Source organism: Phalangium opilio, unplaced genomic scaffold (assembly GCF_054372755.1).
Source record: "Phalangium opilio isolate 3A_F unplaced genomic scaffold, DU_Popi_V2 ptg000523l_1, whole genome shotgun sequence".
Taxonomy (NCBI): Eukaryota; Metazoa; Arthropoda; class Arachnida; order Opiliones; family Phalangiidae; genus Phalangium; species Phalangium opilio.
In genome coordinates, this window is record NW_028324241.1 from 1,336,911 (window position 1) to 1,408,999 (window position 72,089).

The 72,089-nt window shown below is 39.6% G+C and overlaps 1 protein-coding gene and 15 non-coding genes across 16 annotated transcripts; 7 read left to right on the forward strand and 9 right to left on the reverse strand.

The window, feature by feature from the left end:
- The first annotated feature begins 10,362 nt into the window (after positions 1–10,362).
- TRNAK-UUU (transfer RNA lysine (anticodon UUU)) lies at positions 10,363–10,434 on the forward strand. Its single transcript has one exon. It is a non-coding gene; the product is annotated as a tRNA-Lys (tRNA).
- Positions 10,435–10,513: 79 nt separating this feature from the next.
- On the forward strand, positions 10,514–10,585 carry TRNAE-UUC (transfer RNA glutamic acid (anticodon UUC)). The gene has a single exon. It is a non-coding gene; the product is annotated as a tRNA-Glu (tRNA).
- Positions 10,586–10,965: 380 nt separating this feature from the next.
- On the forward strand, positions 10,966–11,037 carry TRNAE-UUC (transfer RNA glutamic acid (anticodon UUC)). Its single transcript has one exon. It is a non-coding gene; the product is annotated as a tRNA-Glu (tRNA).
- A 372-nt stretch (positions 11,038–11,409) lies between these two features.
- TRNAE-UUC (transfer RNA glutamic acid (anticodon UUC)) lies at positions 11,410–11,481 on the forward strand. Its single transcript has one exon. It is a non-coding gene; the product is annotated as a tRNA-Glu (tRNA).
- Positions 11,482–11,862: 381 nt separating this feature from the next.
- On the forward strand, positions 11,863–11,934 carry TRNAE-UUC (transfer RNA glutamic acid (anticodon UUC)). The gene has a single exon. It is a non-coding gene; the product is annotated as a tRNA-Glu (tRNA).
- Positions 11,935–12,618: 684 nt separating this feature from the next.
- Positions 12,619–12,690, forward strand: TRNAE-UUC (transfer RNA glutamic acid (anticodon UUC)). The gene has a single exon. It is a non-coding gene; the product is annotated as a tRNA-Glu (tRNA).
- Positions 12,691–13,045: 355 nt separating this feature from the next.
- TRNAE-CUC (transfer RNA glutamic acid (anticodon CUC)) lies at positions 13,046–13,117 on the forward strand. The gene has a single exon. It is a non-coding gene; the product is annotated as a tRNA-Glu (tRNA).
- A 4,648-nt stretch (positions 13,118–17,765) lies between these two features.
- Positions 17,766–17,837, reverse strand: TRNAE-UUC (transfer RNA glutamic acid (anticodon UUC)). The gene has a single exon. It is a non-coding gene; the product is annotated as a tRNA-Glu (tRNA).
- Positions 17,838–17,916: 79 nt separating this feature from the next.
- On the reverse strand, positions 17,917–17,988 carry TRNAE-UUC (transfer RNA glutamic acid (anticodon UUC)). The gene has a single exon. It is a non-coding gene; the product is annotated as a tRNA-Glu (tRNA).
- A 230-nt stretch (positions 17,989–18,218) lies between these two features.
- On the reverse strand, positions 18,219–18,290 carry TRNAE-UUC (transfer RNA glutamic acid (anticodon UUC)). The gene has a single exon. It is a non-coding gene; the product is annotated as a tRNA-Glu (tRNA).
- Positions 18,291–19,427: 1,137 nt separating this feature from the next.
- On the reverse strand, positions 19,428–19,499 carry TRNAE-UUC (transfer RNA glutamic acid (anticodon UUC)). Its single transcript has one exon. It is a non-coding gene; the product is annotated as a tRNA-Glu (tRNA).
- A 79-nt stretch (positions 19,500–19,578) lies between these two features.
- On the reverse strand, positions 19,579–19,650 carry TRNAE-UUC (transfer RNA glutamic acid (anticodon UUC)). The gene has a single exon. It is a non-coding gene; the product is annotated as a tRNA-Glu (tRNA).
- A 230-nt stretch (positions 19,651–19,880) lies between these two features.
- Positions 19,881–19,952, reverse strand: TRNAE-UUC (transfer RNA glutamic acid (anticodon UUC)). Its single transcript has one exon. It is a non-coding gene; the product is annotated as a tRNA-Glu (tRNA).
- Positions 19,953–20,787: 835 nt separating this feature from the next.
- TRNAE-CUC (transfer RNA glutamic acid (anticodon CUC)) lies at positions 20,788–20,859 on the reverse strand. Its single transcript has one exon. It is a non-coding gene; the product is annotated as a tRNA-Glu (tRNA).
- Positions 20,860–21,818: 959 nt separating this feature from the next.
- On the reverse strand, positions 21,819–21,890 carry TRNAE-UUC (transfer RNA glutamic acid (anticodon UUC)). Its single transcript has one exon. It is a non-coding gene; the product is annotated as a tRNA-Glu (tRNA).
- A 46,091-nt stretch (positions 21,891–67,981) lies between these two features.
- On the reverse strand, positions 67,982–68,446 carry LOC149589188 (uncharacterized). The gene has a single exon (XM_089861890.1). It carries the CDS (start codon positions 68,444–68,446, stop codon positions 67,982–67,984), a length of 465 nt encoding a protein of 154 aa, XP_089718016.1.
- Positions 68,447–72,089: the final 3,643 nt, after the last annotated feature.

Genomic DNA, 72,089 nt, shown 5'->3' on the forward strand with positions numbered 1-72,089 from the left:
TCTTTCAGGAATCTGTCGAATTCATTGTTGCAGTATTCGGTTCCGTTGTCGGACTGCAAGGTCTTGATTTTTCTCCCGGTTTCCACTTCAGCTCGATGCTTGAATTCTTTGAAGGCTTTCAACACTTCGCTCTTGTGTTTTAAAAAGCTAACTTCACTCCACCGGGAATAATCATCAGTGAAAACGACGATGTACTTGGCTCCACTCATCGACGTTACTCTCATCGGGCCGCATACGTCAGAGTGTACTATTTCCAGGACATGCGAGGTGCGGCTATCTTCAGGTTTCGGGAACGGCTCCTTCGATTGCTTTCCATTGATACAGATTTGGCAGATTCCCAGACTCCCATCTTTTTCAATGTTGAGTCCCGTAGCCAAATTCTTCCGGGCCATTTCCTTTAAACTTCTCTCGTTCAAGTGACCGAGTAGGAAATGCCAGTTCTCCAGGTTGCTTCTAGGCTTTATTTCCGATTGCACTGCACGGACCGATTCTTCAGCCTTTCTCAGGAAATAAAGGTCTCCAACTCTGTCAGCAACTGCATTCACTTCCCCGGTTGCCGTCTTAATCCAGGCCTGCGACTTCTTGAATGTGACCTCACATCCTTTGTCTGTCATCTTGGCAATGGATAGGAGATTTGTTCTTAAATCCGGGACATGAAAGGCTCGTTCCAGGCGAAGAATTCGATTGTCGCTGCCATTCGTTGCGGGTACTTTTACTTCGCCAACACCTCGTATCTTCGTTGACTCTGCAGTGGCCAGGTTTAAAGATTTCGTGGTCTCTTCGAAATGATTGAAGCAATCTCTGTTAGATGTCATATGTGAGGTGGCTTCGCTGTCCAGGCACCAGGAATCGTGATCAGCCTTCAGGTGCAATGCGAATTCTTCCTCGGCCAAATTTTCTGCCAGTACATGATGGGCGTTTTCCTTCTTTCTGGTTCTTATGCCTGAACCATGGTTTCTGTCGGGGCAATCAGCTACCTTGTGGCCGGGTTTCCTGCATCCATGACACTTGTACTTGAAGGTCGTGCTTCCTCGTCCACGTGAACCTCTTCCTCTACCCCTACTGCCCATCATCGCATTCTGCACGGGTTCGTCTTCTTTAGATTGCTTGGGGTCCGATTCCTCCAGGATCTTTATTTTCAAGGCTTGCGGATCAGGTAACGCATCCCTGGACTCTATTGCGCACCGGAAGTTCTCGTACGATTCTGGTAGACTGTATAACAACACAATGGCCAGTAGGTCGTCGTTTACAGCTACTCCCATGTCAGCCAACTTGTCTACTGCGTCGAAGAATTCTCGGACGTGATCCCGGACATCTTCTCCCTCCTTCATTTTCTTGAGGGTCAGTTTCTTCAGCAGCGTGGCTTTCCGGGCAGGTCCACTGGACTGGTAGATGGATTCGAGTTTCTGCCATTGTTCCCGTGAGGTGATGCAATTCTTTACTTGCTTTAACTCCGACGGGCTGATCGACAAGATTAGGTCCGCTCTTGCCTTCCGATCATTACTGTCCCAGGTAGCGACCGCCTGGGCGTTGCCTTCCGTTCCCCGTACCAGAGTTGGCCTTGTTGAAGTTCCATCTACGTACTCCCAGAGATCGTTCTTTTGAAGCAGGGCTTCCACTTGCATTTTCCAGGTATCATAATTATCCTTAGTTAACGTCTCGATTCGTCCCAGGTGATTTCCGGCCATTCTATGTCTGACTCCGCACCTTAAAGGATAATCTTCCCGGCGTTGAACTTCTTATGACTTCTAAACCTTTGCGCAGTGGAAGCGTGCTGGGCCCATAACCTGTTGTTATTTGACGCAAGAACGACTCTGGGTTTAACTGGTTATAAACTCTTTATTAATTTAATTTAGAACATTAGTATTAATATCCGGGAACAATACACTGAACTGATATCCGAGAACAGATAACTTGGAACTGATCAACTGTGAACTGACGACTGAGAACTGATAACTGTTATCGGAATGTTATCCGGTTATATAGTTAAGGCATCGCGATAAAAAATAAAGATTACAAGAATGACCGCGATGCATAAAAAACACAAGTATAGAAAATATAATCTGGATATAGATAAAAAACAACCGGTATTATCTGTAATTTACAACAACAACCGAAGCTGAAAATAGAGTATATACATAATAAGCTGCTGTCGGAGATAGGGGAGTTGCCTATCCTATAGCGTGAAAACAAATTTCCTCGCGCGCATTCTTTATCCAAAACAGAAGGTTGAAATTTGGCAAAGAGTTTCCTGAGACCCCGTGAATGGTATCCGTAATTCTAAAACTCCCACAAGTGTTCTTTCAGTGGTTGAACTTATTTTTTCCCTTGAAATGAATGAAAGTCAACGAATTAATTAGAAATAGTCCAATGCCTGATCTATTGCACTACCGGATTGCTGAAGTGTTTCGGATTATATTGATACTAGCCGTTACCCGCGGCGTCGCTCGCGTGTAATAAGAACCTCCATCTAAAATGATATAAAGAATGTGTAGATTTTACTGATGACTAATATTTTTGTAGCACCCTAGGAGCGAAGGCACTCGGCACAGTCCGTCAGCCCGTCGGGATATTTTTTATTACTTTTCACGCGGACATTATTCCATAAAGATGGGTTTTTAAGTTTTTGGCTGCCATTTAAAAAGATGGCAACAAATCGAACCCAAAATACCATTCAACCTGTCTATAGGTTAAAGGAAACCATTGTACCAGAAGCGCATGACATACGAAGTGATTTTCTAGACTCTTTGGTAGACCCGTCTCATACGGAAAGATTTTTATTTGAGTCGGCACTAGCCACCTATGGGGGGATACTGACAAAAACTGCATCGATTTATTAGGGTTGCCGTCTGGCGAGAATAAGGGGAACTATTTCTAGGCGGTGAGATACGCCTATTGGCTGAAATGTTTTGGCTGCTCCTACAAACGCCACCCGAACCCCACCCGCTTGGATTTCTCGGCGCGAGAGGAAAAATAGTGTTGGAAAGGGGGCTGACATTTTCCCCCCCTTGATGGTAAAAGCTTTCCGTATAAGACGGCCGCTATGTTATGCATAATAGAAAATCACTTCGTATGTCATGCGCTTCTGATTGTACTAAATATTTGTGAAATCGTTTAAAACGCGCGGACTTTATTGCATAGAGAATATTTTCTTACATTTCTGGGCGCCATTTTAAAAGATAGCGAAAAATCGAACCCGAAAGACCATTCAGCCCGTCTATAGGTTAAAGCAAACCAGTGTACTAAATATTTGTGAAATCGGTTGAAACGCGTGTACTTAATTGCATAGAGAATATTTTTTACATTTCTGGGCGCCATTTTTTAAGATGGCGGCGGATTGAAAAAATCTTTCTTAGTACGCGCCTACTACTTATGAGTAACGTTCCTGCAAATTTTCAGCCTTCTAGGGCAAGCGGTTTGGGCTGGGCGTTGATTATCAGTCAGTCTGTCATTCAGTCAGTCAGTCAGTCAGTCAGGACTTTGATTTATATAGATATAGATTGTATTTTTTCTATGATGGGGATAATTATCGGGGGATTTTTCACTTTTCTCGGATAGGGTTAACAACCGGGGATTGGGGATTTTGTACAATTTCAGTAATGGGAGATTATGCCTGGGGTTCTTTGTCTTGGACAGGGTTGGCAAAAATTAAGTTTTTTTTAAAAAAAACAAAAGTTGTGTTTTTTATTGTTTAAAACACGATTTTTTGTTTTAAACTGTTTTTTAAACAAGTAGAAAAAAACAGTAAAAAAACACAAAAAAAAACTAGTTTTAAACATGTTTAAATCACTCTTCCAGATCTAATAGTCTATATCGCGGCTCTCCATTTAAGCCACTACTCCCGCCAGCGCGAGGCGCTTATTTTCACAACCTACTTGATTAAAAAAAGGTCTTGGTTTGGACCAAGACAGAAAAAACAAACGATAAGAGTGACGTTTATCAATTGACTGAAGTCCCGATATTGCAATTTTTCTTTATTTATTTTAATTTAATCCTTAATCAATATTTAATTCAATCAACTGATTTAACAGTTAGTCGATTTATTCCCTCCAAATTGATTGAAAAAACTACAAATTTATGCATTTTCAAGAACAAATTAGATTTTCCGAAATTATTTTATGATATTAATTATTTTGAGCGTTCAATATTGAATAACTTTAGAATTTCAAGGTGTAAGAAATTGTCCGTGTGGAATTAGAACCAGGGACCACTTGAACCCTAAGCAAGTATTATACACCTAGACCAACGAACCACGAAACGTATTGAGAAGTAAAACACGAAAATAAAAATACTCCTAAATTTATAATATGAAGCTCTAAGACGCGACCTTCCGGGATTTAACCTGGTACCACTCGCAACCAGCGCGAGTATCATACCCCTAGACCAACGTACAACGAACATGTACTGCAAAGTCAAACAGGAAAATCAAGAGCTCCTAAAATTTAGAATTTGCAGGTGTAAGAAAGGGTCCTTGTCAGGGTTGGCAAAAACTTAGTTAAAAAAATTTGTGTTTTTATTGTTTATAACACGATTTAAAGTTAGATTTTCGGAAAACATTTTATCATGAAATTAATTATTTAAAAGGGAGTACGTGTTGAGGGTACAATATTGAATATTTGAAAAATTCTACTGACTGTTTAAAAAAGAGCAAACGATCTTTTCAAAAGGAAAATATAATTTTTATAATAGCGGATACAAAATGAGTGTGATGCGTAAATTTGTACATTTCACCCCTAATGTCTAAATGCCTGATTTCTTTTGTGGCCACTATTCAGTCATTTCCGCTTCCGTACTTCCAAGTTTCTTGGTCAGAACTCATCATACAATTGAAACTTCACCACCCCTTACTTATTTGTAGGCGCTCATGTTTTCCGTTTTCGGATTAGGCGTATTAATTTTAGCACTGTCAAAGGCCTGGCTTTATAGATTACGCGTAATCTTTTTAGAACAGTAAAATGTACCAACAGTGTAGAGAAACCACATAGGAAAAATGTTATTGCTTTGCTTTAAGTAGATGACAAAATAAGTTATCCTTAATCATATTTTTGAATATCAGTCTTCAATACAGATTGGTAATGGATAAAACAACTGGTATGGTCTCCAAACAATTAAACACACATTTGAAACAGTCGAATAATTGGAAGGTTTTGACTGGAGCTAATTATTTCTATTATTAAATCTTTTCGCTCATTTTCAAATAAAAAAGAGTTAAAAATATTCGAAATTTTTCTCCATAAAAAAACATGTTTTAAACTTTTTGTTTAAAACGTTTTTAACAAATTAAAGTTTTTTTTCATGGCCGTTTAAAACAAGTTTTAAACCAAAGTTTAAAACAATTTGTTTAAAACTTGCCAACCCTGCCTAGATAACAAATTTATATTTTTTATTACTACTATAGACCTAGGCCTAATAGGCCTAGGCCTATTATAACAACTTTTTTTTTATACTGGAATGTACATGTCGGGTCTTCGCGAGATTCCTCCGCTTCTTGTAACTTGGTGACTATATCCCGTGAGTGTTTGACCTTCTTGGTTCTGTTGTTGTGTTCTTTGTGCTGCCGGATGCTTGACTCCCGTGGATGTCTGGTTACGTTGTTGTGTGGGGCTCGTGTTAGCGTGGTTTGTTGACATTGGTAGCCGGAATGTCATTGTTGGTTCTATTTTCCGTTTTGGTTTGGCGTTTTGTGGATGTCCCTGAACAGCTTGTTTTCGAGGTCCTTTAATTGTACGTGACGTTTCTTGAGTCCTTCGTAGATGCAGTCTCGTTCTTCTGTATAGACGTCCGTTCTCAGATCGTATTATGTAAGAGTCATTGTGTTTGTCCTTTTGCGTTACGATGGCAGGAACCCAATGCCTTGGTGCTGCTAGATAACGAACAGCATCGCCGTCGTTGAGCGGTGGTAGCTGTTTGTGTGGACGCAACGATGCCTGTCGTATCATAGTGTGCCGTCTTTCTTCTAATGCTTTTGAAATCCCCCGCGTCGGATAATTTGGTTGAAGTGCGGCCTGGTTCGTAGTAAGTGATGTTCGCAGTCTCCGGCCCATTAATATCTCCGCCGGTGAGGGTAGGTCCTGCTTCGGTGTTGACCTGTATTCTAGCAGGACATGGTTAAGATCCTTACCAGCTTGTAGTGCTTTAACTAGAGAGTTTTTTATCGTTTGGACTGTTCTTTCCGCCAATCCATTTGTTTGAGGGTGATATGGACTGGAAGTTACGGGTTCGATGCCCCATTCATCCAGGAAATATTTGAGCTGTGTCGCGTTATATGGCGGGCCGTTGTCACTAATTAGTTTCTGCGGGATTCCATGGCGAGCGATCTGTGGTGCCAAGAATGTTATGACTGCGCTCGCTGTTGTATGTAATTCTTGAACTTCGACAAATTTTGAATAGTAGTCAATCAGCAAGATATAGGTACGACCCTTGAGGTGAAATAGGTCCGTTCCGATTGTATTCCACGGTCCATCTGGCGTTGGTAGTGGTTGTATTGGAATGGCTGTGTTTTTTCGATCGTAAGTTCTGCAGATGGTACATTGTTGTATGTAGTCCTTTATGTCCTTGGACATGTTTGGCCAAAATACATGTATCCGAGCTTTTGCTTGACAGGCGTTAGTTCCTTGATGCGTTGTATGAATCTGTTTCAAGGTATAGTCTCGTAGCGTCTCCGGTACTACCAGGCGGTCACCTCTGTACAAAAGCTGGTTATTTGTGTGCAGTTCTTCTCGTATTGCCCAGAATTGCTCGACAGCTTTGATTGTGATTCGCTTTCTGTTTGGTGGCCAGCCTTCGATGGTGTACCTGATCACCGTCTGCAGAACTTCGTCCTTGATGGTTTCGGTACGAAACTTCTCTTCCCTGTCGTCCGACATCACCGTCAGGCTGTGAACTGTGGCATTAGGTCCTTCTAGGAAACTGGTGTGAAAGCTTGAGTCGGGCAGTGATGCCCGTGATAAAGTGTCCGCCACGTAGAGTTTTGAGCCGGGAACATATACGAGGGTAAGATCATACCGAGCCAGGCGGAGCGTCAGACGTTGCAATCTGGGGGACATGGGGTTGAATGGCTTCTTTAATATGGCAAGCAGTGGTCGATGGTCCGTTTGGATGGTGATCGGAGTCGTGGCGATGTAAAAGTGAAAACGTTCACAAGCAAATAAAATTGCTAAAAGTTCCTTTTCAATCTGGGCGTAACGTATTTGAGTGTTGTTAAACGTCATTGATGCGTATTCTATTGGATGGCTATTCTGAAGTAGAACAGCTCCTACTCCGTGTTGGCTTGCGTCGACTGATAGAATACATGGAGTCCTGGGGTTGTAGAGCTGCAACACGGGCGCTGAGGAGATCGCTCTCTTGACGTCATCGTATATTTCTTGTAGGTTTTCGTCCCAATAGTACACTACGTTTGATCTCAGGAGCTCTCGTAATGGAGATGTGCGTTCCGAATATGCCGGCACGAACTTCGCAAGGTAGTTAACCATTCCCAAGAAACGTTGGAGCGATTTTTTGTCTGGTGGAGGTGGGAGTTCCAGTATCGCTTTGACCTTCGCTGATTCAGGTTGTAGACCTTCGTTGCTTACTATGTGCCCAAGGTACTTTATTGTTGGGACGGCTAACTGCATCTTCGAAGTACTGAAAGTGAGACCGACTTCGCGAGCTCTTCTGAGTACACTGACGAGTGCGTTGTTATGTGCCTCGATATCTGGTCCGTGAATGACAAAGTCGTCTGTCGATATTCTTACGTTTGGTATGTGTCCAAAGATCTCTTGCATTACTTGCTGGAATAATTGGGACGCTGTAGATATTCCGTATGGCAGGCGTTTAAAGCGATATCTCCCGAACGGCGTAGAGAATGTACACAACCGTGAGCTGGATTTTGTTAACTGTATTTGCCAAATGGCGCTTTGTGCGTCAAGTACCGTGAAGTACCTCGATCCTGACAGGTCTGCATATATTTCCTGCGTTGTAGGCATTTGGAACTCCATTCTGAGAAGCGCTGGATTTAGGTTTCGAGGGTCGATGCAGATTCTGACCTTGATCTTCTGGTCATTTTGGGCTGACGTGTCCTTTATCACCACCACCATCGGATGTACCCAGCTGGATGGCTCCTTCACTTCTTCTATTACTCCATTTTGCATCATGCGTTGTAGTTCTTCCAGCACCACTCCACGGAGGTGGATTGGTATGCGCCGAGGTGGACATATGGTGGGGATTACGTGTGGCTTGACACGGAGTTCATGTTTGCCAGGAAGCTTGCCAATCTTGTTGAACACGTCCTTGTATTCTTCTATTATTTCCTTTGTCTGACGCTGTACTAGCTGATCTTCTGATTCCGTTCTTTTAGGTTTGATCAAAGCGTCTAAGGGCCAGTGCGCTTGGGGTGCTATTTCAGTTGAAACGTTGTCTGCTTGGGATGTCGTCATCTGCGTGTTATACGGTGATCGAGTGATCAGTCCAAGGGCTCTGGAAAGTTTGCCGCTCAAGATTGGAGTCGCATTCATGGGAATCACGTAGAAAGGGCTATACGCTGTTGCTTCTTGTGACGAGACTGGAAGATACACTAGGCCTATGACTGTTACTTCATGTCCGGAGTAGGCACGTATGTAATGAATTGGTTTGCTAAAGGGTGGAGCTTCTGGTAAACGTCGGTATTGTTCATTAGTTATTACATTGACTTGTGATCCCGGGTCGATTTTGAACGTGATGTCTAGGCTCGCAACCTTTACGGTGGTTCTCCAAATATTGTCCTCCTCTTGTTTCTGATAGTTGTCCGTTGTTGTTGTGTCCAACGTGAGAGAGTTGAGAAATAGTGGTTCGAATGGATCGTTATGTTCATCCAGTGGTATTGGGATATGATCTTGGGTGAGAGGCATTTCATCGAGGGTGCGTACGGAGCGGCAAGTGGAAGCCCAATGATTCATGCCGCCACACGATCGGCATTGTGATCCGTCAGCAGGGCAGTAGTTATATCTGTGTCGTTGTCCACAGCGGGTGCATCGTTGCTGGTCGTTTGACATGCGATCCCGGTTGCCCAGTGATCGAGCCCTTGGTCGGTAGGATGGTTGATGCGTAGATCCGCGAGTTTCGCTGGCTGCCCGTGTTCTGTACTGTTTTGTGAAGGGTCTTCTCTGGTGCAGACTCCTTGGCCGGTGAGGATCATATTGGATGGCATCGAGAGTACTGGCGCTATCGTATGGTGCGCCTGGGCTTGTATTGGCAATGTGGTGGAGGTGTTCCGTCGTTGTCTCTTCGGCTTGGCAGATAGACACAGCTTCATCCAGGGATAAATCATCAATTAAGAGCATTTTCTTACGGGCGTCGGGTGATCTCGTTCCTATGAGGATAATAGTTGCCAATATAGAGTCCTGCAGGGCTCCGAGAGCGCAAGTTGGTGCAAGAACTTTTAAGGCTGTGAAGTACTGATCAAACGTTTGGTTCTGGGCTTGTTTCATAGTGAAGAGGCGGTATCGCGAGTAGTTGACGCTTTTGTATGGCTTGTAGTAATTGTCGAAGGCGGAGAAGATATTTTCGAGCGGAGTCTTGGTCGCATCGTTACCGATCGTGAGAGTTTTGAAAATGCGTATACCATCGGTGCCCAAGACGTGTAAGAAGACATTTTTTTGGTACGTGGCATCCTCGGCGTCGAGTTTCGAGGCTACCGAGAAGTACGAGTATCGTTCCTTATATTCCTCCCAGGCCAAAGCTGGGGAATCGCCCGGTGTGAATGGTTCCGGTGGACGGAGAGAAGCCATCGTCTGGTAATTGCGGCGTAGACGTTGATTACTGAGAGTAAATGTTTACTTCTGACACCATGTTATAGGTGTGTTTAAAAGAATACTTATTTCAACTAGGATAGTTATTTATTAATACTTCGACCTGCTATGCGCGATTACAATTTTAACTCTGCCGTACAAGATTATGCGTAGCCTTTTATATCCGATTATCAATAGGCCTAGATAACAAATTTATATTTTTTATTACTACTATAGACCTAGGCCTATTATAACATTTTGAAGAATAGACTTAAGGACATAGGTTTTTGAATAGAATTAAGACTTGGTTAAGCAAGTCCGATATGGTCTAGTGCGTAGGATATCTGGCTTTCACCCAGAAGGCCCGGGTTCGATTCCAGGTATCGGAGCGAGTGCTTTTGTACCGGTTTTGAAGAATAAATTTAAAAACACATTTATAGGAATAATATCTAGGGTTGCTCAAACCAGTCAGGTATGGTATAGTGGCTAGGATATCTGGCTCTCACCCAGAAGGCCCGGGTTCGATTCTCGGTATCGGAGCGAGTCCTTTTGTACCGGTTTTGAAGAATAGACTTAAGGATATAGGTTTTTGTATAGAATTAAGACTTGGTTAAGCAAGTCCGATATGGTCTAGTGGCTAGGATATCTGGCTTTTACCCAGAAGGCCCGGGTTCGATTCCCGGTATCGGAGACTGTGCTTTGTACCGCTTTTAAAGAATAAATTTAAAGACACATTTATAGGAATAATATCTAGGGTTTGCTCAAACCTGTCCGATATGGTCTAGTGGCTAGGATATCTGGCTTTCACCCAGAAGGCCCGGGTTCGATTCCCGGTATCGGAGCGAGTGCTTTTGTACCGGTTATGAAGAATAGACTTAAGGATATGAGTTTATGAATAGAATTAAGACTTGGTTGAGAAGTTCGATATGGTCTAGTGGCTAGGATATCTGGGTCTCACCTTGAAGGCCTGGGTTCGTTTCCTGGTATCGGAGAGAGTGCTTTTGTACCGGTTTTGAAGAATAGACTTAAGGATATAGGTTTTTGAATAGAATTAAAACTTGGTTAAGGAAGACCGATATGGTCTTGCGGCTAGGATATCTGGCTTTCACCCAAAAGGTCCGGGTTCGATTCCCGTTACCGGAGCGAGTGCTTTTGTACTGTTTTTGAAGAATAGACTTAAGGATATGAGTTTATCAATAGAATTAAGACTTGGTTGAGCAAGTCCGATATGGTCTAGTGGCTAAGATATCTGGCTTTCACCCAAAAGGCCCGGGTTCGATTCCCGGTATCGGAGACTGTGCTTTGTACCGGTTTTGAAGAATAAATTTAAAAACACATTTATAGGAATAATATCTAGGGTTGCTCAAACCAGTCAGGTATGGTATAGTGGCTAGGATATCTGGCTCTCACCCAGAAGGCCCGGGTTCGATTCTCGGTATCGGAGCGAGTCCTTTTGTACCGGTTTTGAAGAATAGACTTAAGGATATAGGTTTTTGTATAGAATTAAGACTTGGTTAAGCAAGTCCGATATGGTCTCTGGCTAGGATTTCTGGCTTTCTCGAAGAAGGCCCGGGTTCGATTCTCGGTATTGGAGCGAGTGCTTTCGTACCGGTTTTGAAGAATCGACTATAGGTTTTTGAATAGAATTAAGACTTGGTTAATCAAGTCCGATATGGTCTAGTGGCTAGGATATCTGGCTTTCACCCAGAAGGCCCGGGTTCGATTCCAGGTATCGGAGCGAGTGCTTTTGTACCGGTTTTGAAGAATAAATTTAAAAACACATTTATGGGAATAATATCTAGGGTTGCTCAAACCAGTCCGGTATGGTATAGTGGTAAGGATATCTGGCTCTCACCCAGAAGGCCGGGGTTCAATTCCAAGTCTCGGAGCTAGTGCTTGTGTACCTGTTTTGAAGAATAGCCTTAAGGATATAGGTTTATGAATAGAATTAAAAGTTGGATAAGGAAGACCGATATGGTCTTGCGGCTAGGATATCTGGCTTTCACCCAGAAGGCCCGGGTTCGATTCTCGGTATCGGAGCGAGTGCTCTTGTACCGGTTTTGAAGAATAGACTTAAGGATATAGGTTTTTGAATAGAATTAAGACTTGGTTAAGCAAGTCCGATATGGTCTAGTGGCTAGGATATCTGGCTTTCACCCAGAAGGCCCGGGTTCGATTCCCGGTATCGGAGACAGTGCTTTTGTAACACTTTTTAAAGAATAAATTTAAAGACACATATATAGGAATAATATCTAGGGTCGCTCAAACCAGTCCGGTATGGTCTAGGGGCTAGGATATTTGGCTCTCAAACAGAAGGCCGGGGTTCAATTCCCGGTATCGGAGCTAGTGCTTTTGTACCGGTTTTGAAGAATAGCCTTAAGGATATAGGTTTATGAATAGAATTAAAACCTGGATAAGGAAGACCGATATGGTCTAGTGGCTAGGATATCTGGCTCTCACCCAGAAGGCCGGGGTTCGATTCTCGGTATCGGAGCGAGTGCTTTCGTACCGGTTTTGAAGAATAGACTTAAGGATATAGGTTTTTGAATAGAATTAAGACTTGGTTAAGCAAGGCCGATATGGTCTAGTGGCTAGGATATTTGGCTCTCAAACAGAAGGCCGGGGTTCAATACCCGGTATCGGAGCTAGTGCTTTTGTACCGGTTTTGAAGAATAGCCTTAAGGATATAGGTTTATGAATAGAATTAAAAGTTGGTTAAGGAAGACCGATATGGTCTTGCGGTTAGGATATGTGGCTTTCACCCAGAATGCCCGGGTTCGATTCTCGGTATCGGAGCGATTGCTTTTGTACCGGTTCTGAAGAATAGACTTAAGGATATATGTTTTTGAATAGAATTAAGACTTGGTTATGCAAGTCCGATATGGTCTAGTGGCTAGGATATCTGGCTTTCACCCAGAAGGCCCGGGTTCGATTCCCGGTATCGGAGACAGTGGTTTTGTAACGCTTTTAAAGAATAAATTTAAAGACACATTTATGGGAATAATATCTAGGGTCGCTCAAACCAGTCCGGTATGGTCTAGGGGCTAGGATATTTGGCTCTCAAACAGAAGGCCGGGGTTCAATTCCCGGTATCGGAGCTAGTGCTTTTGTACCGGTTTTGAAGAATAGACTTAAGGATATAGGTTTATGAATAGAAATAAAAGTTGGTTAAGGAAGACCGATATGGTCTTGCGGCTAGGATATCTGGCTTTCACATAGAAGGCCCGGGTTCGATTCCCGGTATCGCAGCGAGTGCTTTTGTACCGCTTTTCAAGAATAGATTTAAGACTTGGTTGAGCTACTCCGATATGGTCTAGTGGCTAGGATATCTGGCTCTCACCCAGAAGGCCCGGGTTCGATTCCCGGTTTCGGAGCGAGTGCTTTTGTACCGGTTTTGAAGAATAGACTTAAGGATATAGGTTTAAGAATAGAATTAAAACTTGGTTAAGGAAGACCGATATGGTCTAGTGGCAAGGATACCTGGCTTTCACCCAGAATGCCCGGGTTCGATGCTCGGTATCGGAGCGAGTGCTTTTGCACCGTTTTTGAAGAATAAACTTAAGGATATAGGTTTATGAATAGAATTAAGGCTTGGTTTAGCAAGTCCGATATGGTCTAGTGGCTAGGATATCTGGCTCTCACCCGAAAGGCCCGGGTTCGATTCCAGGTATCGGAGCGAGTGCTTTTTGTACCGCTTTTCAAGAATATACTTAAGGATATAGGTTTATGAATAGAATTAAGACTTGGTTGAGTCCGATATGGTCTAGTGGCTAGGATACCTGGCTTTAGAAGATCGTTGTTTGCTTTCGCGGGGTGCGGTTGTTTCTTTTCGCTCTCTGTGTTTGTTGCGTTTTACGGTTTCCTTTTTCGGAGGTCCTTTCTTCGCCTTGTTAGTCGGTTTTTTGCGGCGTATTTTGTTGGCTGTTTTTGATTTTACGGATTTCGGCTTTCGCCCGCGAAGCCTCGGTCTCGAGGGTTTCCTTCGGAGAGTCCTCCATCATGGAGGCGCTTCGACGAAGCGTCGTCTTTGTTTGTATGGTGCAAACCACTGCTGTTGTTGTTGCTGCCGTTAAAAAATCATTTGGTCTTGATGCCATTTCGTCTGTGGTTCCTGGTACTGAAGGTTACTTTATTACGTTTTTGTCGGAGGAAGATGCTGAAGAGTGTGTCAAAGCTGGGGTGGAAATCATGAAACGTCCTGTGTCCTGCTGAATCAGTCGTCTCGAGAACGGTAATTTTTAAAATACATGGTTTGCTTGAATTCGTGTCCGATGATGCCGTGGTTGCGAAATCGGTCTCCCTTGGTTGCGAAATCAAGGGGGAGGTCGTTTGGCGTAAAATTCATGGATTGTATCTTGGTGAGCGTTGCGTACGCGTGGTTTTGCCCAAGGGGGATTCATCACTTCCGTACGGCTTGAAAATCGCGGATGTTCTCGGGCGCGAAACCTTTTATCGCGTTCGCCATGAGGCGCAAAATCGGGTTTATAACGGGTGTCTCGCTGAAGGTCACATTTACAAAAGTTGTCCGTGCAATGTTTGTCGTCGATGTGAGACACACGGTCATCTTGCCCGTCACTGCCCAGAGACGTTGGGTCAGGTAGCTATCGGTTCTGAACGCGATGTCGTGCTCCAGTCCGAAGTCTCTCCAGTCCGCGATGGGGAAGGCTTGCCCCCTGCTCCCATGTCCGATGGAGTTGCTGATGCGGAGATTCCTAACGTCACCGTTGCCATTTCTGGCCATCATGGCCAGAATCTCAGTTCTAGTGAGGATATGCTCGTCGATGGTGACCCCGATGCGGAAGTTAACCCTTTTGAGTCAGAGAGGGAGGCAATCGGGGAACTAAACATTCTCTTGGTTCCACCTCTGACTTGTCGCAGAAACGTCCCCAGTTCCTGAGGAAACAGAATCCGAATCTGGCTAACGCTCGTGGGTTTACTCCGAATATACCGCCGGACCCTTCACAGACAAAGTAGGGTGCATGGTTGTCAAAATAGCTACTTTAAATGTTCATGGTTTACGCGACGTTGGTAAGATGGCTTTATTTGTCGAATTCATTGAGGACATGGACATTGTTTTTTTACAAGGAACGCATTGGAATGCGTCGCATGTCGCTGCCTTTAAATTGTTATTTTTTTGGTCAATTGTTTTTTCTCTCATGATCTTGTGGGTGGCTTTCGGGGGGTCTCTATCTTGTTTTCTCAAAAATTGGCTATACGGATCTTGAATGTTACTCAAATAATTTCCGGTCGGGCTTTATTGGTTACTACCGAGTTTCTACCTCTCCGAGTGACGTATGTCACGGAGAGGTTCTAATTTCGACGAGTCTGTGTGTATGTGTGTCTGTCTGTGTGTCTGACTGTCCGTTGTTACACCCACGTGACCGCGTTCGCAGTTTGCAAATCGGAGCAAACGTGTATTCAATTTCCAGACGAATTTACAGTCCCGGAAATTGTACTTCACTTACAGGCCATTACTCCATTGCCTGTCTCACAACTCTGTTCATTTGTGCAGCCCCCAAGGACACCAGTCTGAACTTACTGGCTCCTAAACACTACCATCTTCTAGTCTATCGCCCATTCCACATGGACACCAGTCTGTACTTACTGGCTTCTAAACACCACCACCTTCTCGTCTTTGTCCATTCCACAGGGACACCAGTCTGTCCACATGGCTTCTAACACCACCATCTTCTTGGTCTTTGTTTTTGTCCATCCCACATGGACACCAGTCTTCTAACACCACCATCTTCTGGTCTTTGTTGTTATCCATCCCACATGGACACCAGTCTGTACACCTGGCTTCTAACACCACCATCATCCTTAAGCTTAAGACATACGCGGCGATCGGCTAGGGTTACGAGAAACGTCTAGCCTTCCAATGGAGGGGTCTTTCTCCAAGGTTCACGCAATTGCGATGTACTTATCTACAGCTGCGATTCGAATCCTTTATATACTACCTATTTGAGTAAGGCGAAACAACAGTCATATCCTTCAATTCAAACGTCAATATTAGTCAAGTCTCTCAAGGTTGTTTAATTATTCTTTTTTAAAACGATGAAACGCGCAATAAGGCGAACAACTAACGAAGAAAATATTAATTATATTTATTTTAATATTTAAGATAATCTCTTTTCTCAATTCAAAATTAATACGGAAAGAGTTAAAAAGCAGTCCATACTTTTGTCTGTGTGTGTCTGTCCGTTGTCACACTAGTGCGCCGAGTTAGCAGTTCGCTTTGTTTTGATGTGTTAAGAAATCCTACAGAACCTTAATATTCACTTTTTCCATAATATAAAGTGAATATGTGGAAATCTTTATCGTAATTACGATGCATTTAGTCCTTTTGTAGCTTTAAAGCCAGGGTTGGCAAAAATCCGGATTTTTCTTGAAAAAGCCACTGGTATGGTTTTTTGCTGGTTTAAACCGGATTTTATTGGATTTAACTGGCTTTTTTTAAACTACTCTATAGTGCTTAATTTTAGCACTTCTTTTTACATTTAGCGCGCTAGTTGTCTTCTGCTAGGCCGTCTAATTGAGAATCATTTTTATTGTACATAAAAGTTGATAAAACTATAGACATTTCCTTTAGAGATGAGTAGGGCCCCTGATTTAATCAGGATTTTTCTATCCAACCCGACCCATATCGGGTCGGAAAATCCTAGGTCGGGTTGGGTGAGAAAATTACTTAAAATGTTTTGCTGGTCAGGTCGGGTAGGGTTATCATTCCGTCTACCCGGGTAGACATTTTTATTATCTTCAATAGGGCAGGGTTGGGCCCGGGTTGGCTTTTTTGTGATCTTCAATAGGGCAGCTAGGGTCGGGCCCGGGTAGACTTTTTTGTGATCTTCAATAGGGCAGGGTCTGATAAAGATTTTTCTAAATGCGGGGTCCGACCCAACAATATAGCGTTGCGAAAAATTCAACTCAGTCTCAAGAGTTTCGGGTGGGCAGTGGGAGGAGGGCGCGTCAAACCAACCCACAACATATGGGAATCGACCATTTCGATGAAATAAAGAGGTAAAGACATGTGGGTCAAACGTTTCCTTCCATCTCACTTTATGGTGCCTGCGCTGTACTCCTTTATTATATTATGGTTTAATTCTGGTCGATAAAACCGGACTGGATACCAGCGTGCCAACCCTGATTCCGGGTGAAAGCCACATATCCTAGCCGCAAGACCATATCGGTCTTCCTTAACCAAGTTTTAATTCTATTCAAAAACCTATATCCTTAAGTCTATTCTTCAAAACCGGTACAAAAGCACTCTCTCCGATACCAGGAATAGAACCCGGGCCTTCTAGGTGAGACCCAGATATCCTAGCCACTAGACCATATCGGACTTGCTCAACCAAGTCTTAATTCTATTCATAAACTCATATCCTTAAGTCTATTCTTCATAACCGGTACAAAAGCACTCGCTGCGATACCGGGTATCGAACCCGGGCCTTCTGGGTGAAAGCCAGATATCCTAGCCACTAGACCATATCGGACTGCTTTGTGCAAACCCTAGATATTATTCCTATAAATATGTCTTTAAATTTATTCTTTAAAAGCGGTACAAAGCACAGTCTCCGATACCGGGAATCGAACCCGGGCCTTCCGGGTGAAAGCCAGATATCCTAGCCGCAAGACCATATCGGTCTTCCTTAACCAAGTTTTAATTCTATTCAAAAACCTATATCCTCAAGTCTATTCTTCAAAACCGGTACAAAAGCACTCTCTCCGATACCAGGAAACGAACCCAGGCCTTCTAGGTGAGACCCAGATATCCTAGCCACTAGACCATATCGGACTTGCTCAACCAAGTCTTAATTCTATTCATAAACTCATATCCTTAAGTCTATTCTTCATAACCGGTAGAAAAGCACTCGCTCCGATACCGGGAATCGAACACGGGCCTTCTGCGTGAAAGCCAGATATCCAAGCCACTAGACCATATCGGACTGGTTTGAGCAACCCCTAGATATTATTCCTATAAATAAGTCTTTAAATTTATTCTTTAAAAGCGGTACAAAGCACAGTCTCCGATACCGGGAATCGAACCCGGGCCTTCTGGGTGAAAACCAGATATCCTAGCCACTAGACCATATCGGACTGGTTTGAGCAAACCCTGATATTATTCCTATAAATGTGTCTTTAAATTTATTCTTTAAAAGCGGGACAAAAGCACAGTCTCCGATACCGGGAATCGAACCCGGGCCTTCTGGGTGAAAGCCAGATATCCTAGCCACTAGACCATATCGGTCTTCCTTAACCAAGTTTTAATTCTATTCATAAACCCATATCCTTAAGTCTATTCTTCATAACCGGTACAAAAGCACTCGCTCCGATACCGAGAATCGAACCCGGGCCTTCTAAGTGAAAGCCAGATATCCCAGCCACTAGACCATATCGGACTGGTTTGTGCGACTCCTAGATATTATTCCTATAAATATGTCTTTAAATTTATTCTTTAAAAGCGGTACAAATCACAGTCTCCGACACCGGGAATCGAACCCGGGCCTTCTGGGTGAAAGCCAGATATCCTAGCCAGTAGACCATATCGGACTGTTTTGAGCAAACCCTAGATATTATTCCTATAAATGTGTCTTTAAATTTATTCTTTAAAAGTAGTACAAAAGCACTGTCTCCGATACCGGGAATTGAACTCGGGCCTTCTGGGTGAAAGCCAGATATCCTAGCCACTAGACCATAACGGACTTGCTCAACCAAGTCTTAATTCTATTAATAAACTTATATCCTTAAGTCTTTTCTTCAAAACCGGTACAAAAACACTCGCTCCGATACCGAGAATCGAACCCAGGCCTTCCGGGTGAAAGCCAGATATCCTAGCCGCAAGAGCATATCGGTCTTCCTTAACCAAGTTTTAATTCTATTCAAAAACCTATATCCTTAAGTCTATTCTTCAAAACCGGTACAAAAGCACTCTCTCCGATACCAGGAATAGAACCCGGGCCTTCTAGGTGAGACCCAGATATCCTAGCCACTAGACCATATCGGACTTGCTCAACCAAGTCTTAATTCTATTCATAAACTCATATCCTTAAGTCTATTCTTCATAACCGGTACAAAAGCACTCGCTGCGATACCGGGTATCGAACCCGGGCCTTCTGGGTGAAAGCCAGATATCCTAGCCACTAGACCATATCGGACTGCTTTGTGCAAACCCTAGATATTATTCCTATAAATATGTCTTTAAATTTATTCTTTAAAAGCGGTACAAAGCACAGTCTCCGATACCGGGAATCGAACCCGGGCCTTCCGGGTGAAAGCCAGATATCCTAGCCGCAAGACCATATCGGTCTTCCTTAACCAAGTTTTAATTCTATTCAAAAACCTATATCCTCAAGTCTATTCTTCAAAACCGGTACAAAAGCACTCTCTCCGATACCAGGAAACGAACCCAGGCCTTCTAGGTGAGACCCAGATATCCTAGCCACTAGACCATATCGGACTTGCTCAACCAAGTCTTAATTCTATTCATAAACTCATATCCTTAAGTCTATTCTTCATAACCGGTAGAAAAGCACTCGCTCCGATACCGGGAATCGAACACGGGCCTTCTGCGTGAAAGCCAGATATCCAAGCCACTAGACCATATCGGACTAGTTTGAGCAACCCCTAGATATTATTCCTATAAATAAGTCTTTAAATTTATTCTTTAAAAGCGGTACAAAGCACAGTCTCCGATACCGGGAATCGAACCCGGGCCTTCTGGGTGAAAACCAGATATCCTAGCCACTAGACCATATCGGACTGGTTTAAGCAAACCCTGATATTATTCCTATAAATGTGTCTTTAAATTTATTCTTTAAAAGCGGGACAAAAGCACAGTCTCCGATACCGGGAATCGAACCCGGGCCTTCTGGGTGAAAGCCAGATATCCTAGCCACTAGACCATATCGGTCTTCCTTAACCAAGTTTTAATTCTATTCATAAACCCATATCCTTAAGTCTATTCTTCATAACCGGTACAAAAGCACTCGCTCCGATACCGAGAATCGAACCCGGGCCTTCTAAGTGAAAGCCAGATATCCCAGCCACTAGACCATATCGGACTGGTTTGTGCGACTCCTAGATATTATTCCTATAAATATGTCTTTAAATTTATTCTTTAAAAGCGGTACAAATCACAGTCTCCGACACCGGGAATCGAACCCGGGCCTTCTGGGTGAAAGCCAGATATCCTAGCCAGTAGACCATATCGGACTGTTTTGAGCAAACCCTAGATATTATTCCTATAAATGTGTCTTTAAATTTATTCTTTAAAAGTAGTACAAAAGCACTGTCTCCGATACCGGGAATTGAACTCGGGCCTTCTGGGTGAAAGCCAGATATCCTAGCCACTAGACCATAACGGACTTGCTCAACCAAGTCTTAATTCTATTAATAAACTTATATCCTTAAGTCTTTTCTTCAAAACCGGTACAAAAACACTCGCTCCGATACCGAGAATCGAACCCAGGCCTTCCGGGTGAAAGCCAGATATCCTAGCCGCAAGAGCATATCGTTCTTCCTTAACCAAGTTTTAATTCTATTCATAAACCTATATCCTTAAGGCTATTTTTCAAAACCGGTACAAAAGCACTAGCTCCGATACCGGGAATTGAACCCCGGCCTTCTTGGTGATAGCCAGATATTCTAGCCACTAGACCATATCGGACTGGTTTGAGCAACCCCTAGATATTATTCCTATAAATATGTCTTTAAATTTATTCTTTAAAAGCGGTACAAAGCACAGTCTTCGATACCGGGAATCGAACACGGGCCTTCTGGGTGAAAACCAGATATCCTAGCCACTAGACCATATCGGACTGGTTTGAGCAAACCCTGATATTATTCCTATAAATGTGTCTTTAAATTTATTCTTTAAAAGCGGTACAAAAGCACTGTCTGCGATACCTGGAATCGAACCCGGGCCTTCTGGGCGAAAGCCAGATATCCTAGCCACTAGACCATATCGGTCTTCCTTAACCAAGTTTTAATTCTATTAATAAACCAATATCCTTAAGTCTATTCTTCAAAACCGGTACAAAAGCACTCGCTCCGAAACCGGGAATCGAACCCGGGCCTTCTGGGTGAGAGCCAGATATCCTAGCCACTAGACCATATCGGATTAGCTCAAACAAGTCTTAAATCTATTCTTGAAAAGCGGTACAAAAGCACTCGCTGCGATACCGGGAATCGAACCCGGGCCTTCTGGGTGAAAACCAGATATCCTAGCCACTAGACCATATCGGACTGGTTTGAGCAAACCCTAGATATTATTCCATAAATGTGTCTTTAAATTTATTCTTTAAAAGCAGTACAAAAGCACTGTCTCCGCTACCGGGAATTGAATCCGGGCCTTCTGGGTGAAAGCCAGATATCCTAGCCACTAGACCATAACGGACTTGCTCAACCGAGTCTTAATTCTATTAATAAACTTATATCCTTAAGTTTATTCTTCAAAAACGGTACAAAAGCACTCGCTCCGGTATCGGGAATCGAACCCGGGCCTTTTGGGTGAAAGCCAGATATCCTGGCCACTAGACCATATCGGACTTGCTTAACCAAGTCTTAATTCTATTCAAAAACCTATATCCTTAAGTCTTTTCTTCAAAACCGGTACAAAAACACTCGCTCCGATACCGGGTATTGAACCCCGGCCTTCTGGGTGAGAGCCAGATATTCTAGCCACTACACCATATCGGAATGGTTTGAGCAACCCTGGATATTATTCCTATAAATATCTCTTTAATTTTAATCTTTAAAAGCGGTATAAAGCACAGTCTCCGACACCGGGAATCGAACCCGGGCCTTCTGGGTGAAAACCAGATATACTAGCTACTAGACCATATCGGACTGGTTTGAGCAAACCCTAGATATTATTCCATAAATGTGTCTTTAAATTTATTCTTTAAAAGCAGTACAAAAGCACTGTCTCCGATACCGGGAATCGAACCCGGGCCTTTTGGGTGAAAGCCAGATATCCTAGCCACTGGAGCATATCGGACTGGTTTGATCAAACCCTAGATATTATTCCTATAAATGTGTCTTTAAATTTATTCTTTAAAAGCAGTACAAAAGCACTGTCTCCGATACCGGGAATTGAACCCGGGCCTTCTGGGTGAAAGCCAGATATCCTAGCCACTAGACCATAACGGACAGATGTTCCCCGTAAGCCTAGTCGATCGCCGCGTAAATCTTAACCCTTTCGATGATAATGGATTGGAAGCACACTTGATCCACCTTACCATGAGATTTTTATATGAGTTTTAAAACACCTCAGCCTTTCCATTTTGAACTGCTTTTTATTGATCTTCAAAGCGAATGAGCCAGAATGTGAAGCCTGATAGATTTCATGATTTTCAAGGGACCAAAACTCGCGTTCTACGCATCGAAGTTTCATCTCGATTCGTTTTTCCTAATTTAGAATTACTTTGCTAGGCTATAATGGAGTTCAAACTGTAATAGCTATATTATTTTATTTTTAATATGATGTCAAAGCGAAAAAAAGCTAAGGGCAGACACCTGTCATTGGCTGAGGGTTGGGCTTTAAATCAAACAGCCAAAACGGTTAGATTTACATTTTCCAATTTTTAGCTAGGTGTAGTTGCGATGGTGTTTTATCTGTTTGTGTGTGTTTGTAGCTAGGTATCATACAGACTTTGGCCAGTGGTACACGAAACACAAGCGTGGATAGAAACCGATTAAGGAAAGATCCAGGATCACCTTGGAGCTCGTAATGTGAAAAAAATTGCGAAAGCAAGTACATTAGAGCTATGATATGAGTTTAAAGCAGTTTTCCTGACTTCGGATGAACGGAAAACATGTTAAGAAAAAATCCTCTTCAGGCTCTTAGAAGTATTGTGAAAGAAACAATACTGTTATCGTCAAAGCATTCTCCCTGTTATATTGCGACAACCCTCAAATTTTAGTTTAATTTGATGAACAGCTGTATTGAAGCCGATAGATTTCAGAGCTTTTGAGACTAAAATATTTTCTTTTTACTCTGCTTTTGGGGTTAGCGAAGGATAATTGGGAATACGGGCAAGGTAGCTAGAATGAGAGATTCAGTTTCAGGCGGAAAAAGCACTATCTATAAAGGCTGGGTTGGTGTATATGTCGCCAATTGCGAAGCCTTGTCCACTCGACTCAATTCATTACTCTAAAAGATCTGACACTTTCACGCCAATGCAACGAACATAACATGCAAATAACATTGTAGGAAATGTACATAGTTGGTGATTATTTATTACGTGCTCATCACGTGTATTTTTCGAAAGATGTTCTAACTTCGCAATTTGACTTACGGCGACAAACCGATTTCTTTAAAATTAAATAAATTTATATTCCATTGTTTTAAGAATGAAAAATATAATTTTCTTAAGGCTAAAACAATTTTTTAATGAAAATGTTGTGGACAGCACTGTTTCATAGTTGGTTGCTAAGAGCAACGAAAACTTGTTAAAATAAGTCCATTAAGCAAACGTTTGCGAAACATTGTCACAATATTTTAATCATGTCATTGGAGCGTTCATTTTAATCTAAAATGCTTTTAAAAGAGTCTATTAGTGTATAGCGAATAATCTTGGAGGAGGAAAGTTTGATTCAGGAGTAGCAGAGTGGGGAGCCTTTTGTTGCTGTTTAAAAATACGAGAATGCTTTTCGCGGTTGGGCAGCCACCTCTCGGTGGAAATATGTAAGTAAACTAGTCCTGAATTATAGAAGTTCTTTTTGATACAACCAAGTGACACCTAAAACGTATGCTCAACCTAAAATCGGCGCTCTAAAAGTTGATTTTACGTCCACGCATAGGAAGGGTCTCTCGTGTTAGCCAAATAGAGTATTTTTCTCCAGAATCAAACTTTCCTCCTCTAAGGGAGAATGATTTTGTCTGGAAATAAATGACGATTTAACCTCAAAAGCAAAGCAACTGGACGTAAACAGACGCGTCCATAATAATAACGAGCTCTCTCAGTGACCATTTACCCAAAAGATAGAGGCGAACGCGTTCTAAAATTGAAGGCATTTCGTACAAACAGTATTATCGACTCGCATTGATTCCTTTAAGAGTGTAAAATATTGCTTGAAAATATTAGATCATTTAGTATTGACTGTAATAACGGACTGTAGGTTTGATTTGAAGTTACTCTAAAAATGTCAAGATCCCATTAGCGTTGCAAACTTTAAGAATAGAGTGTTTTATATATTTTAAATTAAAATACTTTATCGAATTACAAATGGGCGTTTTAAACAAGTACGCTTAACGAGGTACGGACCAAATACATTTAAGGAGTTAAGGAAATAGACAAGAATTGCTCCATTACTACAGGATTACTTCGTGGTAATGCAACACGCACTGTATAGGACTCAGAACTGAAGATTGAATCATGGATTTCAGATTCTCATTGTTATCTGTAGGAACTTAAAAATATTAACTGACCAAGGGGTGAATTTAGGCAATTTATATATATATATATATGTATTTATTTTTTTCGGCTCAGTATGACAATTTCTCCGAACTGTTATTGACGAAAGGAGATATGGCTGTGCAGCATCCTCTATTGACCATTTTCCGATTTCATTACATTCTATGTAACTTGCAAAACGTAACGTACGTCCAGTTTTGTATATTAAATGCATACATTATATAAGAGTAATCTGACCGCGTCAAAGTCCCGGACCCCCTTCCCCGGGACGGAGGGGTATGAAAGAAGAGGCGGGTCATAGCGACAGACAGAAAAGGCAATTACGCATTTTTCGCTGTCCCCGTCAGCACCGTCATGAAAACGTAGTTTAAGCGAGCGAATATGATAACTTAAATATTTAATTACGTGTTTGAGGGAGGGGCTCTATACTGGGCTATGAGTCGGATTGAGCTAAATACTAACCATTCTCTATTCCCACTTCTAAAACTAAATCTACCCCTGATTATATATATTAGATATATATTATATAATTTTTGAGATAAGTTAAATGTCGTTATTAATCAGAAGTAAAAAGTGTTTCAACAATTTCCCATAATCTAAAAACGTTAATCTTAAGCTTTGTAAAGAACTTAATCTATCTAAACTATAACATATCATCAAAATGATAAACATACTTTTCTCAGAAAAGACGATTTAGTGAAAATCGTAATGAATATCGAATTCTCTTAATGGTTTATCATTTACACAGGCTGAAATTTGTGAGCACTGACAACGCACGTGACGACATGATCCAACTTAATGAGACAATTTTGAGTGATGAGAAGCATTCATGGGAGAAAGCCCTAGTACATGGGGTATGAATACTGAACGAGGAAGATTTAAATTCAACCGGAGTTAAAATATAAAATACTTTCACAGTTCATAAGTGTAACGTAATTTTCCTTTAATAGATTACAGACGCGGTTGCTATAACTTATTTCCCACATTTTGCCGGATTGGATCTTTATCACGTATCACCAGCTTTGCAAACTGTGTCCTATTGTATCTTAACGTGTGTCAAAGATAAAGGAAATCAGGCTGAAAGTCGTCTGGCGATGAAAGGCTTCAATGGAACAATCTGGTTGACGATGATTTCCTGTTTGATCCTAATGGTGCTAGCAACGTCCTTTCTCAAATATATCAAATCAACTAGGACACCTTCTCTACACCGCATCATCTATGAAAATGTTTGGAAATACGTCTCTGGTCTCCTCGAAAACTGTTAAGTTCATTAGCATTTGTTTCAGTTGCGCACAAGGATTTCCAGATTAGAAAAATTTAGGCGCTCATATTTTTTCCCAGCGTAAACAGGTCTTTTCATTTGAATTCAGATTCTGATGATGTTGGTGATGGAACTGCCGCGAGAATTCTATTGCTGGGCTGGTTACTTGGCGCAATGTTTTTTATCAAATGTTATTCGGGATTATTGAGCGGCGAACTACTAATTTCTAAGGACCAACACATCGACAGTATCGACGACATCCTTGGACAACCTCGATTGACACCAATTATGTTGACAAACACACGAATTTATGAGATAATAACAGATGGAGTAATACTTTGAGCTCTCTATTTGCCATTGTAATAGTTAAGGGTTTAAAAATGACAAGCTCAAAATTTAGGCTATACGTTGATACTTAAAACATCAAAGACCGATAGTAAACCATTATCTAATTAACTATTGTAGTATTTTGCCGTTTAAATTTAAGTTTTGTCGCCGTATTCTGATATTAGAAGTAAATAACATCAAACACGATTACGTGCCAACTTGGTGTAAGCGAAGAACGAGCTTTCCCCAGAGAATAATTAAGTACGTTGGTTATGATTGTGAACATTATTATTACAGAAAACTGAAAATGGCGAATATTCTCGAGTCCGGTCGGATAGTCAATACTTGAAAAAAATTAGGCAGTTGTATTTTTTCCCCGGCCACTTGTTTGCCAGTGGCGCGGGTGCATTTTTTTACGAAAGGGACAGTTCGCCATTCTTTCTGTTGTGTTTAAGACCGTTCTGTATTGACAATTAGTGACAATTAATCATGCACGTTATTCATAAATAAGATTAGTGTTTATTAAGTTTGAATTAGTAAAACAATAACGCGACTATTTCATCAATCAACTATTAATAGATTACATAATAATAATAGTACTGTCGTATTGGGTGAGCTAAGTGAAGAGACTGGGCGAGCAAAACGAACTGACTGATTAATCAAAAAAGAACTAACCATGTTGGCTATCTGATGACGTCATCTTAACTACATCTAGGGATGGCGGTTTTCGGAAAATTCCGAAACCGGTATTTGACGATGTCAAATCCGGAATTTACCGGAATTCCGGAATCTTGTTACACTCCGAAAAATCCCGGAATCAATCCGGTTTTAATTCCGTATTGATTCCGGAATAAATCCGGTTTCAATTCCGGAACCAAACCGCATTGATTTCGGAATCAATACGGTTTCAATTCCAGAATCAAAACGGTTTCAATTCCGGATCCAAAACAGTTTCAATTCCGGAATCAAAACGGTTTCAATTCCGGAATCAAAACGGTTTCAATTCCGGAATCAAAACGGTTTCAATTCCGGAATGAAACCGGCTTCAATTCTAGAATCAAACCGGCTTCAATTTCGGAATCAAAACCAAAATTACACCGACACCAAATCCGGAATTTAACCGATATCAAAATCGGAGCTATTAACATTAACTATATAGCTATAACTTACATTAGCTATATTACTAATTAAGGCAAGGAAAATAAATTTTGTTAAATTATGGACAGACAAATAGGCTAAACACCATTAGCTATTATTGTATATTGTTGAGTTTGTTTCCCACGGTGGAATTTAGAATTTTGTTTTTATTATTTTATCACGAAAGAGAGCCAATCCGCCTCTCTTATACACCGACTTCCTAACAAAATTAAAGTTGAATGTGACGCCACGAATAGCATTACGCCAACCTCCCCCTTGTCACGGACTGTCACAAATTCAGAAACTCCCCCCCCCCCGGTATTCCGGTTTGTACGGAATTCCGGCTCATACGGAATGTTTTCAGCCAACATTACTCAAGAATCTAGAGTAAGACTATTGTCTTCAATCTTCATCTCTTCAAATAATACAAATGGAAACCTTCCATAAACGGCGTCACACTCTTAAGGGGGGAGTTTCTGAATTTGTGACAGTCCGTGACAAGGGGGAGGTTGGCGTAATGCTCTTCGTGGCGTCACATTCAACTTTAATTTTGTTAGGAAGTCGGTGTATAAGAGAGGCGGATTGGCTCTCTTTCGTGATAAAATAATAAAAACAAAATTCTAAATTCCACCGTGGGAAACAAACTCAACAATATACAATAATAGCTAATGGTGTTTAGCCTATTTGTCTGTCCATAATTTAACAAAATTTATTTTCCTTGCCTTAATTAGTAATATAGCTAATGTAAGTTATAGCTATATAGTTAATGTTAATAGCTCCGATTTTGATATCGGTTAAATTCCGGATTTGGTGTCGGTGTAATTTTGGTTTTGTTTCCGAAATTGAAGCCGGTTTGATTCTAGAATTGAAGCCGGTTTGATTCCGGAATTGAAACCGTTTTGATTCCGGAATTGAAACCGTTTTGATTCCGGAATTGAAACCGTTTTGATTCCGGAATTGAAACCGTTTTGATTCCGGAATTGAAACTGTTTTGGATCCGGAATTGAAACCGTTTTGATTCTGGAATTGAAACCGTTTTGATTCTGGAATTGAAACCGTATTGATTCCGAAATCAATGCGGTTTGGTTCCGGAATTGAAACCGGATTTATTCCGGAATCAATACGGAATTAAAACCGGATTGATTCCGGGATTTTTCGGAGTGTAACAAGATTCCGGAATTCCGGCAAATTCCGGATTTGACATCGTCAAATACCGGTTTCGGAATTTTCCGAAAACCGCCATCCCTAGCTAACGATGACCAAGTAACGTGCTATTCTTATAGCGTTTTGCAACTACTCTTATTAGTGCCGGAATTAAGAGAATTGGTTAAATCTTACAATGGATCATTCGTTGAAAAACCAGTTTTACGTTGCCTCCATAACACGATAAACGACATCGAGAGTTCTCAAGGAAGTTTCAGTCGTAAAGGGTTGGAACTGAGAATGGCTGTCGGAAATCATTTTACGCAAATCGATCAACAAGACGCCAGTGAATTTTTGATGGTCCTTTTGACGACACTAAGCCAAGAAATGGAAGCCGATTACTCTAAGGCTCTAAAAGATCTTTTTTGGTCAAAGTCACGAAACGTTACCAAATGCCCCAAGTGTCAAGTTGAACAAAATTCGGAGAATATTGTTGAAAGCAACATTTTCAATCTTCCACTTTAAAACCGAGATAAAATTGATTGGAAATCTCTAGAAAAAAGGATGAGATTAACACAGGTGCCATGCGTATTTTGTAACAACCCAAAAATACAAGAGCGTGATGTATTGATATCCAGCGGGAAGTACGTTTTTCTGTGCCTTCTCCGTGGCGATTACAAAGATGATCGACCAATTAAGATTTCGACCAAAATATCAAGTTTTGAAAATCAAAATGTCACTATGAGTAAGATGCTTTTTAAAACTAAAGGGGTGATTATTCATAAAGGTGAATCGTTAGCCGAGGGACATTATGTGAACTTTGTGAGAAAAGACAACGGCTGGTACGAGGTCAGTGATACAATGATCAGAAAAAGGGAGAGATTCGTCAGTAACTTGACTGACGTCACTGTTCTTCTCTTGGAAAGAGTCCAGACGCATTAAAGGGAATCTAACGTGCTTGAAGAATCCATATCAAATTTACCCCGAGTAAAGTCCAAAATTTCAATATTCGTACCAGAAAGGAGCATCATATCTGTCAAAGATATACTAATAGTTTCATATTCCCTTTAAAGTAATTTATGACTGTTTAAGATTGTTAATCCTAGAGCAAGTTTAAGGTTAACGATGGTTCTGGAGTAATTTTGATGTTGCCTACTATAATAACCGTGAAAGGGAGAGGAGGGAGGATTGTAGGGCCATGCTATTGTTACGAAAAAAGGCGATGATTCTTGCATTCATTTTAGAATTTTCTAGTGAAGGGTTTTTAGTACTCTGTATTAATCTTGCCCCAATGGTGCTTTATGTAAAAAACACGGTAAAAACGTAACCCCTGTTGGTAATGCTATGTGATTAAATATAATTCTTTAATAAGCTGGTGAAACTATTGAGACAAACTCATCCTATTAGTTAACATTGAACAGATTTTTGGAACTGAGATTTAGACAATCGTATCCAAATTTTAAATAAATACTTGTTGAAATTAATATGTTCAAAGAGTTTTCTAAATATCAGTTTCGCATCTTCCATTTTTTCTCTTTTAAGCGCGCTATATTTTTTTTTGAATTAAGAACCCATAAATTTTTTACATTAACAATTTAAAACCGTTCAAAAACATCTACGAGATTTTATAAATTAAATTAATCTAATCTAATATTACCCTGTTACAATTTCAAAGATTACCAGAGATTTTATGTTTAAATATTATCTATTAATATAACCTTTTCTTGCTATAACTTATCAATAATGTGTACCCGACCCAATCCGATGCCACTTACAAAAATTGATTTTTAAACTATTTAATAGTTAGGCTTAAAAAAAGCCATGTGAACTTATTAATTTGTCCTATAACTAATATCCTACTATTATTGGAGAATTTGTTTTTATAAAGTTTGAGATTTAATTCCCCAATTGCGGTTACCAATATATATATATTACCCTGAAAAATAAAATGACTAAATTATTTTTCCAATTAATATTCCAGTAAGTTTTGCATAATCTCATTGTGTTTCTCACCAGCTGGAGTAGTCTGCGTGGCAGGTTGCATTGCGTAAATCCAACAGGGGTACAATTTGCAAAGCCTTCTGGAATACTTTTTTCCCCCAAAACTTAACAACCTTTTCATTGTCCCTTTGGTAACCCACGCGCAAAACAATAATTGCCATGTTCTAGCAGCACTGTTTCCAAACTTAAAGTTAAGAGTTGCGTGACAAAATTTTAAAATTAGACCCTCAAAATCTTATATTTAAATGAACATATAATTGCCAGTAAATTGTAAAGTTTTCTTTCAACCCCCGCTCCTTTACATAACTAATATAACGAAGATTAAGATTATTTCGACAAAAATACTACAAGCAGTGTATATTGTCAAACTTGAAACATACAATTTAAAGACTAATTTCGTACAACTACATTCGTATCGTATTAACACGTGCCAACTGCTAAGCTTCAACAGAAAGATAATTCATCATAGCTACTATTACCAGTATTATAATATTAAAAGATTAAACCTACACAGCTCAAAAATATGATGATCATCATCATTATAAAAAAACCCACAACAAGACTTCGATAGACAGATCAAGAAATATATTCAACTTCTATGCCGAAATAACAGACACTTTATACTGGCGTGTTCAAAGAGTGAGAGCGTCTTTGGATTAAGAACAGCAAAGATATTCAAAGAAATAATCTTTCTATTGGCTTGAGTCAGTGTCTATAGAACATCAAGCTGTATCAAGGCCATATAATGCATGTCACCTCTTTGGTTTCCCTATATAATTACGTTACGGCTTGGCAAGCCGTGCCTACAAGTTCATCAACACAATAGAAGTTCATAACAGCTATAGATTCGCAAAAAAACCTTTTTCGGGCAAAAAGTTGCCTCAACGTTGTTAAAATTTAGAACAGCAATGGATTGTTACTAAAATTATGTGCTTGACTATGTTGGGAGTTGGGCGCACTCCTGTAAGCCAAGCTTCTGGGCAACAAAGTTTTGAGGGAATAAGGGACTTGTCAGCATGCCTACCCTACAGGAACTGACTACCCCGCGTCCGCGGGTGGTGAAATACCCCAAATCCCCCCCTCCTTCACCACCCGATTAAACCTCAAGTACTTCACTCGTTACTCTAAAATACCAACTGATTAACCTTGGACTTCAATTTTCATCAAAACGCCTTAAAGGTAATATACCATGATGGTATATTACATTGTTTGCCAAACAAAACAAGGTCGAGGGAACCAGTAAAAAATGCTGCCAATTAATGAAGTTAAGCAGTAATTCCATCTGAGTTCAATAGTAATAAATATAGAAAAAAACCTAAAATCAACTGGATTGGAGATGTCACTAACGAAATACAAGGCACCTCATTAACTCTCTGAACTAAACTGCAGATTCTACAATAGCAAATCACTACCCTTTTAAAAAGCATCTTTAAGTATATTAGGAGTAATTTAACAAACTCTCCTTCCCTTTTTTTATACCTTAAAAAATATAATATTAAAACACATGCTTACTATTATATAGTCTCAATTTGACAGTCCTAGGATTAAATGTGTGTAAATATTTTTTCATCATTGAATTTCACTTGAGAGATTAACAAAATTATTATAGGCATTCATACGATAATGTTGAACTCTCACACTTTTTAAATCCAACCTTCACGTACATTTTAATCCCTCTCACGCATTCACTGTGAAACTTACATTTTAGATTCATTTAAAATTAATTGTAGTTACTCTTAGCTTTTTCTTGTTAAGGTCTATTTTTTGGCAGCAGGACGCAATCGCTAATTATCTTCAAAAGCCTTTCTGGTGTCAAAAACAATTTTCTTTGGAAAAACCCTTTAAAATATGCAACTTTTACCTTTAAACGTAAAAAACAATATATTTATTGACTGGAATAATTTATAATGAATACCATAATTAAATAACAACTAGGGAAATTAAGCCAAAATTACATGCTGTAAATAAACGTGTCAAGTATCAAACCAAATGTTTATTTAAATAAATCTTTTGCGCCTTCCAATATCATAATCATGCGTGTTTAAAAACTTGAAAATAGTCAAACAAAAACATTCTTAAAGCAATTTAGTACTTTAATGATTTGAAAGTAATTTTTAAACAGGCATTACTTAAAAACATTCCTATTTGTATTTTAACTATTATATGAAATAATATTATTAACCCTAAATTTTGTCATCAATAAATTACCGTAACTGTCATTTAACTTTATTTATTAAAGGTAAAATAGTTTACAGCGCATAAAATTACCATTAATTTCATGATTACAAGTAAATAATAATTTAATCCTGTTATTTCCTTTATTTAATGATAAATCAAAGCATACTTCAATTGCCTGACCTCCTAGCATGCTGGCAAATAATTTAAACACCAACTTCAATTTCCCAAAGGCTGAATCCAATTAGAATTGTACTTAAGGGCGAAGCTAATAACATTAAAACTGAATGACTGAATGTGTGCCTGTTATTGTATTTCTTATTATTATCGAATTGACATCTTTCCCAAAATATTACAAAATTGGATTTGTTTTCACCCCGAAATATTGCTAAAGTATTGCTAGTTTACTAATTTAATGACATTTTCGACAAAAAATACTATCTTAGTTCTTTAAACTAGGTTAAAGTTAGATGGGATATTCCATATGTTTCATTTCCTGTCAAGTTTGAAAGAAATTATCCATTTTGAATAAGATCTTGTTAAAACAATGACATTGGGAATGGGGCTCAAAAATTTGTAATAGAGCATCTGAAATAGAGAGCTTTCAGTTGGAGGAGGAGCCGAGTCTCGTGACGTAATTTACGCTGCCATATTGGTGGGTTTAAAGCAGGGATGAAGCTGAGACCACCGAATATGGCTACCAGAACCGCGGTAAGACTTGGGAGGGTGTGACGTACTACTAGTCATCTGAAAGCTCTCTATAGTGTGATACTACAATCTTTGTCAGCTTAGGTCATACAATTTAGACTAAAAATATTGATGTGACTTTCCCATAGCTCCGATCTCTCAACAATTTTCTATTGAATGATGAACTACTTCCTATACGGAGCTAAAAACTGGCTAGGGGGAAGAGATAGTCTGATGTCACGCAGCCCCTATCTGGTTGGCATTTTCTGAGCGTAGAATACTGTTTCCAACCGTTAGGGGGATGAAACTCCAGTAAGAGATAGAAGCTAGGGTGTGACGTTTCAGGGTCAGAACTGTTAGCTCGCAATAGTGTGTTACCACGAACTTTGTAGTCACGTCACATGCTCTTATCTCTTACCTTATTTTCAGGCGACCATATTGCCAGTGGCGAGACGTCGTCAGCTTGGGCAATACAAATTCAGGACCAAATATTGACGTCACAGTTTTCCCCCCTAGCTTCGTGGTAGCACACAATTCTACGGCATGCAGAAATAAGCGTTCAAATAATCAATATAAAATCACCAACATGTCTACACAAAATTAATTAAAATTAAGACCGAAGTACAGATATCAATCAAAACGTCTTGGATTTAACCAAGACCTAAAAAGTATCGATAAGAAGAGAGTTAAGCAAGTGATATTAAAAGTTTTTTTAAATTAAGACTTACATGCTTAAGATGCTGTTCGGACAGTGGGACAAAGGACGATCTTCCTCGTAGAGCTTAACATGGCGGGTGGGTAAAAAAGGAGAGGGCGTCGGACAGCCCCTTTAAGAAACTTATGTTCCATCACCCTATTCCATTGAATAAACTTAATTTACTGGTAGTCAATTTATTCCCTCTCAATAATTTGAAAAATTTACTTATCTCGGGTTTTCGAGCACAATTCCATTCCCCGTTTACATTTTATAACTACATTTTTCATTTTTAGGGGATTTCGTGATAAAAAAATTCCATAAAACTACACGTAACAATGACAAAACGATTTCGTCATAGTCTGCTATGCCCGATACGAGCAAGGAGGATACATAGTTGTATACATCATCCTGGCTTGAAGTACGCCTTGTGCCACTCTCATGCCTTCTTTCGCTGGCCTCGTCACCAAGGCAATAGCCCACTCAATTACGCGTTAAGCTGCTCCAAAATTCCGTGTGAATAGTACTTTTTAAGATATTCGTCACCAAATAGTAATTGTTTTTGAGAACTTTCCTAGGCTTGAAATAGGACAACTACGGAATAATTCGACCAAATTTTATTTTGTAAATAATAATAATTTCAATTTCTATAAAAGAATTCTACCTATTGCGTACAGAGTGCTACCAGAAGTCTCTGCGGCTACTAGAAATACTACATTTATATAGGAAGATTCGCAGCGACAAGTATATAAATCCAGGGCTATCCCAGATAAATCCCATATTCCTTTAAAAACCGTTAATACATTCATTAACCTTGTTCCTGAACATATACAGACTAAGTAGCAGAGTCGAGTCACAGCCTCATAGATCACGCGACTTGGTGAACGCAGGCTATATTGCAAAATAGCCAAGTCAGAATTTTCAGCATAGATAATAAACACCAGGATCAGAAGGTCGGGGCAGAGCTTGCCGCGCTTTGTACAAACTTGGAGATCCAAGGTACAAACTGGGTAGGTTCTACTTCCGGAAACCAGCGCATGCGTACAGCGTAGAATCATAGTTAAATAATGCACGTGTGGAAAAACCAATTTTCCCAAGTGCATTCTTTAAAGTTTTTTTTATAAACATTAGGCCTATCGGCTATCATCTTATAGTATCATATGAGCATATCTTGGCACTATGGCTTTAACTGACTATAAACTACTTACTAGAAACAAAAGAAGGATAACCGTTAAAGGTCAGGTTAATTGATACTTTAGTATTTTCAATAATTATTGAAAAACATCCTAAGCCTCGGTTCAGATTAAGGGGTCACACGGGTGCCACGGGGCGGCGCGAAAAACGAGCAGGCAGACCACGTCTGCGCATAAGCTTACCAAACTGACTACAAATAATACAATTAAAATTTAGGGATGTTTCATCTACGCAATGCTCACAGATTGTTATGCTAACTAAAAGGATAGCTTGGAGTTCATAGGCACCTAACTTTTCTTGACATACCTTCGTTTGTAACATTCTACGTCAATGAAAATTAATCAAAAATGTCTTGATTAGAATCAAGACCTAAAAAGTATCGATAAGACTGAGGTTATCACTTGTCCGAAGGATCAGATATTAATTTTTCTTTTTAATTGAAACTTAAAGGCATGCTTAAGAAAAACAACGTTCCATTACCGTTTTCCGTTGAAATAAATTATTTTACTGGTAATCAATTTCAAAAATTTACTTATCTAGGCTTTTCGACCACAATTCCATTCCCAGAAAACATTTTATCATTACATTAAAACTTTTGGGAGAGTACGTGTATGGTTTTGCGTTTTAAAAGGTTCCTAAAGACGTTACATTCCCATTCGTGACCGGCACGCTTCGCAGTGGAACATTTTAATTATTTTAAAACCAATGGCGCCAAATTCAATAGGGAGAGTAAGATTTTTACTCGCGGTTTTGCAAAATGACGTAATATCAAGTGTACTATAGTCAACCGTCGTATTGTTCTTTCTCATAGTTCAGGGCATGCCCAATTTCTCTCTCTAATTTCTAACAATGGTTAGAGAGTATTTGATATGGCACGGCACAACGTTATATAAGTTTGTAAATTCTAAGTAGCACAAAAGGAAAAAGAATCCATTTTTTTATACCTTGGTTTGAAATAAATAAACTCATGATAGTAGTTATAACGAACAGAAAGTCGCAGCAAAAAGGGAGAAAAGTTTGCTTCAAGTTAGCAGAGGGACATTGTAGTGAAAATAGTAATCTTGAATTTTGTTCGTTCAAACCTTAATATATCATGAAAAACTCAAGTGACGAGGCGGCAATACCTAGAAAGATTGATTTTGGCAGATAACAGCGAAAAAATGTTCTCACACTACTACACACTATGGGAGAGTTTCAGGGCCGCAGGTCGCACATGATGAAATTTCAACTCCAGTTTACATCAATTCTCCCTGGTCGTACTAGTAGCAGGTTAAGCTATAGTTTGCTCAGGTCCTGTTAGTCTCGAAAGGGTGATACAGTGCTTGTAACTTTTAAAAGGTTGTTGTCATGGCTAAACAGACCGCTATTACAGTTTTTTATTGTTTTATGGCTTATTTTGACACGTTATCTCCCAAAAGTTTTAACGTAATGATAAAATGTTTTCGGGGAATGGAATTGTGGTCGAAAAGCCGAGATAAGTAAATTTTTGAAATTGATTACCAGTAAAATAATTTATTTCAACGGAAAACGGTAATGGAACGTTGTTTTTCTTAAGCATGCCTTTAAGTTTCAATTAAAAAGAAAAACTAATATCTGATCCTTCAGACAAGTGATAACCTCAGTCTTATCGATACTTTTTAGGTCTTGATTCTAATCAAGACATTTTTGATTAATATCTGTTCCTTCAGTCTTCATTTTAATTAAGAATGTTAAGAAACTGTTTTATATTTTCAAAATCTGCACTAAGCAGAAACATATATATATAGGGGACCATAACTTTAGCTCAATCAGACATTTATTTATAATGATACTTCAAAAAAAAAAACGTAAATGATTAAACGTTTGGGTAAGTACCTACAAACCCCCGGGGCAAGTACCCACAAGTAATTACAAACACCCACAAGTACCTACAAGCACCCACAAGTACCTACAAACACCCACAAGTACCTACAAACACCCACAAGTACCTACAAACACCCACAAGTACCTACAAACACCCACAAGTACCTAAGAACACCCACAAGTACCTACAAGCACCCACAAGTACCTACAAACACCCACAAGTACCTACAAGTACCTACAAGCACCCACAAGCACCCACAAGTACCTACAAACACCCGCAAGTACATACAAGCACCCACAAGTACCTACAAACACCCGCAAGTACATACAAGCACCCACAAGTACCCACAAGTACCTACAAACACCCACAAGTACCTACAAGCACCCACAAGTACCTACAAGCACCCCCAAGGAACTACAAACAACCTCAAGTACCTAAAAACACCCACAAGTGCCGAAAAACACCCACAAGTACCTACAAGCACCCACAAGTACCTACAAGCACCCACAAGTACCTACAAGCACCCACAAGTACCTTTAAGCACCCACGAGTACCTACAAGCACCCACAAGTACCTACAAGCACCCACAAGTACCTACAAACACCCACAAGTACCCGGGGCAAGCACGCGGGGCAAGTACCCACAAGTACCCGGGGCAAGCATTCGGGGCAAGTACCCACAAGTACCCGGGGCAAGCACGCGGGGCAAGTACCCACAAGTACCCGGGGCAAGCATTCGGGGCAAGTACCCACAAGTACCTAAAAGCACCCACAAGAACCCACAAGTACCTACAAGCACCCACAAGTACCTACAAGCACCAACAAGTACCCACAAGTACCTACAAGCACCCACAAGTACCTACAAAGACCCACAAGTACCTACAAACACCCACAAGTACCCACAAGTACCTACAAACACCCGCAAGTACCTACAAACACCCGCAAGTACCTACAAACACCCGCAAGTACCTACAAACACCCGCAAGTACCCACAAGTACCTACAAACACCCACAAGTACCTACAAACACCCACAAGTACCTACAAACACCCACAAGTACCCACAAGTACCTACAAACACCCACAAGTACCTACAAACACCCACAAGTACCTAAAAACACCCACAAGTACCTAAAAACACCCACAAGTACCTAAAAACACCCACAAGTACCTACAAACACCCACAAGTACCCACAAGTACCTACAAACACCCACAAGTACCTACAAACACCCACAAGTACCTACAAACACCCACAAGTACCTACAAACACCCACAAGTACCTACAAGCACCCACAAGTACCTACAAGCACCCACAAGTACCTACAAGCACCCACAAGTACCCACAAGCACCCACAAGTACCCGGGGCAAGTACCCACAAGTATACCTACAAGCACCCACAAGTACCCACAAGTCGGTAATCTGGCTTATGACCAGTCGTCGGTAATCTGGCTTATGACCAGTCGTCGGTAATCTGGCTTATGACCAGTCGTCGGTAATCTGGCTTATGACCAGTCGTCGGTAATCTGGCTTAATTACCAGCCGTCGGTAATCTGGCTTAAATACCAGCCGTCTGTAATCCAGCTTAGATACCAGCCGTCGGTAATCTACCTTAATTACCAGTCGTCGGTAATCTACCTTAATTACCAGTCGTCGGTAATCTACCTTAATTACCAATCGTCGCAGCGGCCGCATCAACGTCACGACGGCAATATTAAAACCGTCTTATCACACTATCGATAGGCCATTCCAACCAAAAGGCAATAAGAGAAACAATCGGATTATTATGAGGCAACTATACGTTAAAAAAGGCCAATATTGGTCACGCTGATATTTCCCAATAAAACAGTGTATAAATGCTAAAATATCGCAGATTGGGGCACTTTTTAAAATTTAAATTAAACATACTTAAAACTAATTTTTCTTAATAACAAGAAAACTGGTCCTAGATTATAGTGTAAAATTCCACTTAAGATCGTTCCCAAAACTAACCAACGTATAGTTTTTCTAAATCACGAGTAACCGATTTGTTTTTTTTTCCAAACATTTCCCATGTTATTTCTATGGGAAAAATTCCTGTTTTTCATCAAAAAGTGTGATTAATTTTATGGAAATGAAAACCACCCTTAGCAACTTTATTTTTTATAAAATAGACTAATTAATGGATCTCTTTGAAATTTTAACCACATATTGAGGGCCCAAATTGTAGTTCTGAGGAATTTATTCAAAACAATTAATGCAATACAAAAAAAACTACATCCAAACAAAAACCCTCCTTATACATTAAGAGCAGTATGAAGTCTTATCTAAGAGAGCTACCGCTCTCTCAGAATAAACAACTAAAAATATAACGTTTAATTGTGAAATAAAAACATATAAACCATTACTCTAAAAGTCTCTTTATTCTTTGGTTTTCCTCAAAACTTTACTTTACCATACCATTTTATTTATTGAAAGTAAATAAAAAAAATAATTAATAAATAAAATACGATAAATAAAGTAATGAGAAGTAATTAACAACGCATTTAAAAGTATTTAAACGTAGTTTTAATTGCAAAAGTAAACTAACTCGGAACTACACCACGTATAATTTTATTTATTTAGCTTCTCGGCGGATTTTATTCCACTGAAATTCGCTTGCGTCGCGTTGCGCGTTTTCTAGTGGGCTATGGGTGAAGCCAATGCAATAACCAATATATCCTCGCATCGAGTACAAAGATCCTTATATCTTACATGAGAATGTCTCATCCAAGCTCAAACTAGTAACTCCGAGGCCACGACGTCGTGCACTGACCCAAGCTGCGTCTTTATTTATTAATTTATTGAGTGAATGATTGCCCACAAAGTCAACAATGAGACGTGTGGATGGGCATCGTACATAGTTACAAATTGTCGATTGAACACTTGGCTGACAAAGAAAAGGCCAAAAGGCTATTCGCAACAACTATCCAAATTGTGGACACTTAGGTGTTAGGCGCTCGCCCAAGTGATTTCTCCGACTCTCTTCGCACGTATCTCATCCGTCATCTTCATCCGCACCTTTTTATTGTCGGCTATCAAACGTTCTACGTTGCTCTATTCCTACATACGTTTTTCCCATCTTTCTAATGAGACTAACCGCGCATTGATAGGCCCATTATTTTCAAAGTTACCGTGACTTGCCTTTTCTTTGGTAACGGTAATTTTTTTTTCTTTTTACGGTTTTTTTCGTGTGTGGGTTCTGCTCGGCCGTGTTTCCGTGATCGATACCTACTCACTTTGGTGTCCATGTGGGATGGACAAAAGACCAGATGAAAGTGGTGTTTAGAAGACAGTAACTACAACCCTTACAGCCGACCGTAAATAAGCTTTAAATCCGACCATTAACAAGCCAAAAGTCAACCATTAACAATCCATAAACAAGTCGTAAAGCCGACCATAATCAAGTCTTAAAGCCTACCATAATCAAGTCTTAGAGCCTACCATAATCAGGTCTTAGAGCCTACCATAATCAAGTCTTAGAGCCTACCATAATCAGGTCTTAGAGCCAACCACAAACAAGCCATAAAGCCGACCACAAACAAGCCATAAAGCCAACCACAAACAAGCCATAAAGCCGACCACAAACAAGCCATAAAGCCGCCCACAAATAAGCCATAAAGCCGACAACAAACAAGCCATAAATCCGACAAATAACAGTCGATAAAGCCGCCCGCAATTAGATTAATAATCCGACCATAACCAGATAACAAAGCCGACTTCTTGTTTGATAAGGTAAGAGCTGGACACGCTTACTTTTTAGAGTCGGTTAAAGTGCTGGCAAAATTTCTATGACCGGAAGTCGGGCCGACGCTTAAACGGATTGGACATTTCGACGGTCGAAATGAAAGTATACCGACGCTTTTACATCAGTGTTGGTTGGACCTCGAACCGACTACGTCGGTCCAACGTCGATTTTGTTACAGGGGACTGGGCAACAGTATCACTCCATCAAATGACTTTACCAACGATGCCTCTACATCGGTGTGTTGCGGAAGCAGTTCAAATCCATCGATAAGCTTTGATAACAATGTATCTTCGTCAGCTGAGGACAGCCATCATTTGCCTTCATCTTGTTTCGATAATAATGTGACGCCATTGGCTTTGAACCAAAAAACATTGGCAACACCGTCAACAGCACAAAGAAACCATCTAGAAACTCCCTCATTGGGAAGGAATATGCCATTAACTTTATCTGCTAATGCCAACCATCCAAGAGAAAACACCAGAAATGAAAGTTCTCCAATTATCCCATTTAGAACAAGTAATTCAGTGGAAACATCATATGACAAAACCAGAGATACATAACAATGGCAACCAAACAGTTTTTCACAATGCACACAAGTTGCCGAGTACGTCGCACCCGAGAGTGAAATTTCTAACTATTCTTCAAATTGTAAGAAATTAAATACAAAACGTCTTTAATACTGTGTTATAATTTTCAATTAATATTTCGTAGATGTTATAAGTGAAGATATAAATCCGTCGAAAACATTCTTAAATTTGGATTCTTCGAGGAACCTTCATACAACAATACAAAAACTGAGAGACGAGTTAAAACAAAGGGAAGCTGAAATAGCCATGTTGAAAGCTGCTTCAAAAGAGATAACTGAAGAATTCAATGGTAGAAATATAAAAACGCACCTTTTTTCTACACTTTATATTATACTTTAAAGGAGACAAGACTCAAATTATAAAGAATTTGAAGGAAGAGTTGAAAAACGTGAAGAACTCTAATGAGTGCCACCGTTGTCATAACCTTAACAAATGTATGTATTATGGCAGCAATCATTGGTCCATCCAAGTATATTTAAATCTCTTTTATAAATATAAATACAGCCAAGAAACATCTTGAAAGTCTTGTGAACTCTATAAAAGTTGCAAGTGGAGATACTGAGGTAAGAGTGCCCTTCCAGAGTTTATGATATTGCAAAACTAAGAACTATTGATCATGCGATGGGAAATGCTAAAATATATTAGGAATAAATTTTTTTACTTATTTAATTTAGAATGAAATTTCGCCTTCAAACAGTGTAACGGCTGTTCAATCACCGGAACAAGAGAAAGTGGTAATAATATATTGATTTTTATAATTTACATTTGAAAACTAAGCCCTACCACCATTAATCCTACAAAAAAATGTTTCATACCCTACTTGCCATACCAAAATTACTTATTTATGACTTTTTTAAATAAATTATAGTTTCCACTATTTCATGGATGTCCAATTCAAGAAAAGAAGTTGCAAAAACTGAATTTGGCATACACTTGTACTTCTCCCAAGAAAACAGTGCTGCAGCTTGGCAACATACTACACACCGAAGAGGAATTAAGAAATATGTCTGTTGCAGGGAAAAATTGCCAAACACCATTTCCTGAGTATGAAGTACAAGGTATTAAAGGTATTATGGGTAAGTATCGGTACAGAAAATCATTGCATCAAACCAAATAGTGAACCAATGGTGCTAAATAGAATAAGAGTGGTATAACTCTCCTAATTAGCACACTTGGAATTTACATATTGTCAGTATTTAAAAAGTTCCATATTTATAGCATACGTCAGTAGAATGTACAAGAATTCAGACAAATTAAAAAATATTTCGGAAAAAGTTATTGAAAAATGGCTAAATAGCCGTTGTTTAACAGTAAGCCGATCGTTCCAAAAAAAGTTAAAAGCTTGGGCCGATGCCGAGAAAGGACAAAAAGAAACAGAAAAGGGACAAAAAGAAATTGAAGACGGTCAAAATAGAACAGGAGAACACAGTAATTTTGAAAAAGGAAATGAAGTGGAAATTTCAGAAGAAATAAACATTGAACACGATGCAAATATTAATTCTAAATAAAGCGAATGTTATTCAGAATGTGAATAAATAATTTTCTCTAATGAATTTAATTAAAATTCGCTGTTTTGAAACTTAATTGTTTTATTGATTATATTCGCTGGACGCTAAGGAAAAAGGGGACAATTTAGAACTGGACTAGCACTCTAAGTGGGCTGCGTTAGGCTGGACTGAAATAGCGGTGGAAAGTAGGTAATAAAGGAGAGAACTATCCCATCTTATACATGACTCCCTATGAGGAGTTGTGAATTCTACGGGGGAGTACACTCATGAGAAAGGACGTAAATTGAATTTCTTGCCGTAAAGAGAGACCATATTCGGCGAGCGGTTTTGAAGATGTTTCGAGGATTGATAAGATAAAATTTAGACGGTGAAGCGTGTGGAGTTTGTACCTGTTAATTAGAACGGAGAGTAAGCTGTCCCATCTTACACATGACTCCGTGCGACGTATTCTGAAATCTACGGTGGGGGATACACTCATGAAAAAGGCCGTAAAATAATTTGTTGCCGTAGAAAACCGGTTAATTAGAGCGGAGTGTATCCCATCCCATAGGAATTTGCTGACAAAGAGCTTTAATGAGTGTCCGTGTCGGTAAAGGAGGTAAAATAATATCTTACCGTAAAGTGAGACTTAATTCGACTAGCGGTTTTGAAGATGTTTTCGGTAAACGATATTTAATGAAATAACAAATAGTAGTTACTATATAAGGCAACGCAAGCCGGTAGTTGAAACAGCTGAGCTCAATAATATCATTGAGCAGGAGTTGAAGTGTCTCGCAAAACTCAAACCCGCTGACGGTACTTCCAGCAGTGAGGAACTAATGGACTTAGACTCAGATTAAAAAATAATAATAAATTAAATAAAAATATATCTTTGAAATAAATTTGAGAAAACAGAATTTGTGGTTTATTTATATCAATAAGTAGGTGCTTAAAATTAATAAATTTAAGTGATTTTCTAAGGGGGGGTAAAGTCCAAAACATATAAATTCTCTTATTTTTAACACAGGGAATTCATTGGGAGTTATGATACTGATAATTCACCATGTTTCCGTGTAACATATGTTTAAAACAGTTATCACGGCAATTTAATTTGAATCGACATATACAAGAGCAGCATAAGAATGTAAAATATAGCTGTGTCACTTGCGGGATTTCCTTTCCTCGAAAGGATAGATAAAGGAGACATTCCAAACAACACCCCATTAAAAAAACTCTCTAATAACACGCAATCTCAAAATGTTCTACCGGATGATTTTCAGGAATTTACCGTGTTAGGAGACGTGATTCTTAGCGCCAAATACAAATACACCCCCTCTAAAGTCTTCACAGATGTCGACTTATTTATGAGCTCCATCGTACCAAGTTTAGTGAAATACTTGGAAAACCATTTGAGATTGAAAAGGCTATCAAATGGTATATTTTATTAAGAGTAAAATATACTAAAGTTCTGAATAGTGGAGAGGTCGTCGAAGACTTTCAATACCTTCGATCTAAGACGCAGACAAGCCTCATGCCTCAATAGAGAGTATATACGCCAGTATACGACAGTTTCTTCCCCCCACTTTTTGTCTCTCAAAGTTTTCTCCCTTTTTATTGATAACAATGGATGAGTGTGTAGGCTTATAGATTTGTGAGCTTATAAATTAAGACCATAATATAAAGTAATAAACGATTTCACATTATTTACAAATTTTATTCTAATTTTAATAAAACTAATTACAATTAACATATACAAAAAACTTTAAAAACTATAAAAAAAACAATATATTCTATGAAAAACTATACAATTTTACAAATTAAAATGTATTTTAGATATCCGTATGGAGTTGTGGCATAATCGGGGAAAAATCGGACTTTATCGACAACCACCTGATGTTTTAGTTTGATCTATTGTAATTAAAGTGTGATTAGGATGGCGGCGTATTTTGGGACCAATGGGTACTTGGACAGAATTTAGTTTTTGTTTACCCTGATGACGTACCAAGGTCTCGGCCACTGTAAAGGCGGGGAGACGGGTTTTTACGTTCTCTCTACTCTTTTTATTGATAACAAAGGATGATTTTGTAGGTTTGTAAGTTTATAATGAAGACCATAATATAATGTAAAAAATTATAAGTGGGAAATTTTATTCTTATTGTAATAAAACTAATTATAATTAATATATTAAACATTTTAATGGCAAAAATCTATACAAATATACATAATTTTACACAATAAAATATATTTGATATGTCCGTAATGCGTGTGATTAGGTAGCCGGCGTATTTGGGGGCGGGGTGCTTGTATTGAGTTTATTTCTGGTTTGCCCTGATTGTTTACACCTAACAGTTTTTTCATGGTATTAAAATAACCTGATTTTCGGTAGATGAATTAAGTAAAAGCCATTTGATTAAGTGTTTGCTTTCTTCTATAATAATTTCTTCAATCTTCGTAAAGAAGATAAAAATCGGAATATTATTTTTTAAATTTTACTCACGGCATTAAGTTTTGCAAATAATTAAATTTGCTAGTTATACTTACGGCAGGTTCGAAAGGACGGAGTTCAATAGTTTTTCCTTTCGTAAAAAGGAAGGTAACCTCTTTTGTATTCTTTACAATGGTATGTAAGTTTGCTCTAATACATTCGGTGTACGTAGGATTAGAGATAAAGATCATAATATAAAGTAAATAAGACAAGAATGAAGACTATGTTTTGGTCTGTTCTATGGTAATAGGGTAAGTTAGCGAAGAATTTGGAGGCCAGTGGCTACTTGCATAAAGGGCATTTCTGGTTTTTATTGCTTATTATAGATTTTTCTACATACAATCCAAATGTATATGATTCTCAGTTGACGAATTTAAGTAGATAGCAAAAACTTCCGTAATATTTCCCATTCATCTGTCACTTCCTCCTTTCATAACTCTATGGGCTTATAGGTGTAGGCCCTAATTTAAAGTAAAAGAGCTTTTCATGAATAAAGATTATAATATAAAATAAATTTACTCCTCCTTTTTATTTTGCTATAAAAGCAAAAGATCTAATTTTAAAATGAAATTGATATAATATAAACTAATTTCTCCAATCTGCGTAACTACGGTATAAATTTATATACTATTAACAAGTAACAATACAAGTCAGTTTCACTAAAGAATATCTGAGCCTAGATTGTCACATCTATGTCATAGTGGAGGGGGGAGGGAGAAGTTAGTATACTCTCGTCACGACTGTATTATCTATGCAGTTAGCCGTTTAAGCAGAGTTAACTTCTTAATACAAAGGTAATTAAATTTGCGTTGTATAAAATTTATTTTGGAGTATAGGTCATAGTTTACCATTCTTTATGACTCTCATAATAAGTAGTACTTGATTTATTCTAAATTAACTTCTTCTATCTTCGAAAGAAAGTTGATATTAACTATCATTAAATTTAGTGTAAGGCATTAAGCTATTTTTTAATTTCAAATGCTAAGTTCAAATATTTTTGAGATGTTTGGTTTTGAAATTAAAAGCAATTACCAATTCAATTGATCATTTTCCTATATCTCTTTGTTTTTTCTGCGTTGACATCGAAAGGTTTGTTTGCTGGTTCAGCGTATTTTCCATGGACATCAATGCTGAATTGTATGTTTTTCGTTCGGTAAGCGGCTCTTTTAGAGTTTCCCATGCTGGAAACGTTCCTTTATATGATAGACCTTATACATTGTCAGGTAGAGAATAAAACCTTGCATTACTTAAAGTTCTTAGATCAGTGGCCTCTCTCTCGCTCGCATTCCATGGTACTGAGAAAGGTACTGAAGCTATTATAGTATCTTCCCGTTATACGAAGGTATTAACTACCTCTTCACTCACCGCAAACCAATTTTTTGAGATGTTTATCCCCAATAAACCCCCCCATCTGTGACGTATGCAATATCTTTGAAAATATTCTTGTTTTAATTAAAGAGGACCATTATAAAAAATGTACATTATACAAACTAACAATTACGAAAACCGTTCTCCTTTATGATCTATTATTTTGTATGCCAATAAGAAATCCATATTTAAATGCAATAAACTTAACTTTAATTTTTAAAATTTTAACATAAAATTTATACTTGAAAGAAAAGAAATGAAAAAAGTTTAAAATAAAGTTAAGAAAAGAAATGAAAAAAGTTTAAAATAAAGTTAAGGAAAAAAGTTTAAATTAAAGTTAAGAAAAAAATTATAAAAAATTAAAGTTTAAAAAAATTATCAAAAAATGTTTTTGTATACTTTTATAACTGATATTGATTTTATAAATGGTTATATAACAGAATACACGAAACAGTAACATTTTGTGATTTGTCTAATACATTTTCTCCTTGTGTTATACTTAAGGGATCGTCATTCTACAATTCAACCTATTAATCTATGGTTAGATCTTATTTGTCGAACATCCTCCACACCTTCCCCCTGCTGAATAGATCTTCTCGGCTTCTCCATCCTTCAGTTCCATTGTATTTTAGGATGCCTAGCTATTATCTATTACATTTTCTCCTTTGGTTATACGTAAGGTGCTTCCATCCTACTCTACCTAGTGATCTATGAATAGATAAATTGAACAACTATACGATCATCTTATTTATCCAATACTTTTCCCCCTTCCCTGTTGATTATATTCCTATGGATTACTCACCCATTTTTTTAAAAAAATAGGCCTGTCAATATTTGATTGAACAATTCAACGATATATTTTTCTTATTCAAGCTAAATTCTTTTATTATAAATACTATAAATGAAGATGCCTTCGCCCTTGGTGCTTTGCGAATTACTCTATTGACCTTGACTGTCCCATTGTTAGACTGTAAGCGTATTTTTATGTCAACGTTCAGAAACCAGAGATTAAGGAATTCCAGTACCCCTAAAATCAATAAAATAAATAATACAATAAGTAGTTTTTGGAGGGTTAATCTCCAAGATCTGACGTATTCTTGACGACTTTTTTGTACTTGACTCCATAATAGTTTACCAGTAAATAAATTATACAATAGTAATCTTGACCTATTTGTCGATTACTCCTAGCATTTCAATAGACCTGTCAATATTTGATTGATTGAAGAAATTTTTTCTTAACAATGCATCTTCGGAGACCAAAGTTTACTGTCGTAAAACCCACTAATGGAATGACGCATCAATTCCTTTGTTATAATTAATCCTTTTGTTGAATTGTATGGTTTGATTGTAGGCGTATTTTTATGTCAGTTTTTGAAACCTTAGCTAAATCTAGTATGCACAATACAATAAGAAACGTTGAAATGCCTATTTTTTCTCACTGCTGAATGGTTTGACTGTAGGCGTATTCTTACGTTAAAGTTTTTGAAACGTTACCTAAAAACTAGTATACACAATATCACAAAGAAACGTTTGAAGATTTATCTAAGATCTCGTACGCATTCTTGGTACAGTACTTCAGACGTTAATGCTTTAAGGGTACATGGGTTCAACAAAACTATAATTATCTGTCTAATAATTTTAGCCAAGGGCTCATTATTTACCTTTACATCCCCTTTTAAGACATCTGTCAATATACCTTTTGTGGAGAATGTTTGACCGCCTGACATTAAAAAGAGATTGTTGTCTCTGCATTTTTAATCTTCTGTCGAAAACACAGTTCTATTGTTATACCTACTGTCAATTTTTGGACAACGATTGGACCTCTTAAGAGCTATTGTCATACGTGTTTCAGCATGCCACCCCCTCCGTCATGTGATTTATATTCTATAGCTAATATACTTAGTGAAAGGACTTTGAAAAGTATATAAACCGCACTCCAACCATTTGGAGAATCATCATTTAGGAAACTACCTTCTAGATAACATGAAATCTGTACTAGTTGACTTTGAGTATCTACACGGGAAGGACGAAAAATGGAACCTCGCAGGCGATCTGATAGTTAAAGAACTAAGTTGTGCTACTGTTACTAAACTTCCAGAAATAGTGTTATGGACATTTTTACCGCCTTATAGGCAATCTACGCTTCCTTCGTCTACACAACGACTCAATAGCTACATCACCAGAAATTTACACGGAATCTCATTTGGATGAGGAGAAACGCCTTATCATAATCTTCGTCGCTGTCTCATGTTAGGTACCCGGTTCGCAGACCGTATATATTGCAAGGGTAATCAAAAATGTTTCTTTCTTTTTAATATTTTAAATAAAGAAGTCATAAATTTGAATGACGTGGATTGTCCAAAGGCCATGGATATAGAAGGTGAGACACGTGTTACCTGTCTCTATGATCATCAAAGAAACACGTTAGCCCGTCATCGTCCGTGAGCATTGGAAAAGTGCCTTTAATACGCTGATTTCGTATACCAGAACTAGGACAGTATAAATTTTATGCTAATAGTTTAAAATTTAAAAAATTAAAGTTAAGTTTATTGCATTTAAATATGGATTTCTTATTGGCATACAAAATAATAGATCACAAAGGAGAACGGTTTTCGTAATTGTTAGTTTGTATAATGTAAATTTTTTATAATGGTCCTCTTTAATTAAAATAAGAATATTTTCAAAGCTAATGCATACGTCACAGATGGGGGGGGGTTATTGGGGGTAAACATCTCAAAAAATTGGTTTGCGGGGGGGGGGGTAGTAAATACCTTCGTATAACGGGTAGATACTCGAGCATCAAGCCATCTTATGCGTTAGCATCTCGGTCTGCGAAGACTGCATTGACGAAACGTCCCTCGATTTTAATTGTATTAAATGTAATCAATTTGGGCCTCGCAAACAACGCTTCACAGGTGACAAACCCGTGTTTCCTCCGATGCACCTTACGTAACATGTAATTCTTTTTTTGTAAAAATGTCCCTTAAAATGTGTGCTAAATAGAAAACATATGAAACGGTCTAGCCATATTCGTGTATACTTTACTCTGAAATGTTCAGATCGGTAAGTTTTTTAGCATAATAAGCAATATTCCGGTATATTTCATTCATCTGACCACGTCTCTTTCGGTATGGCCGAAAATGTTCATGGAAACCTCAAAAAACTAGGGTATGTCCCCATGCCACGTACGAGTCATCTACACTGCCCTCATTGTGATGGGACTTTAAAAGACGTGCCTGACTGCGGCCAATTAAATTATTTCTGCACATCACGTGATTGTGCGCACTTCAGACGTTGTGTTTTAGTTCAGTCTAAAAACCTTATCCGTATGTCGACCCAAAAAAAAGCGAAGACATCTTCTTGACGAGCGAAACTTTTGTACTCTGTGCGGTGAGTTTAAATACCGAATTAAGGACTTGTGCCCGTGTTACAATTGGAAAGATGATTCACCAGAGATTTAAATCAGGTACAGCAGTGACTTTCGTGATGAAATAGAATTGTGGAAGCATCATAGTTAATATAAATCAACTTTTGCTTCATAAAAATGGGTATGTTTCACTTTGCATTATAACAATGTTTGTATTTTAATCCAAGGAATGCGACGTAACCGACCTTGTTGAACGAAAAGATGGGAAACTGACCAGCTACGAAAGCTACCATCTACATAATATACCGGCCGGCCATTACAAATCACTTAACCACATTGTGGAAACTATCAATACTTCCAAAGTATGCGAAAAAACCGCTTCTTTATTTCATATTAACGAGACGACGGGGCATGTAAAACTAAAAACCGATGCCACTGAAGATACGAAAATTATCTTCAAAACACACGAATCATTAGCTGCAATTTTGGGGTATAGAAACCCTCTCAATATACAAGGGTTGAGCGATAGACCAGCCAGATTAAACTACCACGTACCATCTCAATTATATATTTATTGCGATCTGGTTGAAGGACAAATTGTCAGTAACACCCACGCCCCCTCTTACGTATTATACCCATCGAAGACAAGAAACACGGGGATACCGTGTGCCTTACGTTTGTCTTACCCCATTACGTCCCTCTGTCAAAACATTTGTGGAGTCCCGGTCATAGGGAAGAAAAAACTAATTATTTAATTTTTATACGGAAATGTTTTTATCAATGTTACGATGTTAATATTTTTTTCATGCAATCAATCTGATATATAAAGCAAAGCAAAATAAATCTAGTTTTTAGTTTTTACCGCATTCTGAATACCGTCTCTTCTTTTAAACACGCGTCCTACAATTGGTGACCCGGACGTTTACATATTAAGTTTTAATTATGTTTAAAAATACCGTTGACCCACGAGACGACGTTACCGCGTTATCAGAACAAATTAAACAACTAACTGAGAAGCTTAACCAAGCAATGGAAGACAAGGACCAATTTGAAGAGGATAGGACGGGAAGCCAGGAAATCGCTCGCGTCTCCATCAAGTTACCACAATTCTGGAAGGACAGTCCGGATCTATGGTTCACAACTATTGAATCACAGTTCAGAATTCATCATATCACAACTGAACAAACAAGGTTCGACTACGTTTTGCAATCTTTGGATCCTAGTATAATTCCTTACGTCGCGGACATACTGAAGAAACCACCAGAAAACCCATACACGGCAATCAAGGCTAGAATTATCTCGTCTTTTTGCGACACCGACGAAAAAAGACTACGCAAGTTACTCAGTGGTATGCAAATTGGGGACCAGAAGCCATCATTATTCCTGCAGACGATGAGACTGCAAGCCGGTTCTCAAGCAAACGACGCTATCCTCAAATCCCTATTCATGGATCAACTGCCCGAGCAAGTTCGTGGTATCCTTGTTATGAGCAATGAAAGTGATTTGGAGAAAATTGCAGCCCAAGCGGATAAAATCGTTGAAGTAATACGTCCAAGTACCATATCCACCGTCACTTTACCAAGACCAATAATCGACGAGGCATCAACCATAGAACGCCTCTCTCAACAAATAGAAGAGCTCCACAAGAAATTCGACACGTTCAGTCGTGGTCGTGCCCGCAGATACGATAACGAAAGCCGAGGACGAAGACAAAGCCGTTCCCAGTCTCGTGGACGTACATTCAATCCGCGTGGCAAACTCTGCTACTACCATTTCCGATTTGGTGAAAAGGCGGAAAAATGTCAAGATCCTTGCAGTTGGGAGCGAAATCAGGCGTCATCCAAGCGATCGGACCAGGGAAACTAACCGGCCCGTCGGAACTTGCGACGACCGACAGTAATGGCCAGAAATCTCGTCGCCTTTTTATCTACGATAAAACGTCACAACGCAATTACCTAATAGACACCGGAGCTGATGTATCTGTTATCCCACCTACCAAGCAAGATAGACGAAACCACGGTTATCAACTACAACTTTTCGCTGCAAATGGCACACAAATCAGAACTTATGGGATGAAGACACTTCAGCTGGATCTTGGACTTCGACGGTCTTTCAAGTGGAAGTTCATTATCGCCGACGTTGGCAAACCGATTATTGGAGCCGATTTTATTACCACGTTTCACCTCCTACCTGATCTGAAAATGAAGAAGTTGGTGGACAGCAAAACTCAGCTATCAACACTCTGCAAAGTAATTCAGCATCCCTCAACAACAATAACAACCATAAGTGGCACAACAAGCTATCACAAAATCCTAATGGAGTACCCTGAGATTACTCGTCCGTCAGCAGCGTTGCAATCACCAAAACATAACGTTTTCCATCATATCGAGACTAGTGGACCACCGGTCGTAGAACGTGTCCGGAATCTCGACCCAAAAAAACTTGCAATTGCGAAGAGAGAATTCATGCTTATGGCCGAACAAGGTATATGTCGACCCTCAAAAAGTAATTTTGCAAGTCCACTCCACATGACGCCTAAGAAAATAGGAGACTGGAGACCATGTGGAGATTATCGAGCTTTAAATCGTTGCACTCGTCCGGATCGATACCCCCTAGCATTGATAACCAACATGACGGCAAATTTCGCAGGATGCACTATCTTTTCCAAGTTCGACCTCGTGAAGGCATTCCATCAGATACCAGTACACCCTGATGATGTTCACAAAACGGCGGTCATCACACCATTTGGGCTTTGGGAATTCCTGCGCATGCCTTTCGGTTTATGCAATTCGGCGCAAACTTTTCAACGCTTCATGGATGAAGTGTGCCGGGGGTTGGATTTCGTGTTCGTGTATGTCGATGACGTCGCAGTAGCATCAGCTGACTCAGAGACGCATAAGAAACACCTCCGCATCCTTTTCGACCGATTTAAGGAATATGGTATCGTAATACATCCCGGAAAATCCCAGATGGGAATGGCCGAAATAGAGTTCCTTGGATTCTTGGTCAATTCAAAAGGCATCGCACCATTGCCAGACAAGGTCAAAGTAATACTTCAGTATCCAAAGCCAGAAACCATCGCTGACCTTCGAAGATTCTTGGGAATGAAAAATTTCTATCATCGCTTCATTAGGAATTCCGCAACTATTCAAGCACCATTGAACGAATACCTCAAGGGAGCGAAAAAGAACGATAAAACCCGAATAAAATGGACTACGGAAGCGGAAAGAGCGTTCCAGGATTGCAAAAAAGCCCTTCAAGATGCCACACTGTTAGCACACCCGAGGATGGATGCCCCTCTGGTTCTGAAAGTTGATGCTTCCGATTTTGCAATCGGAGCAGCACTGGAGCAGAGAATTGGAAACGATTGCGAACCCCTTGCGTTCTTTTCCCGGAAATTATCACCAGCACAATTAAAGTACAGCGCGTACGACCGAGAACTTCTTGCGGCCTATGCAGCTATCAAAAACTTCAAGCATATGCTTGAGGGCAGACAATTTATTCTGTATACCGACCATAAGCCACTGACGTTCGCATTCATGCAGAAGCTGGATAAAGCAAGTCCTCGACAAGCGAGGCAACTCGATTACATTGGTCAATTCACCACGGATATACGGCATATTAAAGGCGAGGACAACACGGTTGCAGACGCCCTTTCACGCATCGAGATAAATTTCGTAAACACTGGGACCTTCGATTTCCAGAAGTTGGCTGAAGCACAAGTAATCGACGACGAATTAATTACACTGTTATCTTCGGAGACTGCATTGAAGCTGAAGAAAATAGACCTACCGGATTCCAAAATTGGTCTCTATTGCGATATTTCAACGGACAAAGTTAGACCCTACATTTCACTGCCTTTCCGGAAGCAAGCCTTCAATAATATCCATGGTTTATCTCACCCTGGAGTACGGCAAACGAGGAAGCTTCTCGCACAACGTTTTGTGTGGCCATCTATGAATGCTGATGTAGCAAAATGGACTAAAGCGTGTATCCCGTGTCAAAGGAGTAAAGTCAACAGGCACACTGTCAGCCTGCATGGCAAATTCACCACGCCTTCACAACGGTTCACGGACGTACATGTAGACCTTGTTGGACCGTTACCGCCATCAGAAGGATACTCCTACCTTCTTACCTGCGTCGACCGTTTCTCTCGTTGGCCTGAAGCATTGCCAATCACCAGTATTACCGCAGAATGTGTATGTCGTGCGTTTTATGATGGATGGGTTGCAAGGTTCGGATGTCCCGACACAATATATTCAGACCGTGGAAGGCAGTTTACTTCGTGTTTATTTAAAGATCTCGCACAACATTTGGACGCAAGACACCAGCAAGTCACGGCATTCCATCCCCAAGCAAATGGGATGGTTGAAAGGATGCATCGGTCTCTCAAAGCCGCTCTCACAGCTCGAGGACATGAGCAATGGACAAAAACTTTGCCATCGGTGCTCTTGGGACTACGAACAGCAGTAAAAGAAGATATTCAGTCGTCAGCGGCTGAGATGATTTACGGGGAGACATTACGACTGCCTGGAGATTTTTTTCGTCCAAGTCAAGCAAGGCAAAACCCAGAAGATTTCCTGAGTTCTTTGCGCACGATCATGGATGCTGTGCGGCCAGTACCTGCGTCAAACCACTCCACACAGAAGGTTTTCGTACACAAGGAGCTTACAAGCTGTTCACACGTTTGGATTAGAAATGACACGGTCCGAAAACCCCTTCAACCGAAGTATGATGGTCCTTACCTAGTACTCGAGCGGAGTGCTAAATACTTCAAAGTTCAAATTGGAAAAAGAACAGACACCGTTACTATCGATCGTCTAAAACCTGCGTTTCTCGAGGTAGATGAGCCATGTACTGTCACAGCGAAACTGCCAAATGCTCTTGATGTGAAGAAGATAGCAAAGAAAGTATCATTTCCGGATATGCCTACCGCTACTTCGACCAGTGATCACCGAACCCGTTCGGGTCGAAATTTCAAGCCTGCTAGTTTTAAGCGTTGACACTGGAAGGGGAGTAATGTGGAGTCCCGGTCATAGGGAAGAAAAAACTAATTATTTAATTTTTATACGGAAATGTTTTTATCAATGTTACGATGTTAATATTTTTTTCATGCAATCAATCTGATATATAAAGCAAAGCAAAATAAATCTAGTTTTTAGTTTTTACCGCATTCTGAATACCGTCTCTTCTTTTAAACACGCGTCCTACACATTATATTAGCGAGGTTGGCATCCATATAAAGGACCACATGGGTGAACCGGCTTTATTTCAGTTTGGACTGTTGCACTGTAAAGTTCATTTAAGATGCGCAAGTCCAACGCGTTAGATAACAAAAGATGTGTTTACACGGATTATTATACCCAACAAGCGCAGTCAGGTGTTGGTCTGAGTTTTTACGTCGGGAAACAAGGACAACACGGACACGGACAAAATGGACACGGAATAGGGTCTTTCTTGAAATCTTTCGGTAGATACGTATCACCTTTCTTAATTAAAGGGGCAAAGTTCCTTGGTAAACAGTTTCTGGGCACATCTTCAAATATCATAAGCGACGTCGCCTCTGGAAAAGATCTGAAAACTTCAGCTAAAAGAAGGTTCACCGAAACTTTGGATGATGTGCAACAACAATACGGTAGAGGGGTTGCAAAGAAAAGACTAGCTAAAAAGAAAAAAACACCAAAGAGAAAGAAATCTATAAAACAAAACAACACAAACAAATTTAAATCAGATAAACGTAAACTTTCATTCAAAACGGTTCGTGATATTTTCTCTCCCTAAAAATGACTGAAGCTTGCAGCACGGGTTTCGATATTTTCGCTCCCCCTCCCCTTCAAACAGCCATCGAAAATTCCAAATGGGTTCCTTATCAACCTTTGACATCTTTGAAAGGCGACCAACCTATCGAATTTGAAGTAACGTCTAGCGGTAGCGAATACGTGGATACCGCCTTAACAATGCTGTACACCAGAACTAAAATTGTAAATGAAGATGGAACTGCTTTAACAGCTACTGACGCAGTTGGACCCGTAAATAATTTTCAGCATAGTCAATTTGAGCGTGTCGATTTGGAGTTGGGCGATTGCGCAACAACACCAGCTGCTAGTAACTACGCGTACACTGCTTTGCTTTCGGCCCTGACGTCATACGGTCCGGCGGCTAAAGAATCCCATTTGGGTGCCTCCTTGTTTTACAAGGATACAGGCGGAAGCATGGATTCGCTTACAGAAAATATGGGTTTTGTTAAACGCCAGAAACTCGCAGCATTATCCGAGGAAATTGAAATGTATTCCAGCCTTTACGTAGATATGTTCAATATCCCCCGATACCTGATAAACGGCGTTTCTATGAAATTAAAATTACATAGAAGCAAAGCTAGTTTTTGTCTTATGGGTAAACTTAACGCGTCAGGCAACGGCTATAAACCCGTAATCGTTGAAGCCGTATTATACGTCTTAAAGCTTCAATTAGCTCCTAAAATTCTATTTGCTCACGAACAAGCTTTAAGCATTAAAGCCGCCCAATATAGTTACACTAGAACGGAAACTAAAATATTCACAATTGCGCCAAATATCTTAAACACATCAATCGGAAACATCTACCTAGGTACCCAGCCTTCACGGGTTACAATCGCTATTGTAAAACACACCTCTTACAATGGAACGTTGGATAGTAACCCCTTTGACTTTGGACATTGGAATGTCAATCATCTAGCAGCATTCATCAATTCTGAACAATACCCCTCGAAAGCCTTGAAACCCCACTACAGTAAAAAACAATTTGTCCGAAGCTACTACACTTTATTTTCGGGGTCAAACAGTCACTACAACGACAAGGGGAACAATATCTCTATGGATGACTTTGCCTCGGGCTACGCCATATACTGTTTAGACCTGACACCTGACGGTAGCGCGAGTCATTCCGATCATTGGAGTCCTACGAAGCAGGGACAGTTAAGATTAGAATTGGGTTTTGAAAAACCCACGCCCACTACACTAAGCTGCATCGTACTATCCGAATTCCAGGCTTTGTTACAAATAGATAAAAATAGAAACGTGTCAATCGTTTGTTAAGAGATATAATGAATGCCGAACAGATAACACGATTTCTAAGATTCACGTCGCATTTCATGGGGGTTTATCCAAGTGATTTATTACCCAAAGAAATTGACAAGTTTCCTTCGTCCATTATAATAAATTTAGACAATCACTACAAAGACGGATCTCACTGGGTCAGCGTCTACTTTGATGGCAAGAGACGTGGTTATTATTTTGACTCATTGGCTTTAGGGAACTTTCTCCCCTCGATTAAAGAATTTGTTAAAAGAAATTCTAGAAAATGGTCGTTTAACAAAAGAAGACTACAAAACTTGTCAAGTTCGACATGCGGACTATACTGTATTGCTTATATAATACAGAGAACAAAAAGAAAGAGCCACAAATCATTCATGAAGCAGTTTGGACGAGATGGTTTGAAAAATGACATCATTGTTACAAACATGTTGAAACGCGCCCGTAAAGAATAACTTAATCCTTTTGTTAAAAAATACTCTTTGCAATCTCTTTTGTATCTTTAAAAAATAAATGTGTCACCTTTTTTTTTAATACTGTGTTCTTTTATGTCATATATTAAGGAATGTGGGGGGGGGTAGTAATGCTTGGAATGTGAGAGGGGAGGTAAAAAAAGGGGGGGGAATGTTTGGCAGATGTATAAGTTGGATATTCCCATAATCATTTTCATTCCTCATCATGAACTCGGAGCTGCAGAGATATCGTACTTTTTACTCCTGGCCTCAAGACGGAAACTATATAAAAACTTTAAGCAGAGCGGGATTTTATTCATTACATACCGACGATCTAGTACAGTGCTTCGAATGCGATGGAATATTATTAGCATGGAAACCCGATGATAATCCTTACGAAGAACATTTAAAACATTTCCCCAAATGCAACTTTATTAGAGGTGGGCAAACAAAAAATATACCCTTCAGTTTTGATGAAACAGAAACATACACCAAAAATATAAATAACGAAATCAAGACCGAGGAAAAAACACCCGAAAAACCCATGGAAAACACTGAAGAACTTTATCATACCTTTAAAGTTAAAACTAAAGATCTCGAAAGACTAGTCCTAGAACTCTACGCTAGAAAACAACTTAACGCTTTGTATATCAAAGAACGACTTGATGCCTTGCGTAAGATTTAAAAATAATATTAAAATTTATCTTCTTCCTTACGAAGATAGACGAAATTATTTTAGAATTAATCAAATACATTTTAATATGAAAATTGAAAATGTATCTTTAATATTAAAACCTATACTTTTAAAGAAAATAAATAACTTTTCACTTTATATTATGGTCTTCATTTTTTTCACTTTACATTATGGTCTTCATTTATAAGCCTACAAATTGAGAACTTATCTTTAATATTAGAACTTTTAAAGAAAATAACTTTTTACATTATATTAGGGTCTTTATAAATTTACTCCTACCAAAAATCCTTTAAGCATACAAAATCAATCAAAGATTGACAGGTATTCCTCCCCAAAAAAGAGGGAAAACGTAGAAACTAGGCTCCCCCGCCTTAACAGTGGCCGCCATCTTTGTAGCTCATACTGGCGTACTACTCTCTTAGATCTTACTAAGAAAAGGTAAATATACAAAGAATTATGAGATTTATGCTAATAATATTTGAAAAGGTGGATTTTTATTGAGAAAAAAATTAGGAAAAGGTCTCATTTTATTTGAGTTGTAAAAGAAGTAAGCATCAAAATTTTGGAAAATGCTGATATTAGTTGAGAAATATTTCAGAAAAGGTTGCATTCTATTTGGGTTGCAAATAAAGTAATCATCTAGTTTTTGCAAGAGGCTTCAAATAATTTGGGAAGCAAATGAACGTAAAGGCAAAATTATGAAAAATTACGCGAAATATTTGGAAATTAATGGTAATATTTGGAAAAGGCGTCATATTTTACAGCAATATTTTGGAAAATGCGTCATATTCTACAGCAATATTTTGGAAAAGGCGTCATATTTTGGAAAAGGCGTCATATTTTACGGCAGTATTTTGAAAAAGGCGTCATATTTTACGGCAATATTTGGAAAAGGCGTCAAATTTTACAGCAATATTTTGGAAAAGGTGTCTTATTCTTTTTGAAATATCTAAACACAAACAGCGATATTTTGGAAAGGGTTTCAAATTACCAGGGAAGAACTAAATATAATTAGAAATTCCAAATATATTTATGGTTATGCAGTAATGTGTGGCACTTAGCGTTACCCGAGAAACACCACTTGGAGGTGGCCACACTTCGTTTCTCATGGAGAGTTTTTTATGGCAGGTCCCCTAACCTACTGCCGGCTTCAATATCCTGGGGAGTTTTCATTTGTCAGGCCCCCTACCTATATAATGTCGACCTCATTGCCCTGCCAAATGAAAACTCCTCACGACATTGAGGTCGACAGTATATAGGTAGGGGGCCTGCCAAATGAAAACTCCCAAGGATATTGAATCCCCTTGCCTACAGCCTTAAACGAAGAAAACCGACCTCACTCATCGCTGAGTTCAACCGTGTTTTCTTCGTTTTGACCACCTATAAGGAACGCCGGCTGTGTCTCTGGATTCAGAGCGTTCAACTTTCCTCCGACACGCCAATTTCAATTCGTTCAAGGCCATTTTTAGCTGGACCAGGATAGCATGCCTTGACGTCTTCCAGGAACCGACGGAAGTTGGTTCCAGGAGGAAGCCAATTGCCATCTTGGTCCTTGAAAAAAGGCACCTGTACCTATATGTGGTCATATAACTATTCAACGCCCGGTCAGTTCTGTAGGACTTTATGCTCGCCTTCAAATGCCGGTTTCTGTTTTCGACGTTATTCGTATGAGCACGTGAATCTTCCGAATTCACGAACTCATACTTATGCAAAACAGTCAAATGCTCCCGAAATCCCATCAAAGTACAATTCATGTACATCAGGGCGCCATCTGGCACTATCACTGACCCCGGAGCTATGTCTTTCGCCATTTGGGCCACAAAACGGCCCTGGACTTATTCCTGACCTTCAAAAAAAGACCATCTTTCGTATCTCTGCAATAGATACCAAAGATACAAAAGGTCTCTCCGGCCAATTGAGCCCCACGGTGGTACTTACTAAAGTGCAAGTATGTTTCGTCCACCTCTACGAATAATCCTGGTCCTCCAATCTCCACCTTGTCGGCCCTTTTCGAAATGGCAATCTCAGCCACCTCGCGACACATGGAAAAGTAATCCCCGACGGTATGGCTGGCATATTCACTGTGGATTATAGCGTCAGATACGCTCATTTTGGAAACCCACAGGAACACGAGGAAGAGATTGTTGGTAACCAACAGGTTTTGATTGTAAAACCAGGTGTTTTTCGAGGGGACGAAAGCCTTCGTGCAATCGACCGCCAAATACTCTGGTACCTTCTTTTTGGATGCTTTTAAGGCCTTGCTCTTGTTAGCGCGAGACTGGGCTGCGGAATATCTTATCGAATAGCCAAAACGGCTTTGGGCTGCCAACCCCAACAAGATATCCATTTAATTCCCCATCATCGTTTTTATTCCCACATCCGCAAGGTGTCTTTCCTTCATTGAAGGATTCAAGACGCGGGACAAGCTCCAAAGAAAGTACTAGGGCAATGGCGTCCCTCTCTGACCTCGCCTTTAGGGCATCATCCATCCCGGGAAAAAAACCATCCCCAATTCTCCAAGGAAACCATTTTAAAAAATGTTCATCATTCCCAAAATTTGGGTTTTCATACGCCTCGTTTTCCAAATTAGCATGAGCCATTTAGAAATTAAACCTAATAAACCCCCAGAAAATTTAATTTGACAGCAGTAATAATTATCTCTCGAGAAAGCCTCTTCAAAAAAACACGTCTAATCACGTTGAAAATCAACGAGTCTCTGCTCAGTAAGTTCTCGTTTCCATGGCAACCCGCGAGGCGGGAAGAGGCGCGAATCGAGGGGAGGCGTTAAGGGGCGGCCAGAGGATTCAGTGACAGTTTTAGCGGGGAAGGAATACCATATATTTCAAAGGTATTAAAGGTAAGGTTAGGTTAGGTTAGGTTACTTATTAGCTAATTTACCACCTTTTCCAAAATTTCTGTTTCTGATTAGGCCTAGTTAACTTTTAAATACTTCCCAAAAGTTGAATGCTATTTTTAGACACTAAAATATCGCTAATGCAATATTCGCCATTTCTCGCTTATATTCTCGTTTTCCTTATTTTTGGCATTTCTAATTTTTCTTTTTAAGCAATATTTTGAAAATTTCTCAGATTACTTTACGATCACAGTACAAAAATGAATGGTTTTGCTAAATTTAGTAGATCTTAAAAATTCCATAGCTATACTTCCGTTGCGAGTCCTTAAAGTTCTTATAGTTGCCCCCCGGCATATTTTGATAGATTGAGTGCATAATGCGTTTAGTCTATAACGGTAAGTACATGCAATTTTAAAATTTTAAAAAAACATTTTGACCAATTTGCGGCGGGTTTAGAATTTTTTTACTATTTTGTCCGAACTCCCCGTGCTCTAATTAGTCAGTAACCGCTGTTAGTTGAGTTAGTTAGATAAAGTGCAATCCTACCTAAAAAATGTAGGGTGCTACAAAATTATTAGTCATCAGTAAAATCTACCCACGTCGTCGTAAGCTTCAATCTCTATACTGCTTTGAAAAAAATTTAGAAACACAGTTTTTCGGCATTCACATTTCAAATCACAGACGTCTTTGCGTTTTGTAAGAGTTTATGTGCGTCTGGAGCAGGTTCAAGAGTGATTACAATAGGTTTTAGTTCGAATCCTACTGTAGGCGACACAGGCTAGAGCCCACTTTTCGTTTCACTTTGGGTCCAAAGAACTCCGTAAGGGGCACAGTAAGGCCCTGTTAATGTAAAATATTTGGAGCCTAGCGCTAGAACACTAACCTAGAGAAGGGAAATTTTTAAAACCTATTGTTTTTTCAGACAAAAAGGATGAGAAAAATTACGCGTCAAAATATATGTTGGCTATCTAAGAGATCCTCCATAAACTACGTCGCACTCATAGGGGAGGGGTTCTAAATTTGTGACGGTTCATGACGAAGGGGGAGGTTGATAAGTGATGACATAAATAACATTTACTTGGAAACGAGGTCAGTAAGAGGCTTATTGGCTATCTTTCGTTATAAAAGCAAAATCACAACATTTGTTATAAAAGCAAAATCACAACATTCGTTATAAAAGCAAAATCACAACATTCTACCTGGGAACGACCACTATAAAAATTTACCAAAATTTTTATTCTATCATCGCTTAAATAGTAGAAAATTAAAGCAATGATCTCCTTCTTAATAATAATAATAATAATAATACTTTCGCGTACGTGTAGCGTATATAAAACAAACAGACCCGTTCACTGCAGTACTTAGGTAGCTACGTGTAGCCGTAAGGATTGCTAAATAGAAATAGTTTCAGCTTAAACTCTCTTATGCCACTGTTTATACGACATTAGCATAAAGCATGGTTATCACTAGGCGTAAATCGCCCGACGTCAAGCGACAAACAAAGAAAAGTAGCTACGCTGGAGTGGCTGGAAAGAAATTAAGTTGCGTGTGGCGATATTGGCTTTCTATTTTTTTCGGCCACGTTCAACGTTAAGGCTCTGCGCGAGCCAACCAGCAATAAGCTTGTGTTGTGACGTCATTTCTGACCACGCGTCTTCGGAAGAGGACAAACGCGGTCCGACACGTTTTTATATATTTTGTTGCTAATCAAGCCAGTTACTAGTACAAATCCCCGAGAATGCCGAAGTTCAATGCTGAAAATTTATTGAAGAGGTTGGGAACCATCCATTTCTCTATGAGATGGGACATAAATATTACAAAGACCAAAATAGAAAGACAATAGATGGGCCGCAATTGGTGCAATGTTCAGCTTGTCTGGTAAGCCTTTGTTCCATTAGTTGCTGGAACTACGCTAGGTGAAAATGCTATTACGCTGGGCGACAACGTAAAAACGAATCTGACGTTTGATGTACAGCTGCCAAGTATTTTTTTCAGTCAAGTGCAAACCATGCTTAGCGAGGATGAATCTGATCCCCCTTCCGATGGGCCATAAAAAGTGTGCAGAATTGGGCTATGATTCTCGAAAATTGTGCGGAAATGGGCATCCTTGTCTCTGCGGATACAACCCTAATCGAATTTGAGCTATTTTCTTCGGTAGTCCCGCGTTGCACTTTTCTAGTTTTCCTTCCACTTGTGTTTAAAAAAAACCAAAAAAATCATTTTTATTATTTTCATTATTATCATTACTATTAATTTTAGCTTTTTTCATTATTTAAAAATTTTTATTGTTGCCAATGTTCTCCCTGTTTAAAAAGGGATCTCTTCAAGAAATCGATGAGACTAACAGTTTTACCCGAGTTTGAGTAGTAGTAATTAAATAAATGACGGTAACGAGGAAGTGTGGCGTAAGCGATGTGTGATTTATATTGCTTCGCAGCCATTGAAATTTTTTTTCCGCGCACCGTTATATTAGGGGGTATTTCACTATAAGTATATTTATTGTCGAGAGTACCTTAAAAATTTGCTTAATATGAACTAGACCATCTTATTTCCTTGCTGCTATTTTAACCACACATAGTAATTTGCAACATCTCTTCGTAGCGTCGACGCCAACGCTGAAAGTGGCCGTTTGGGTCGGCTGATTTCTCATTCCTGCCAACCGAACCTTAAAACCAAAGTCTACGCAATGGTTGGTCGTCCATACCTTGTTCTACTAGCGGCTAGTGACATTGCGGCGGGAGAAGAATTGACTTTTGACTAGGGAGAGCGGAGAACGATGGCCCTGGAAAACAATCCCTGGCTTCGCCGGAACCAGACAAGAAGCTCCGTCTCCGTAGTCGAACCAAGCGCTAATTTCCCCTTGGCATCTACCAGCGATGCCGTTTACGAGCGAGCAGTCTCGCAAGTAATATTTCACCAAGTTAAAACATAGGATTGTAACATTCAACTTTTTCCCTTCTTTTTAGAAATTTACATGCACGTTTCCGGACTGCCATCGCTCTTATAAATGCCGTAGCAGCCTGTAGTTAGTTTTATAATTATACATATCCTGAAACCATTTTTAACCGTCGTTGCATTTCGTATAGTCAACTACAAGAAAAAAAACATAGAGACCAGCTCTACATTCCATGTAGAGTGCATGGCTGCGAGAGTTATTTTGGATTGAGGAACGAAAGTGTACTACACGAACTTCGGATTCACGGAGTGTTCCCACAACAGGAACGTTTACCACTATACCTTCCTCCGTTTAGTAAAATTTCTTTCAAAATTCCTAAAATTTACAGAGTGTAAGTGATCAGACGAACGCTTATTTATTTGAGTATATCATTCAGAGATGGGCCGATACAAGTTTAAACCGTTACCGATATATCGGTTTAGCCAAATACTGGTACCGATACCGATATTGGTATCGTATCGGCCAATCTCTAATATCTTTGCTAAACTTTTTTAATTGATTGTTTTACGGAAAACCATCAGTATGTTAGAAAGGATAGAAATAATTAGTAGTACTGCGGCATTGTACTCGTAGTCAATGTCTCTACCTTGAATATTAATATAAAAAACTATACCGTTGAAAGGGTAAAAGAAATGGTTAGACAATAATGTTTGTTGGTGTATTTTGATCAATGAGAATACGATATTTCCTTCGATTCGAAATACCTGAAAAATAATATACCAGACCAACACCTTCTACTCCTTGTTTCACTAGCCTACTTTTTTATTTCTAATATATTAAGTAATCTCACAAACCTTAATATTTTAATTTTTCACAATATATATATATATAAACTGCATTTATACACAATCCTTGACGACTCTTTTTCAAACCCACAAAGGGCGAGAAAAGGTATTGCAATTGGAATTTAAGTTTAATCGATTTGAGAAATTTGGTTTCAATTGTGAAGTTCAAATATTTGATATGATTAGAGATTTTACAACAAAAACGTGTATAAATGCGGTGTTTCGAGATAAAGGGAGCTTCGATTTTCAAATACGAAATTGTATAGAATCAATTTTTGAGAAAACTTACATAATACAAAATGAGGTTTTTTAATTATATTCATTGTGGAAAATATATGAAGATCACTTATTTTTTTCAGAATGTGGCGCGCGAGATAGCGCATGGTTTAAAAAGTCTTTTTTAACCTTTGGGGACCTCCGACACCGTCGATGAAAGGAAAGCTGTATTACTTGCTCTTTAAAGATGAGTATTCTAGTCTCCGAGTAGCGTATTTTCTGACTAAGAAATCGGAAGTCGTTGAACGTTTTAAAGATTTTTTGGCCATTTCGTCATATAACCACGCACGAGATCGGCCTAAAGCATCGTACATCTATGCCATACACGCCGGAGCAGAGTGGTGTAGCGGAGAGAGAAAACCGCACTATTATGGAGTCCGTAAGAGCTATGTTACACTCAAAACCGCATCTACCTCCAAAACTCTGGGCGGAAGCAGTGAATACGACAATCTACATCCTGAATCGTACGGCGCCAACACGAGTTGCCGGGAAGACCCCATACGAATTATGGAGTGGGAAGTCTACGCCGTCCATAAAGCATCTGAAGGTCTTTAGAACCGATTGTTACGTTCATATTCCGCAGGTAAAACGAAAGAAGCTTGCAAAGAAAGCGTATAAAGGTTATCTCGTTGGCTATGAAGATGAAGCTGATGGTTTTCGAGTCTATGTGCCTGAGCTGAACGATGTGATCAGATCAAGAGACGTAAAATTCGATGCTGAGAAGTGCGTCTTGGAACATATGGACCCTATTCCGGATATCGTCGTAGAGGGCGAGGACAATTCTGAAGACAGATGTCAGGACCGACCCGCGGGATGATGAGACGGAAAGCTTAATTGACAATAGCGATACGGACTCTCATGTCGAGAACGAAGGTTCAGGCGAAGACGAACAGACACCACCGAAGCTGGTTTCGCCTGATAAAGTAAAGAAGCTGCCACAACGTACCGACCGTGTTCTACGGGATCGTACAACACTTAAGAAGATGACCTGCAATATTTGTCTTCCAGTACACCAAGTCCTACTAGTCTGCGACAGTTTGCCAACAACCGCAAGAGAAGCACAATCATCTGCAGATTCCGAACAATGGGGAAAAGCGATGTCAGATGAACTTTTATCCATGGCGAAGCATAAAGTCTATGAGATGGTCCCTCCACCAAAAGGTCGTAAAATCGTAGCGAACAGATGGGTTTTCCGGATTAAAGCTAGAGAAGATGGGACAATCATCAAGCACAAGGCCAGGCTTGTGGCCAAAGGTTTCACTCAAAGAAATGGCATCGATTATGACGAGACATATTCTCCAGTTGCTCGGTTCGAGACTGTACGAATTTTTCTTGGCATCGTGGCACATAAGAAACTTCATCCGAAGCAGTTTGATGTCACGACGGCGTTCCTCTATGGAGATCTGGAGGAAGAAATTTATATGCGACAACCCGAGGGCTTTGATGACGGAACCGTTCAAGTCTGGAGATTGCGAAAGAGTCTGTATGGTCTAAAACAGTCCCCGCGGTGTTGGAATGAGAAAATCGACAAGAGTGTCCGAGACTATGGGTTCACACAAGTTGACGGAGATCACTGCTTGTATGTTCTGTCCACCAAGGATAGATTCCTGATCCTTATCTTGTACGTGGATGACGGGTTGATTGCCGGGAAGACGGACGTTGAAGTAGAGGCATTCCTTAAGTTCCTTGGAGCCAAGTTCGAGGTTACAATAAGTCAACCAACAATCTATCTCGGCTTGAAGATAGAATATACGATGGATGGAGCGATTTTTCTCAATCAGGCTGCCTACATCAAAAGGATATTAGAACGTTTCAGTATGTCTGATTGTAAACCAATGACGACGCCTGCAATCAAGCCTGACCTTAGTGAAGACGGACAAAAAGCATTCGACCCAACAATCTATGCCTTAGCCGTTGGTAGTCTTCGATACGCAGCTATCGGAACTCGACCAGATATCGAATTTGCGGTGAATCGCGCATCGCAAGCAATGTCAAACCCAGCCATTACTGACTGGACAGCTGTCAAACGAATATTTCGATGTTTAAAAGGAACTAGCTCGCTGGGATTGTTGTTCGAGGTGAATGACAATGAAATCATTACACCATACAGTGACGCTGACTACGGAGGTTGCGAAAGGACCAAACGTTCGACATCTGGAATTGTTTCTTTGATGGGTTCTACACCTGTAACTTGGGCCAGCCGACGACAGCTATCTGTATCGCTCTCCACTACAGAATCGGAGTTAGTGGCAGCTACTGAAGCCGCAAAGGGTGTTGTCTGGATCGAGGCAATTAAAGCAGCTGTTGGTATCCTCGAGAAGAACCAGGTTCCCGTTCTTCGTATCGACAAAGCTGGGACGCTCAAATTGATTCGAAATCCGGATTTTCACCGCAGAACCAAGCATATCAGCATCCGGCAATATTACATTCGACAATTGGTGCAGAAAGGGACACTCGAAGTGATGTACGTTCCGAGCGAGGATCAGATGGCTGACATACTGACCAAGCCGTTATCAAAGGAAGTTTTCGAGCGTTTTAGATGGAAGCTAAACTTACGGTACCATTCTGAAGTCAACATTAAGGGCGAGTGTTGAAAAGAAGATAATGTAGACTTATGGTAGAACAAAATTATGTTTTATTTGTTTATCGTTATCTTAAGATGTTTTTTAATATACTAAACTGTTAGTTATGTTTTTAAAACTTTGTATATATTCCCGAGCAATTGAAATTTCTAAAACATTTACTTCTTGTTCAGACGTTATAATGTTAAATTAATAAATCAGTTACCACTTTATATACCTCGTCTTTATTTGGATGCTTTGCTAAGGGGAGCATAATTATAACAGTTTTCCATCGTCGCGGAGCTGCTGCTAGCCAGGCTAACACGATTTTGCTGCCACTCCAACCATGGACTTCCGATATGATACTCCGAAATGATTTCTGAACCAGGGTGATTAATCTTGACAGAAGAACTGCTGCGCATAGTTCCAATCGAGGAAGTTTGGTCTGTTTCAGCGGTACAACCTTGGTTTTCGTTGCTATTAATTGTACGCTGATGGTGCCGGTATTGGAGACCGATTTGAGATACACCGCTGCTGCATAAGCCTTCTCAGAAGCAGCGAAAATCGCATGCAGGACTAGCTTGACAGGATGTCTTTGGCTTATATAACGATTGATTTGAAGTTCTTCGATTTGGCAAAGTTCTTCTCGGAAGGCGTCTCATTTATTGCGAATGGTTAGCGATACTTCATCGTCCCATTCTAGCTTGATCTGCTTGATATCTTGTAATAAGATCTTCACCCTAATGATTATATTTGATAATAGTCCCAGGGGGTCGAAGATCCTAGCCGTATCTGACAGGATGGTGCGCTTAGAGATTGTTGCTCTACTCCTGGGTGAATTGACCGTATAGAAAAGCGAGTCTGTTGCTGGCATCCAGTGTAGTCCCAAGGTTTGCATTGCTGCAGTGCTATCATGGTGTAAGGAAACCGGAGCTTCCCGTAATGCGGGCGGAAGATCTTTTGTTAGAGTTGAATCGTTCGACGACCATTTTCGTAACGGTAATCCATTTTCAGTCGTAGATTGAATTAGTTGGGTTTGATGCATCAGTGCTGACTTTGCATCATCACACCCAGAGACCAGATCGTCCATGTAAAAATCCTCAGTCAATGCTTGTGAGGCCATCGGATACCTAGTCTTGATGTCGATTGATAACTGTTTTAGTACTCTTGTGGCTACTTAAGGAGCTGCTGCTGTTCCATATGTCACCGTGCTAAGATAATAGTCTTGAACTGGTGCATTCTTCTGTGATCTCCAAAGGATGCGTTGATATTGATTTGCGTCATTTGGTTCTACCAAGATTTGCCGGTACATCTTCTCAAAATCTGCAGCGATGGAATGACTTCGAAACCGAATTAGTAGGTTGACTAAGTCGTCTTGTAGCTTAGGACCGACCATCAGTATATAAGGCTCGTTTAAATGTGCGCGAGAATTAAGCTTAAAGCGGAGGGTAAAAGTTGAAAGTCGATTAATTTTCTCGCGCCTAAAAAAATCGAGTCTGCCAAAAGCGTTTGTTCCCGCTGCTCCACCCGCTCCTTCGTTTACATAAGAGCTGGGCAGTTGCTTGAGCCTAGATTGCAGAGTTGCCTTTCAGTCGGAAGTAAACAACTAAAATGGCGTCGACTGTCGTTAGTTTGCTTCTGCTTAAATAGAAACTATTGCTTTTGAAAAACATTCGACATTTATAACAAAAAAAAACAGAAAATTAGAACGGAACGTCGTTGGTGGGTACATCCTATATTGAGAAATAGAAACAAAGAAGGCTATTTACGCCTTTTGGAACGTTACTTGATATAATTTGTCAAGGTGCGTATATTTTCTCTACTTGAGCTTGAGAATAATTTTGATTTAATTGTCTAGCTTGAAAGAATGAGGCAATGTGATTACACGTATTTCAAAAATTCTTGTTCTTTCCTTTCTTTTAAAGACATTCTCAATGAAGGTGCCTAGGCCTATTTCTCGAGATAAACAAACGCAAAAATATCAAACGATATTCGATCCTTGGCTATTATTATTGGCTTGGAAAAGCACGTGACTCTTTGCGACAAGCAAACATGAGCTGAGAAATCTACCACGGCAGATCGTAGCTTATTCGGAACACCCGCTTCATCTATGAGCAACTAGCGCGACTTAAAAAGTTCTCGCTTGTTTGTAAACGTTACGCCTAGGGAACGCAAACCCCAATACACCTCATCTCTCAGCTTTACGCTTCGACTTTTTCCATTTCTCGCGCACATGTAAACGAGCCTTTAAGAGATTTTCTGCTGGTTGTTTTCGCGGACCCGTCGAAAACAACTCAGATTTTAGTTGTCGTACTGGAGGCCTTGAAAACAGCGTGATGGGTCAAATAGTAGCAGTTCTCTTCTTGACGTTTGTTTACCGGTATTAGCTCCGTATGGTCCAAATGGATGTACTCGTTGATGAATTCCCGATAGCTCTCATACTGTTCAGGCTTAGTTTCCAACCGTCTTTCCATGTATTGCAACCGATGTAGTGCCATGTATTGCAACCGATGTAGTGCCATGTTTTGTGAATTACCAAGCTTCCTTGCCTTGGCGATGATCGGGAGACTGACTATATATCTTCCTGCATGATCTCGGCGGTAGGTATCATGGAACAGCTTTTCGGATTATTTTTCTAGTGATGTCATTATTGCTTCTGGCTGTATCTCGTCCAGTTCTCAAAATTTGGATAATTGCTCCTGGATTTGACAGTGATTGACACGGATGGTAGGTTGGCTGGTGATCACAGGTTGCTTGCCCAGGGTTCCTGCTATGGCCCATCCAAAGACCGTATTGAAGGCTCCAGGACTTCCCTCCTTCCCGAGTACCTTATCATCCAGTACCAGCTCAACGAAAACATCGGCGCCCAACAAGTCGTCGATGGGGCCTGGACTATGGAACGTAGGATCCGCTAACTTCAATCCCGTGAGATGGTTCCATTCATGTGGATGGACAGCGAAGTTTGGTAGAATGTTCGTGACTTGTCGCAGAATGAGTACTTGAGTCGTAACGTTGAAGGCTGGATCCAACTTAGAGAGAATCGTTACCATAGCGCCTCCATGAGACTGGCTGATTCCAGAAGCCCCGATACCTCCTATAGTAGTACGTTGATACGTTCTTCGCAGTTGTAACTTCTGACTAATATGTTCTGATATAAAGCTGGCTCGATATCCGCAATCCAAGAGTGCACGAAGTGACCAGTTTTGACCATTTGACCCTTGAACTTGAATGATTTCAGTTGGTAAAATGATTTGGAAGGTCTTGAGGACCCGACGTGACACATGAGAGACCACGCTACTTCCTGACTGATCTTGAGGCGATCTTGAGGCGATCCTTTACAAGCGGAATCTTGATGTAGAAGTGTATTATGTTTAACCTTGCACTTCCGTCAACTTCCCGACTTGCAACTGTAGTACATGGTCGCTCTTTAAGCAATTGAAGCAAAGGGAGTTTTTTGACCTTGTTCCAACGTTCTTCAATTGACGACTGAAGTAACTCTGGGCATTCGAAAACCGGGTGCGACTCCTTACAAATTGGACAAGCACTGTCTCCTACAACGCCATGATGAGTTGCTGTACTCTTCTTGCCAAATGCGAATAACTTGGTTCTTGCAGGAGTTAATGATTGAGATGCCGCTAATGCTCGTGCTCGTTTTTCTACGAAAGTAGTTAATTCTTCGAACTTAGGTCTGGTGATGCCCGTTAAAGACAATTCCCTTGCCGTCGGGACTAGACGTTAAGCTTTTCGCTAATGAGGTAAAGTAGGATAGCGTGCCAGTGATGTACAGGCTCTAGAGTACCTTCAGGGATTTTATGCATACTTAAAGTGACCATTTATTTTTTACCCCAAACCGGGACACTAGAAACAAACTTATAAAATTCGGATCAAAGTAAACACAATGAATAGAAATTAAATTTTATTAAGGGTTTTAGTTATTTTTATTTTTTCAAGGGTTTTAGTTATTTTTTTTACAGAGTTTTAATTATTTTTATTTTTTTAAGGGTTTCAGTTATTATTTTTTTAAGAGTTTTAATTATTTTTTTAAGAGTTTTAATTATTTTTGTTTTTTTAGGGGTTTTAATTATTTTTAATTTTTTTAGGGGTTTTGGTTATTTTTATTTTTTTAAGGGTTTTAGTTATTTTTATTGTCTTTTTTATGTTTGTCGGAAGCACAGATTTGTTTAAGGAGGTCTGGTGATGATTTTAAGTAGGAATAATACTCTAGGCAAGTCATGTCGATGTTAACTTTTGTAATGAGCATTGCTTTCAGGACCGGAACTTGCAATTGTGTTTTTTCAGTTGTCCAGAGCTTATTCATTTGAGAAAACACTCGTTCAACAGGTGCATTTGTACCAGGCACACATAGAATATATTGAACAATTATACTCAAGATCTTGTGATCTAAATTGTTCGTTTTAAAATATTTGAAAAGTTCCACCCAACGATTTTCAACAGATAGGCTCAAACTATTCCATTCTAAAATTTTTTCCGGTGTGACATATTTACAAAGTAATGAATATTCATCACATAATTGTACATCAGCGGCATCATGGTCACTTCTGATGAGTTCTTTTTCAATAAGGGAGTCCAATACTTTTTGAATCAATTCCCACTCTGGCACTCTTGATAAATTAGCCCATTGAAAAAGAACTAACTCCTGATAGAACGAAGTCCACTGCCCTAAGTACTTGTGACATGTTTCGTAAAAACTTGAAGCTGTAGTTTGCACGAAACCTTCTTCAATTAACCCGCTTTGCTGCAGCTGC

Coding starts and splice junctions, on each gene's coding strand:
- LOC149589188 (XM_089861890.1), bottom strand. CDS start 68,446: ATGGCCTCACAAGCATTGACTGAGGATTTTTACATGGACGATCTGGTC.